This window comes from Nothoprocta perdicaria, unplaced genomic scaffold, assembly GCF_003342845.1.
Source record: "Nothoprocta perdicaria isolate Ctin4 unplaced genomic scaffold, notPer1 scaffold_150, whole genome shotgun sequence".
Classification (NCBI taxonomy): domain Eukaryota; kingdom Metazoa; phylum Chordata; class Aves; order Tinamiformes; family Tinamidae; genus Nothoprocta; species Nothoprocta perdicaria.
In genome coordinates, this window is record NW_020454650.1 from 852,475 (window position 1) to 924,563 (window position 72,089).

The 72,089-nt window shown below is 41.6% G+C and overlaps 3 protein-coding genes across 3 annotated transcripts in view; 2 read left to right on the top strand and 1 right to left on the bottom strand.

Moving 5' to 3' along the window:
- Positions 1-10,943: 10,943 nt before the first annotated feature.
- Positions 10,944-21,657, bottom strand: KIAA1143 (KIAA1143 ortholog). The gene is made up of 3 exons (XM_026034867.1): positions 21,551-21,657; positions 19,068-19,228; positions 10,944-12,063 (listed from the first exon to the last, which is right to left on the bottom strand). The coding sequence occupies exons 1-3, from the start codon at positions 21,655-21,657 to the stop codon at positions 11,852-11,854; spliced, it is 480 nt and encodes a 159-aa protein (XP_025890652.1). The 3' UTR covers positions 10,944-11,851.
- Positions 21,658-21,981: 324 nt separating this feature from the next.
- On the top strand, positions 21,982-52,506 carry KIF15 (kinesin family member 15). Its single transcript, XM_026034866.1, has 35 exons — positions 21,982-22,020; positions 23,438-23,477; positions 24,360-24,543; positions 25,207-25,283; positions 26,153-26,190; positions 27,041-27,138; positions 27,522-27,701; positions 28,326-28,535; positions 28,639-28,764; positions 30,229-30,351; positions 31,123-31,246; positions 32,327-32,418; positions 33,073-33,282; positions 33,711-33,888; positions 34,309-34,450; positions 35,841-35,982; positions 36,294-36,491; positions 37,455-37,562; positions 38,405-38,510; positions 39,040-39,205; positions 40,602-40,752; positions 41,563-41,648; positions 42,047-42,122; positions 42,389-42,475; positions 43,407-43,511; positions 44,319-44,441; positions 45,347-45,493; positions 46,453-46,557; positions 46,664-46,828; positions 47,348-47,457; positions 49,790-49,853; positions 50,381-50,418; positions 51,305-51,470; positions 51,922-52,053; positions 52,369-52,506. Exons 1-35 carry the CDS (start codon positions 22,002-22,004, stop codon positions 52,462-52,464), a joined length of 4,212 nt encoding a protein of 1,403 aa, XP_025890651.1. The 5' UTR covers positions 21,982-22,001; the 3' UTR covers positions 52,465-52,506.
- A 16,826-nt stretch (positions 52,507-69,332) lies between these two features.
- TGM4 (transglutaminase 4) overlaps positions 69,333-72,089 on the top strand; it is a 12,709-nt gene continuing 9,952 nt past the window's right edge. The window contains exon 1 of the mRNA XM_026034843.1: positions 69,333-69,382. Within this exon, the coding sequence (XP_025890628.1) occupies positions 69,367-69,382 (16 nt within the window). The 5' untranslated portion in view covers positions 69,333-69,366. The remainder of the gene's footprint in view (positions 69,383-72,089) is intronic.

Sequence of the window (72,089 nt, forward strand, 5' to 3'; positions counted from 1 at the left end):
CTTGTGCCCCAGCCCTGCTCATCCCCCTGACCGTCTGCAGCGCCCATCCCACACGAGGCGCTCAGGGGAAGGATGGCGGGAGCAGCAGTGGGATACGCAGCGCCTGCGGCCCGGGCTCCCCTTGCCTCGCTGTGGGGAGCAGGGCAGCCACGGCGGGGGGCAGCAGCCTCTTAACCCGCTCAAATTAAACAACCCCCCGAGCAGCCAGGGCTATCGCAGATATGTCGGGAGGCAGGGAGAGAGCGAGAAAGAGGGAAGGAAGTGGGGAAGCAGGGAGCAGACGGGCAAGGAGAATGGAGGGAACAGGGAGCCCACACGGCGTCCCTCAAACCCGTGCTGGGGATGGAGGGAGCGCCCGGGGCRGTGATATTCCCTGAACGCCGGGTGCTGGGAGCCTTGCGGGGAAAGGAATGCCACGTTTAATCCCTTGGAAAACAAACACCTCCCCGCTCCCGTTCCCGTTCCCGCCCCCGCCGCGGCGAGCGCGCTGCCCGCGCCGCTGCTGCCCCCTGGCGGCCGCGGTCCGCCCCCACAGGGAATGCGGGAGGGCGGGAAGGGGCGCCCGGGAACGCTCCTTTCCCGAAACCCGCCGGGACCCACAGCCCGCCCCGGGGCCCGAAGCTGCGGGGGGGATTGCGGAGCCCCGGGGAGCGCTCGGCCGGGCCCCCGCGGCCTCCTCCCRGCCCCCGAGCTTTCCCTCCTCCGCAAATCCTGTTAGCGAGGCGGCCAACTGGAGCAAACCGGGATTTCTGCTCTGACATTTTGTCGGCTCCCAGCTGATTTCAAGGGTAAATTAAGGTGGAATTTGGTTRCAAGACAGTACAGATCTCCTGCAAGTTGGTCCTGTTGTTTTTGAGCAAGAAATGCCATTAAATGGTATGAGTAACACTAAAAGTTGCTCAGGAATAACCGGAACTCCTTGGTGGAATATGCCAGGAACCCAGTAAACTCCATCACTTTATTTCCCACCCTAATCTTACCTTCTTTCTTGCACCCTTTCCAGTGCTTTTGTGTGTGTTAATAACACCCACTTTGCAGACGAGCCCCAGACTGATGTATGTGACCCTACATCGCCATATTCCTTCTCACTCGCATCCTTTCCCGCAATCTGTACAGCCAGCCACAAAACGGTCAATCCCTGCAACAGGCGGCCCAGGGAAGTGGTGGTGCCACCATCCCTGGCAGTGCTGGAGAAACGTGTAGATGAGACACTCAGGGACACGATTTAACAGACATGGGGGTGATGGGTTTAGGGATGGGCTCAATGACCTTGAGGTCTTTTCCAGCCATAATGATTCTAYGAAACCAACCTGRGACTTCCAAGCAGATGCCAAGGCACTTCCATGTTCAGGATTTATTTCTTCTTTGCTGTATTCAGCGTTACAAGGTGATGACGGACACACGGTGGCTGTCGTTGCAATGGGCCTGGGTTGTTGAGAGTCAGTGACTTCTGGAGCACCTCAAGAAGTACAACTAGGACTGAAGTTCCCCTGGAACCTTCTTTTGCTARCAGGAAATAGGGAGGATTCAAACGCTGCTGCCTATCACTGCTTTATTCACATGTACAGCAGCCAGGGGTACCGTCCTACGGGTTTTAGAAAAGGATTCCTACTCAGAGAGAAAATACTTATTCTTCTGTAGTTGTATTGATTAGCTTTAGGTGTGAATAGCAATGSTATTCTTGCCTTCTAAATGTTCGTTCTAGTCAATAACAAAATTAATTTGTATACCAACAAATCCAATGCTATCCAGAAGGGAAATGAGCTTCGTATACAACAGGTGGGAGAGTTTTTGCAAAAGGGAAAATGTAGAAAGTAGCCTGCTTATAAGAATTATTGATAAAAGAATTACATATTTATAGAATCCAATTCTGTATCTCGAAGCATTTTTATACACTTAGTCATCAGTGATAACTGCAGTCATTTCAATAATTGCTGCACAGTGAAGGAAACTGATTTAAAAATATAATCTCTTACTCATTTGCAATTTATTACTACAATCTTTGTATAAGGTAGCACCCCAGAGTGTGTAGCACAGACTTGGCTTGTGGTTGGTGCCTCAAACTCATAATGAAGGGCCTGTGACTTTAAATCATCACTCAAGAACTAGCTTTTTAAACCACACAGTGAAAGAGATTTAGGGTATTCATATATTTGTAGGCATAATTCAAAGATTACACTGAAGTCCAAACCTGGGATAAAAGCATAAGTTTTGCAAGATTTAACATTTCAGAGTCTCTACACGGGCTGCAAACCTCAAAAAGTGCCTTGAAAAGGCTACTATGTTGACATAAATGTGCCTAATGCACTTACACCCCCCAAAATCTAACCCAAGCATCTGGTGCCGCAGCTGAATATTCCTTGCAGGAAGAAGGTCTGCGCTCAAGGAGAGTGGTGAGTGGTGGAGCCCCATTCGCCACCACTTCCAGTCTCTGTCGGTGCTAACCCGAAGCTGGGAGGTCAGAGCAGGATACACGGGAGGGCTGCAGTGCTGGGATAGTAATGCAAGCACTCTGCCGCTCCACTGGATTTCCTGGGAAACATTTGCCTCCCTACTGGGGTTGTTGGAGGGAGGAAGAACTAGAAAGCAAATGGCCCAAAAGGCACAAATACACTCCAAATTCCCCAAAAGTTTGCCACTGTAGTGCAGTTAGGTAAAATCAGAATCAGGAGTGTTAGGAAAGAAGTACTCCYTTCATGTTATGGCACATGGTGAAACACTATTACACAGGAAATCTGTAAGAAGCAGGAACTGATCCCCACTGCAGTATCTGAATAACATGGCTTACCCCTCCTCTTAATCTTGGTATTAACCAACAGGCAAAACAAATGAAATTACATTTCAGGGCCAAGTGATCCCTTCCCACGTACCGTACCCGCAGGGGAGAGAGAACGAGTGTTTTGAATAAGGCAGAATACAATGTAGAAACAGGTAATGTGGGGGGTAATTTGTCCCCAAGCAAAGGCCTGTGCTAAGTCAGTGATCTTAAGTGATACTTGGGTGCTGTGCAAGCTGCCACGTTGAGGTGTCACATTCGGAGACACACCAGAAGCTGGGGAATGCACACAAAGAATGGTCCTGTCTGGGCAGACCACTGTGGCTGTGCAGCRTGTCCTTCCTTTATCTGCAAAACACATGAAGTGCAGGCCTCTCACCAGCAAGGTACCTCCTATCACAAATGTGACAGCGCCAAATTCTTGGCTTTGCTAATCTGGCGTAGTTCCACTGAGTTACATAAACCAGCAGCCAGGTCATGAACTAACCTGAAGCTGGGGCAGTTATTAAATTCTARGAATGCAGACATTTCAGGCTGCTTCACCCCCTCCACCTTCTTTTGTTAACTTTTTTGGGGGGTGGGGAGGCACTTACACAAAAACCATGCCAGCCTTTTACAATACTCCAATGAAGAAAATGTAAGCTACTTGCCTGATAGTAAAAGATGTGGCATTTGGTAAGGTCTGGATGGAATCCAGTTGCTAAACTGCTGAACTGTGGCTTRTAACATAAATGTAGTTGGAAAGGAAAGCAGCAAAAGACAGATGAAAATGGAAGTTATCAAAAGGAATAAATGAACATGTGAGCAGAAAGCAGCAGGAGGAATATACAGTGCCTGAGAAGGGAGAGAAATGTGCCATGTGCATTCACAGCAATATCAGTGATACTTGGCACTAACATCACGATAAAGTGGAGTGGGAGTGAGGAAAACTAGTACGGGGCCAACTGTGTGACGGCATGGGAAATGAGAGCGACTCCCACCCGGAATATACTAGATGCTAAAACACAACGTGGGCTGCTTTTTGAAGTGAGGAAAAAAAAATTGCAATATGTAAAGCTAACATGTTGCAGATGAAACAGATTCTCCTGTGAAACAGATTCTCCTGCTATTAAAAGAAACAGAGTTTGGTCCAAAAGGACTTAGTTTTTTAACCTCCAAGAATTGGTCTTTGAACAGTTACAATTTTACTATATACATTCAAGTGTTAAGTGGGATATCAATTTTAAGCTTCATTTTTTTTCTAGATATTGTCAGTTTATWTCTGACTCTTGGTATTACTATTGCACGTTTTTGCCAGTAAAGCAATGGTAARGCTCCAAGAATATCACATCAGCCTTTGTAATCAGAGACTCATAAAAACACGGTTGGAAGGGACCTGGGGAGGTCACCTAGTTCAGCCCTTTGCCCTCAGACAGTATTGGTTACACCCAATCGTTCCTGACAGATGTTTGTCTATCCTGTTCTGAAAAACCTCTAGAAATGAAGACCCCAGAACCCAGGCAATCTGTTTCACTGCTTCACCACCATTAGGCTAGAAAACCTGTCYTAATCTCTTCCTTAAATCTCCTTTGCTGCAATTGAAATCCATTAGTTCTTTTCCTATTCCCRGTGGACACACAGAACAATTAATTACTTTCCTCTTTGCAGCAAGCTTTACATATTTGAAGACTGTTATCATATTCATCTTCCCTCCTCTGCATCTCTTTTCTTTAAGTGTATAATCCCACTTCCTTCAGTCTATCCTGAAGGGTCTTGTTTTCTAAACTTCTGATCAGTACTTGCTGCTGAACTGTCCAACTGGTCTTCCTTTCTTGAGGTATAGTGTACAAAAAGAGACAGGTTACTCCAGCTAAGGTCTAGAGGACAGAACAATTTGTATAGAATTACTTTACAGTTCTTTGCCATGACACATCTATTCAGAGCCCAAAACATATTAGCTTTCATCACACAGTGACCTGGGTTCTCTTTTTAATCCATGGCCATCACAGATCCCTTCCTGCAGAGCGGCTGCTGAGTCAGTCACGCTCATCATTTATATATATTGTTGACTCTAGGAATTCAGCAATAAGATCCTGGAGAGTTCAAAACAACTTCCTTAAACTTTACCAAGGCTAGCAAGGGGCTAATGTATCCATCAGTGTCATTTCATTGAAAACAATGAAGTAACATCAGGAAAAAAAAAAAAAAAAAAAAGTTAGCCCAGGCTGCCAATACAGAACACATGAATTCAGTAATTTTTTTTTTTTTTTTTTGTATTAATACCAGGTTTAGTATATTCAGGCTGCAAAAACCTGAAACGCAATGATTTCTTTTAAAGGAGTTGGAAAAGTTTAAAATGTGCAAAATTAAACACTCAGAATTACCCCAATCCGATGGAAAGTCYCCAATCTGTTCATATCCTGGGAGGCATAATGCCCAGTGAATTGAAAGCCCTTTCAAGCCTAAATTGTACACAAAATGGCATGAAATGACTGTATTTTATTAGGCCCACCTCGGTTGCAAGTTGAAGTCCGCTCACTCTCCTTATCTATCATACATAGAATAATATTTATTTTAGTCTTGAAACACGCCACAAGAAAACAGCTGTTCATCCTCTTCCTATTCTACTGGTAGGTCCTTTTCTTTGCGTCCACAGTAATTTGTACGTACAGCCTCAAGCAGAGAGATCAAGGTTCATCACAGTAATAAGGTCCTCCCCCCCAAAAAAAACACTGTGGTAAGAAAACGGTCAATTATTCAAGTCCCCAAAAGGTCAATTAGGTCAATTCATGTCCCAAAAAGGTCAATTATTCAAGTCCCAAAGTGGTTTTTTACCTGACCTAAAATTACAAGTTGCCCACTCCCTGGTTGCACAGGTCCTTATGCACATTAAGCAGAATAACAATTAAAACATTGCTCTGATTTTGACCTTGCTCTGATTTTGATTTTTACCAAATATTTAAAGCAATTTGGTAGGATAAAAAATTAATAGCAGAATATTTGTTTTATTGAGCWACTTAATATTCTAATTCCCATCAAACTTCCCATAATTCCCACAGGTGCTTCTGAAAAACCTTGTTTTGAATGTTGTTGTCCCCTGGATGGACAGCTTAAAACATCAGTGGCTTTCACAAACACGGTCYGCCTGCTGCAATTTATGAAAACCATAAAATTGATTTAAGCTCTGCTCAGTGCTCCATAAATTTTATGCAGTCCTTAAATTACAAAACTGCTGCTGCTGCCGCAGCACTGATCAGAACGATGCTTAATCTCTTCTCTGGAGATAGTTGGCACGTCAGAGGAGAAAAGGAGAGACTGAGGCAGCTCTATTGCTTGTTTCCATTGAACCCAGGCACAGTAAAACAGCCCAGATGCCAGGGCTGGAGTCCACTGGGACTGTGTGGATCATGTTCGTATGCCCAAAACAGTTATTCCAGCCTTCCTCTGCTTTTCTTTATATTAAGCTAGAAAATAACTTCTCCTGATATCACCAGGATACTTTCTAGCATATACCATCAGATTTCAAGGACATCTACGAAATCCTTAAGATGGTCATTTCCCTTTTAGTTTATAATCAGCGTGTTCCTGTTCTCATACATAGGACAGCAGTATTGTCTAATTCCACGCTGGTGGAGAAAAGCTTTGCAAACCTCATTACATCCTTGTCAGGAAGTACCCCTCTCAGACCAAAGCTGTTCCAGACCAATGTAGACTTTTTGATTTTACTAAACTTAAAACTTGCTATTTTACCTCTACATTCTTTAGCAAAGATTAAATAGTATTTTTGGCACTGAATCTAAGACAAGGTGAAATTAAAACTCCTGAAGAAACTATATTTGAATCAGCTACATCGCCCTTACTCTTAAATTTAGCCAACTGACATATTAATACTATGGACTGCTTTGTCTTAATCAAGACTTTGTTTTGTGCTAGCTAAATCAAATGAAGAACACTCCTGTTTTTACACTGAAATCTCCTTCGGAGTAGCCCAGTTTTCAAAGGCAAGTGCTCAGCACTTTATTAAAATCACTGTTTTCAGCGTTTTATCCTGGGGATCCAAAGTCAGCAGCTGCTATAGCCTTTTTCTTAGTACTGTCACTTTCTAGCTCTTTCCACTCTCCTGACGATGATTCCTAGCCTGTCATTCAGACAGTTGTCATTTTTAAGGGATGCCTTTTCTGCCTCACTGTACTCACTTTTCTCCCACGTAACCCTGTGAGTTTCATCCTTGTTCACACGCTATGTTTTTGCTCAGAGGTATACAAACCATCTGTGCCTCTAATACAATGTTCTTAAATAGCCTCCAGGCAGATCTCTATGGTTTTTAAGGATTTCTCTTTGCCCTTCAGCCTGCTGTTAACCATTTTCCTTATAGTTTTGTAATCTGCCCTTTTAAAGTTCGTTGTTACTATGTTGTCCCTAAGGGAACAACTCTTTTATGAYAGCAGAACTAAGTGTGCAGTGATCAGTGCTACTCCTTGGAGGCTGGACAAAAACTTCCTCTAATAACTTCTGCCTATTACAAAGTAGCTCCCTCTTACCCGTGGTCTTACCTATTAACTGGCAATCCCTGTACTGAGGGCTGACATGGGAGTCAAGGGAAAGGAATCCTTAGCCATATTGATCAGAATGGCACCAAAGCCACTTTCCTGTACATCTTTCTACAGAGGAAAGCTGCCTTTGCTAACTCCTGCATTACCTCCTGCAAAAAAAAAGGCAAGAACAAGAGGTCATAATGGCAGAAGTGCCATAAAATCCAATTTTAGGTAATTTTCCATAATGTTCCCATCTACTTTGCTCAGGAAAAAATTATTTTCCAGGATCTGGCCCTAGGATTTTATCGCTTCTCAAAATCTTGAGGAGTCCTACAGGCSATTACTGCCATTTAGACAAAACTTCTTAGTATTTCTCTTACCCTTGTACTTGCTGCATCTGGAACATACTTGAGGAAGTCTAGCAGAAGGGGATTTCTACAACACAGAAATGTTTATTTTTCGGACTAACTGCTGACCCCAGCAACTGGCATCATGGGCTGATCCTGAAGAAGCAGCCGATACCCCAGCCTTTCCCTCCAGCAGATGCACGAAGCATTGATTGGTGCCAGCTTGCCAGGGGAAAGGGCTATTGGTTATTGATTGGCTTCAAGGGACGAACACTCGCTGTGCCTGTGCATCACAGCTCTCCTGGTTTGCTAAGGTAATGACTCACGCTCAGGCAACCTTGTGTCCTTGAGAGCACACGTGGCTCCACGCAGCTGAGTGGAGCATTGCTTAGTAAAGGCACTGCAGCACAAGGGCAACCATCAGCCAAAATAATGACATTGCTGCTTCCTGCTTCATTATAAATCTGCAGTTGCCTAACAGGGCTATATACTGCAGCACGGTTGAAAAAAAATACATCAAGTCTAATGATGAATCTTTAAAAATGTGTAACATGTAATTAGAGCAGCTAAATACAGGCTTCTCAGGCTGAGTGTGTCTACAAAACACAGCCTCTGAGTCTCCAAATTGGGAAAGAAATGGACCAAAAAAATCCTCTCAGGATAAAATTCTCTCACTCCTATGGTCCTGTTCAGGCCAATGAAATGAACATCTGCCATCCCTACAACTTTGTTTTTATTTGATGAAAAAATAGTATTATGGAATAATAACAATATAGGAAGAAACTCTTGGGCCACTGCCTCATACTTACATTTTCTTGCTTACTCCATCTCATGTCTTTGCAACTTCTGTCTCAATAGTCTCACCAGGACTGCCCTGAAAAAAGGTGCTTGGATATCACCAGGAAGGATGATCCTTGCAATGTAACAAAACCTCCATTTTAAGCAACCACAGCCACAATACTACAAGGGTTCACCACCGTTCCAGCTTACTACTAAGCCATGAGAAGTGAGAATTATCATCACTGTGAATAAATATATTAAAGACCTAAGGACCTTGGAAATTTCAAAACTTTCCCTATTAAAAAATGTACAAAACGATCATATTGGGTAACAAGCCACATCTGACTAAATAAAGTTATATTGTGCATGCTAAAAAGCTTACTGATCTCATTAAGCTACTTCCACCTTGCTCCTCCATTGCACTTGCTCTCGCATTTAGACAGCAAGCTCCACAAGAAAACACAAACATACAAACAGAAAATCAATAAGCAAAACATATTTCCCAATAAAGAAGGGAAAAGGTAAAAATAAAAATAAATAAATAATCAGGAGATTCTCGAGAGTCCAGCAGAGAGCAACTAAGACGATTAAGGGACTGGAACATCTCTCACATGAGGAGAGGCTGAGTGAGCTGGGCCTGTTTTCTCTGGAGAAGAGACGGCTCAGAGGGGATCTGATTAACATGTATAAGTTGAGGAAGGGAGAATGCAGGGAAGAAGGGGCCAAGCTCTTCTCATTGGTGGCCAGCAACAGGACAAGGGGAAATGGATATAAGCTGGAGCACAGGAAATTCCATCTCTAGGTGAGGAGGAACTTCTTTACTGTGAGGGTGACAGAGCTGCCCAGGGAGGTTGTGGAGTCTCCTTCTCTGGAGGTCTTCCAAACCCGCCTGGATGCCGCCCTGTGCCACATGCTGTAGGTGTGCCTGCTTGAGCAGGAAGGTTGRACTAGATGATCTCTAGAGGTCCCTTCCAACCTTGAATATTCTGTGATTCTGTGAAATTTGTCCATTCCAGTCCCATGTTCCACATACACAACTTTAGCCTCCTTCTTATTAGAAAGTTCTTGCGCTTATTATTTTCCCCAAGTCCCACTGCCAAGGCCAGGTGATTGCTTAAGACAGTTTCACGTTTCTTTCCTAAATGAACAAGTAATTGTTCTCTTTAGTCACAGGTTCCATGGGGAGCTGATGGCGTGTATAATTTTCCTGGTGTGTCACATTAAGAACACTGAAATTTCACATGGCTACCTGACTAAAACGCTTTCGTGCTTCACTCACACCTCTTAATAAAATATATCCAATTAATTATTGTTAAGTGAACCAGGAGTGAAACACAACGAACACAAAGGTCTCCCGCTCAGAGCACTACAAATCACAGACAGGATAAAGGAAAGAAACTGTGTTTCTCTATTCACCTTTCTTCTCCCTGCTGTGTTGCCTGAACAACAACATGCCTTCCATTATACTATTTCCAAGCAAATTCAATTAATGTATTTGGCAGGTGTCTGGAATGCATGAAGTTGCAGGGCAGGGAAGATGATTAAGCAAGAGTATTGCACCCAGTACTCCGAGCTAACCCTCTTTTTACTGACCTTTCACTAAGAAGAGTAAATTTTCTTTAAATGCAATTATTGACTGGATTCAAATAGGACATCAATCTTATTTTAAGCGCGCCAAATAAGCAGGATATTTGGAGGGCCTCTCAAATTGTAAGGTAAATCTAAATTCCTTCTGATCCTTGGCAAGCATTTACCTCTTGATAACCATGTCTCTGAAACTGCCTTGCAGCTAAAGAGAGAAGAAAAAAAAAAAAAAAAAAAAAATGTAGCCCAGTGGATTTTTGTGCTGACAAACAGAATCCGTAAAGTTTAGCTAAATACTCATATGTGAACTCATTCTTTACAATGATCCTCAGCAAGTCAGAATATTTACTCCATCCAAGAAATACCACAAAATATTCCTTCAATATACTGTGACTCTACAGGATTTCCCATGAGTATACTTGATTTAAAAAAAAGTGTTTTCAGACAAGGTTTTACCATAGAAAATGAACAGACAGATTAATCTTCAGAAACCTTTGACTCAGTGTTTCTTTTCTTGCATATGTTTTGCTTTCTAGTCAAGTTATCATACTGTACCTCTGGCAATTCTAGCATCAAACCAGTGCCACCTCAAAACTTGAATATCCCATTATAGGTCTGCTTTTAATTCCCTRAAATCACACTATACCTATTCATCTCCAAAACTGGGGGAAGATGCACTCACAAAATTAGTATGAAATCGTACACAAACTTACATATGATTTATGCTGCAGGAAGTTACTATGCAGACAGGTAGCAATGATAAGCGGCTTGCAGGCTTTGGAGTCATCAGGTCAGCAGGTTACTCTAAAAATCCCATTTATGCCCTGAAACTTCAATTTAAAACACTTGGACTACATATAGAAAACATAATTTATTGTTTAATACCACATTAACAATTTTAAAACAGCTGTTTCATACAGCAACTTCAGATTTGCTCCTCAATGAAGCTTTATGGCCCRAATAATTTTGAACATCCTGTGGCACAGCAGCAGAACTGATTCCATAGCCTCACATCCTGTAATTCCGCAGCAGTCTCAGGTCTGGCTTACATACAATTGCAGAACACACAGCACTTTCAGGATACTTCAGAGCCACTAGACTTATTTCCACCACCTTGTTCTCCTCAATCTCATCAGCTTGTAATGCTATTTTTAATTTTACCGTGTGCTATTGCATAARCCACCCAAAAGTAGTCTATTTCAACAGTCATGGTCAAATGGTACATGGTCAAGTGAAAGGTTCATCACAGCTGTAACATTTCTTGACTTAGATTTCCTGCTTAAAATTTCCTACTGTGTGAAAAACAAACCAATAAACAGTTTTCCATAGCTTAAAGATAACATACAGGTTTTAAAATAAACAGTACCCCAAGATTATGCATCTACATATATACTTCTGAGCCAATTAAGCATGATAACTTTTGGAGATTATCCAATATGGTTGAGACATTTTCTTTTGCAGAGGCTGGGACAATCAACTAGAATCAAACTCCTTTGATTTGATTGATTGTACTAGCATAATCAATTCAAATTACCATTATGGTGCTTCTTGGATTGCAATCTGGATATGCAGAGGTGAATTTTGTTGCTCTTTTGCAATGGTAAATAACATTAACATACACGTTTAAATTCTCTTTTAAAAATAAAAAACATGAGATACTGCTTATACAGTTCCATCTGAAATGAAAAAAATGAGCTCAGTTTTGCTCTCACTAGTTTCATACTACGTTACTCTAGTTKGATTATAACAAAGAGAAGACAAAGTAAGACAATAACACTCAGTTTCTAAGAAAACACTCAATCTTACTCTCTTCCCTGAAATAATATGTAAAATATAAATACATACAACTCCTAATCATCATTTTCTTCATCATCGAATGAGAGAAGACTGCTGTTTTTTATTTGCTTAGTTGCACTCTGAGGTGTAGATGCTTCTTTTTTAGCTTTCTTCGCCTCTTGCAGCTTCTTACTTGAACTTACATTGAGATCTGAACACTTCTCTGAGGAGCGCTTGGTGGGCTTCCGGAACATAATTTTTCCATCAGCAGGTTCTGGTTCACCATCTATGAAAATGAGAGTTAAATCAGAACTCATCTTCACATGAATGATACATACACAGAACTTCACTATTGTCTTTTCTTTTTCCCCACAGCCAAAATCAGCCAGAAAATGAAATAATAAAGCAACAGTGAAAACTTTTTTTTTTTTTTGGGGGGGGGCTCATGCTGCAGTAGTTCACAATTTTTATAATGTGTATGTGATGAATATCAGAGAACCATAGTGGTTCCCTGCAGGACATTTTTCTTAAAGTAGTTTTGTGAATAAATTATTCAAGAGAAATTCCTAACAATATATTAGTGCTTGATAAGATTATGTTATGTGCAGTGCAGGCTCCAAACAATAAAACTATTAGATCAACTATATTAAATATTTTTGTAGTACAAATCAAGATATCAACTTAATTAGAGAATTTCACTTATAATTCCCTTTTTTTCTCCACCAAGAGCTTTTTCTTTTCCTCCAAAGGAAGAAAAACAGCCTAAAGAGCTTCCTTAAGGAGCACCAATTCTGTCTATGACTTCTGCAGAACGCAGACTTCTGCAGTAGTATATAGGGAAATAACACAATACAGAAAATAACTAACCAGATTTTTTGGAGATAACTCAGTATTTATAGATTAGAAAAGCATTACAATTATAAGAAATAACCAGCTATAATAAACACTAGTTATTAAAAGCATGTTTATCAATGGCTCCCTTGTGAATCGTATGCCAAAAAAACCTKAGGTGTTTAGATGCTACATATGTAACTTTAAACTTGTATATATACAGGTTTAATAAGTGTCCACAGTACACTATGGGAGGGAGAAGTTACTATTCCTTAATATATGCCATATCTGGCCAATCTAAATACAGTACTTATCAATTCTCTCAGTAGTTAYGCTAAACTTAAAAATATATATACATTTTCCTATCAAAAACTCCATTTTGGGGCTCAGAAGCTTAATGTAAAATAATTCACCTACTGATTGCTGGTCAGCTACAAGAGAACAGTGGAGTTTTTGTCTAAGGAGATCCAGGTTCTTCTAATTTAACAAGCAAATGGTAGTTGGATCCTGGAGAGCAGACCTAACTGTCTATATTCTTCTCTCAGTGAACACAGAGATTGCAGGCAGCACCAGTTGAAGCTGTGGAAACAGGACTTCAAAGCAACCAGCTACTGCAGAAGCACAAGGAGTCAGGTCCAAGTCTCTGGAGATGCTCTTATGAGAGTGGTCACTACACTTTTAGAATGGTAAACTAAAAAAACAAAATTATAACAATCCATACCTGCAAAACAGATCAGCTAAACTATGTGTTCATACTCTATGGAAAAATAGAAAACAGAAGTTTCAAATTTTGCTCTAAGCAGCCCCGCTACGTGAACTGCATTAAGCCTTTCACTTTGTCTACAAGAAGCAGTAACCAACAGAGATTTGCAATATGAGTTTAAAATCTTTATAAACAAAAGGCATAAATAGAATGAAGCTCAGAAATGCCATTAAAACAGCAACTGTGTTAGCTCTGAACTTCAAGTCCATCGTCTAATTTGTGTACTATTCTGCAATAAAGGAGAGAACATAGCGCAGTAAAACACTGTCAAAATTTTATTATACGTATGCTCAACAAAGTTCACGTCAGTAGAAAACTCAGACCAACTTCAGACAGCTAAGACGTGTCCGCAGAGCTTGACAAAGAGCGAATCAGATAAGGAGACATAGTAGGTCTGGCTCTCCTTAAGCAACTAGTGTAAAGAGCGGAACAGAAAGATTAGGCATTTTGAAAGAATATGATTTAATAGCTCAAGAATTTAATGTTGATTTGCTATGATTGTCTTTTTCAGTTAATAAAGTCACTTTATCTCTTTTAATTTTACTAGGCTGATGTACAAGCTGATGCAAGCTGCTGCTTGCATCGATGACCAACAGAAACTGATTGTTAATCATTATTAAGCAGTAAGCAGGCAAAAAAAAAAAAAAAAAAAGAGATTCAGGAAGCAATCTCACTATTGGTAGTTTTTAAAATAGTATAAGATAGAGCCCTGATAAAAGACTATGTCAGTACTATAAATTAAGGAAAGGATTTCTGATAAATGCATTAGAACACACAAGGTAAAAAAATAACCAAAATACCAACCAACCAGTCAGCATCACAGAAGAWGCAATAAAAAGTTCTTAGCTAAGATCCATGCTCAGGCCTGGATCACAAACATTTATGCTGGCAGAGTGATATATTCAGATAYGGAGTTGAAAGATCACAAGTGACATCAGCTTAAGACACTACAAATTCAGAGAAGTGTTTTTCCCTCCTTTAGTTACCAGATGCATCTCACAAGCAGAGYAGAAGTGACAAAATGTAGAAGCAAAGAGCAGTAGACTGCTCTTCAGTTCAGGGGTGAGCGGGGCAGGGTGTCTTTTTCTTTCTTTCTTTTAAATACTGTAAGAATAGCCCTGATTTAGATTCCTACTGTTCACTTGATAAAAAGCAACACAAACTCTAAATGTGATAAAACAGTGGCTTGAGCTAAGAACTCTGAGATTCAAGACAGGCAGAAGGCACTAGCTCCTCTTTGTCTCTCCTCTCTCTTTTCCTCTTCTACTTCCCATCATATAGAATGACACAAGAATAAYACTAAGAGACTTCAAATGAGTAAGGATACCTCCTGACAAATTTGGTCATCTGCATGTATCAGAATGTCCCCAAGGCCAGAAGAACAAGAAAGGCAGCAGGGAGAGAAGAGAGGGGAAAGGCGAAGGAGAAAAAAAAAAAAAAAAAGATCAATTCCAGAGACTCTAATGAATTCTAGGAGAAAGTATCTTGCAGCAATTACCATCTTTTGTGCAATTTTCATTTCTCATAAGACCATTTTTATTTATCTCTGGACTGACAGAAACCATTTATAAAATACTCTATAAAATTCTTAAGCAGAATGACTGTTGGTAAACAAATGACTTGTTTTTAAAAAGCCTGTAAGTCAGTCTACCATGGATAAAAGGATTTCAGCAAAGAAAGAGATTTTTAATATAGAGAAGGTTAAGCCAGCTAAAAAARTTCTGCACTACTATACTTGCAAAGCCAGTGTAAGAGCATTACTAAATTTTGCTCTGCCCTAGGAGGCAGCTAAGCATGGCTAGAACATTAATCAACTATTTTTGCCCAATTAATGGAAGACTGAAGCTCATCCTTTAAACAAAAAGTCAGTCACAGGAACTGCTGGTTCTTGAAACAAAAGTTTAGCCAATTGAACAAAATGAAGCAGAAAATAGTAAGTGAGATTTGTAATATCCTAGAATAATATCCCAAACTAAAGCCTGAAGACAGGGACCTTCAGATGAATACAATCATTTCAGATACATAGACAAAGGGAAGCAGAATCTCCAAACTGGTTATCTGTGGTGTTTTGGAAAACTAACAGACAACTTCTAGTCACAACAAACAATGAGAAACACATTACTTAAGATCTATCAAAATGCTTTGGCCCTACTCTCAACATGGTGGAAAAGATTAGCAGTTCTAAAATGTGCTTCCCTGRTACTCCTTCAGTCTTCACATAGTTTTACTGATGAACTGATTCAGTGCTATATATTATAATCTAGTATCTGTTAAACTCATTTCACTTTCAACTCTTGGAAAAAATAAAAGCAGTAAGAAATGTAATCAAATTACACAACCCTGAACCTTCATTACACTTACCATTTTGTGTGATAATTAGCCCAAAAAAGACAGTACAGCAAAATGTTAGTCAAAACTCTCCCTATTAAATTAGRAGCAATCATCTGCCTAAATATCCGCCTCTGACTAGAAATCAGAATTTAAAACTAGAATTCTAACTGGCAGGGCACAGATGCACACAGACGCAGAGAAACTTTCAACAAGCTCAGAACTGTCACCCAAATTTCCACTGAAAACCTGACCTCAACCTGGCCCTCTCCAGAGCAGAGGAGATGTCACATACTTTGTTGATTCCTAGATGCAAAAAAAAAAAAAAAAAAAAAAAAAAAAAANAAAAAAAAAAAAAAAAGAGCAAATAGTAACAGAACTCAAAATAGAGAGCAGCGGACCCCACAGTACAGTGGCTCCACAATCCTGCTACTCCCTATTGTGCATCTTTCCCTTCAACTGCAAGTTGATATTCCAGGGAGGAGCAGGTGATAAGCAGAAGTGCCAAAGCCCTAGTGGGGCTCAATACTAGTAAAATTATTGCATGCACTTATGCTTTAGGAAGGTCTTTTTCCACCAGAGAAGAAGCTCAGTTTCTCTGTTCAAATACATTTCAATTTTATACTGTGCTCAACTTGGTGAATCAACTGCCTTTGGACTTTTTTCACAGCATGGACTCCATCTCAATAGACTCTCCTGGACAACTGCTTCTTTCTTGTATAATCACATTTTCTCCTACTGTTACCACACAAAATTCCAGTGGCTGTTATAATAGTGGCCTATATGAGAAATTGCTCAAAAAGAGTCTTATTTTCTTTCAGTAGGCTGAAATTTCCCTCAAGACCTAGAAAGTGACACTCCTTTTTAAAAGAAGACATATGACAGCTTTACAAACACCACCACCACCACACACACATTACACTTCAAAAAAAGGGACCAGGCAGCAAACAGGAAGCTGAGCACATTTTCTCAGAGGAGCTTGAACTATATAAATATAGCCCTTGGTTCTCTCATGGCTTATCCCTACCACTTTTATATAGCTACCTACAGAAATAAATAATATCATTTACTTCAAAGCTAAGTTATGTTATAAAATTTTAAATTTTTTTCATTAATGTGCTTTTCAAAACCATAAAAATTGCAATGTATGTTTCCTCTACTGTTTTTTTTTAACTTCTCCTTTTCCTATCATTTAGATTTTTACACATACTCCTATATTAGGGCAGATTTGCAGCTCAAATCTGAATTCTCTAATCCAAATGGTAGAGAAAGACAGAAGCGCCTATGGATGTAATACTAGTATCTCTGTGCTAGCCTCTCATTCTGCTGTGAGCTCCATTTATAGCCTTGGAAACAGCCATAATGGTCAGGCAAGAAAAAAAATATCCACAACTTCTATGAACCATCTTTCTCTTTTATAGTTGTGAGGTTCCAGTTCTAGTTCACTAATTGTGTCAAGACACTTTCCTCTAAAGACAGCACTGTCAACCTATTATCTATCCACACACATGCACAGAGCAAAGCTACAGTTCTTCGCATCCTATGTTATGATGCAAGAGTTTGGGACTCTCAAAGCATTTGTGTCAACAATATCTGAATGATGAATACTCACAGTTATTTTTAACTGCATACATCAAGCATAACTTTGTGCCTTTACTGCAACAACCACTTCCACACCACTTCATCTTTTCATTGCTGAAAAGCCTATGCTATTACTTAGATAAAACCATTACAAAGAAACGTTTTCCTTTTTTTTCCAAGTGACTGTTGCCATTATTGTATCACGTTACATTCGACTATATTACATTCAACAATCATTTAATTTTGCATAATTGTTTGTAGCATAGGTTTACATGCAAAGCCGTTGTGAAAGGTCATTCAGCAAAACAATTTAAACAGATATTTAAAATCTGTACATTGCTTATGTTTTATCATACTGAAACAGAAATGCAGCTTTCACTGATATCAATTATATATATATTAGAAGGCTCYCAGATGTAAGGAAGATTTGATTTTCAGGTTATTTGTGGAAAAAAAATTCTCCCTCTTTCCTAGCTTATCTAACTCTGACTAAGGCTGACATTTTAATGAAGAAGTCCAATTTGTATTACTCCAGTTCATTTAGTTGCTAACTTTGAAAAAGTTAAAACAAATGTATTCATTAAGACTTTTGAGAACAGCTAATCACCTCTACCCAGAATTATCAAATTTTTACTTATTTTATTAAGAGTGTAAAGCAATATTCATTTTTTTTTAAAGGATTTAACAGTACAATAAAATTAGCCCTTTCCAATCAAGAGCCAGAGTACTAGATGTGATTTGAAATGAGGTATTTCATTTTWTTCACTCCTCTGTCATCATCCCACATTGATAACTGCTTTGACACCATTTTCCTGCAACAACAAACTAATGGATTGTATCCTTCTCCTTTAGGGCCCTACAGAGTTTCTTATTTGCGTATGGAAGATGGAATAAGAAGATATAATTTTCATTACTTTAAGCAGCAAAAAAGGATTTTTTTAGTGTAAAAATCTACACTTTTTTTTAGATCATAATGACATAAAGTAGGTATTTCAAACTTTTTAATAATTACATAAATACAAAATGGCACAAAACATGAATCATTGCCTGTGCGATGAACCACAGAAGTAACAAAGTCGAATTTATTATGGTTTGTTTACTACAGTCAATGTTCCAAAATACCAGCAGTGAAAAAAACATCTCTCTCTTTTCATCCTACAACCTCCCTCCATACATTCTTAAAAACCTCCTTCCACTACTCCTAGGTCTTTCCCATGCCCTCACAACCGCGGAAGTCACAGCACACACTGGGGCTGATTCTGAGGAACTAACACACAGCCATTCAGCTACCTGGCCACGTTAGGGGGCTTGCACAACCAGCCGCTCTCTCCTTGAAGCATTACATTGAGTTTACTCCTTCTACCCAGGCATTCTTTCTCACCAGCTCATATTGCTGTCTTTCAGACTCCTCACCTCTATCACATTTCACTGAGCTGAGTAATGGATTCAAAAGCTATCACAGGTGATGACAAGAAGACTGTTTATCAAGATGACACTCAACACAAAAACAAACAGATTATCACTATACGGAGGTTCGATGCACAGTCAAGAAGCATGTAACTGCAAMATCATAAAAATCTGGAGATAAATTTGCAGATTCTGGACATGCACTCAAATAGTTCAGATTAGGAATCACAAGCACAAACGATTATAGCAAAAAATAAACAAAAAAAAMCCACCACTACTAATCAGAGGTAATACTAAACAATAAGCAGTAWCACCAAGCTTCATTTTACATTTTTTCTCTCTTTTTGGCTATATAAAGCAATTAATAATTTGAAATTCACCTGATTCATTTGATTTTAAGGCCTCTTTGATTTGCTGTTTAATTTTCATTGCTTCTTCTGCAGTCAAGTCCCCTTTTTTCAGTGTCACCACTTGAGGCTGCTCATCTTCTTTGTCGCTGCCATTGTCACTGTCTTCATCTGGAGTTGGAAGCTGTTCTCTCYAGCCAGGAGAGAGACAAAATCAATTCTGATCACCACATCAAATCACAACTGCTAAAATGCAAGAGTGAGGCTAGTAATCTTGGGTGTAAAGAGGTCAGAGACAGACTTTTCTCAGTAGGGCCCAGAGAGGCACAAGGCACACACTGAAACACAGGAATTTCTGTCTGAAACTAACAAAAAGCTTTTCCTGAGGAGCACYGAAATGAGCTTCCCAGAGAGGTGGTAGTGTCTCCATCCTGGAAGATGCTCAAAAGGACATGTTCATGGGCAACCTACTCTCAGCGTCCCTAAGCAAGGGGATTGGACTAGATGATGTCCAGAGGCCCCTTGCCACCTCAACCATTCCGTGATCAATCCTTCATTTCCCTTCTGCTACAAGGTTAGTAAGGAGGCCAGGCTTTCAGTGCCAAGCTCTCCTAATACACACTGTCCAAACAACACTGAGTCACTGTCATTCCCATCAGGAAAAGGGTGTACATTACTCTGGCCCACCAGGCACGCTCCCTCATGCCCTCATGGCAGTACAGTAAGTACAGCCAAAGTCTGTTAGGATTTGCTGGCACTTGGCAACTAAACAGGCTCTTGGGGAGCTGCTGCAGCTGGGCACAAGGTTAATAGTCCAATTCCACCACTGACACACAGATTCYTGGGGAAAAAAAACAGTATGTGTTCTTTCAATTAAAGACCAAAGCAGTATGAGCTTGGAAGGTAAGAAATTCACTGCGTTTATTCATAGAAATAATATCTGTCACATCACACTAAGATACTCTTAAATGTCTGGGATCAAATTTGAATTGTCCGAGTTATATTCAAACAGTGAGAAGGAAAAGGGCAGCCATTGCAGCTTTATTATTAAAGCTATCCCATTAAATCGTAAACATTATTAACATAAGGGAGATAACTTTCCTGTTTCCACTCTCCCTCATTCATATTATGAGAAAGAATTACTTGGGCTGAAAATTTTATATAAACAAGCTTGGTCTAAGGCAGAGAATCACCACAGAAATCTCAGTCCATAATGCAAAGTTTGGTAAGATTATAGGAACTGAAAACAGTCTTATTAAAAAAAAAAAAAAAAAAGTATATGAAGTATTACCCTAATCAAATGAAGTTACCACAGGAACAGGCAAATTCCAGTCTTCCCCAGGAAATGATACAGCTCATGCTAACGGCATAATTTATCTTGAATTCATTTGTACATTTATTTTGTAACAAATCATTACTTATTACTTCACTGATCTATCTGGCTTAAGCCATATACCGTGCGTGTGCATATACGCATGCAGTTATACATACAGCTTAAGGTTCACTACATACAAGGATTGAATCTTAAAGGGCAGTAAAGGCAAACGGGGCTAGCAGTGAAAGCCTATACTTTGTTTGTAATACAAGGATTTATCACAAATAACTTATCTCTCCTAACTGGATGACACTTATTATTTGAACAAAAGCCATAAGRACCATTCTACGTTAAGTAATGAACTATCATAATTAAGTACCATTTAAGAACAGTGTCATACAAAGTTACTTCAGAAAAGAGGCCGTAGCTTTTGAGTGGCAAAGCTGGGTTTAACAGTAGCTAAACCAGTTGTATGTCACCCTGTCCCAAACATCTTTCCAATAAGGGCCTTGCCAATCCTAACAATTTGTCCCTGCTGTTTGAYGGGTTGTTTTCCTCTCCCTGCCCCAAAGGTTGCTACATACAGGTCACCTGCAGGGTCCTCCCAGTGTTTCTGCCTGTACGACTAGACAATAACATAACTGCACAAACAGGACTACCACAAAAATTGCACTACAGCTTAAATTTAAAAATCAGGCGTCTTCTACAGGAAGCAACAAATCAATCCATAATACACTGAATTATGGTATGACTTACGAAGACTGTTTTTCTTAGGGGATCCTGCAAAACACTGGAATTGGCAGAAACTCTGCAGTTTGGTAACACATACGCAAAACATTTGACTCACATCCTTATGGGCCCAGCTCTGCACCTCACCATCACACTAGTGTTTGCATCAGCTGACCTAGCTTCAGGACACCACACCTCTTTGCCAGTATATTTTCTTCTCCCTCTATTCTTAAGACCTCAAGCACCTCTCATTCCCTTCCAGATTTTAACAAGCCTGGAGCATCACAATCATTTCCCGCCACGGCCCACACAGATCGCTGGGCACATGAACACGRGCCGTGGGAAGATCCGGCAGCCCACGGACCCGGGACTAGCGGCGACGGCGGCAGCAGAGGCAGGGCCCGAGGGGGAGGTGAAGGGGACCGAGGAGGGGGGAATATCCCGCTGTCGCCGCGGGGGCCAGGCCGTTACCTTGGTTTCCACCGTGGGCCCCTCCCGATACCCGACCTGCCGCTTGAAGCGGCTCAGRAAGGCGGGCTCGGCCGGCCGCACATAGGAGACCTGGTTCCTTTTGCTCATGGCGGCACCAGCCGCCGTCGCCGCCCCTCCCCCACCGCGCCCCGTCCGTTAACGGCCGGCCCCCTCACGCGCTTCCGGCTCTAYAGGAGCGCGTAGAGAGGGAAATGGCGGCCCTAGAGGGACACACTTCCTCGCTTCCTCCCCGTCACGTGACAGGGGAGCGGCGCCTCTCCAGCCAATGGCAGCGGAGGAGGCGGTGCCGGGAAGGGGCGGGGCGCGACATGGCGGCGCCCACCGCGCCTCAGCGTGGGGGTGTGGCCGTGCCGCCCGCCGCTGTTAGCGCCAAATTCAAACGCGCCGCCATTTTGGGGCCGGCGGCCGCGGGGGCGGGCGGCGGCAGCACCATGGCTCCCGGCACCAAAGGTGAGCGGCAGCCACCACTACCACCCCCGCGCCGCCGCCGCCGCCGGGCCCCGTGCGCGGAGCGGGGCCGGGAGAGCGGGCGGCGGCGGCCGCCGTGGCCCTTGGCGCGGGGGGAAGCGGGCGGGCAGCGGGGCCTGCGCAGGGGCCGCGGCTCGGGCACCCCCTCCCGTTGTGCCGCCCGCCCTGCGCCGCTCGGGGTGATTCCCTCAAATCTCCCCTGCGTGTGAGAGCTTCGGCTCCCATCGGTGCGAGGGGCTCGTGGCCCTGCAGTGCCCGTAACCGGGACCAGCCCCTTCGTTTGGGAGCTGGGCACCGGTAACTGCGGCCCACCATAAATAACCGTCTCTTTACCCGCCTCTTTACCCGTCTGTCTGATTTCACTCCTTCAAATGTACCAGTTCCCTCGTGCTAACTSGTTTTGACACTTCCGAGTCCAGTGTCTATCCTTTGGCTCTATGAAGCTAATGCCTTGATGGAATGTTTTGTGGATTGTGGCCGGCAGGCTCCAATGCTCTGCCTTGTCCTGCATCCGTTTGGCACACGTAGGAGCAGGATGGTTGTGCAGCATAAACGYTAGTCGAGATCTGTGCCTTTGTGCCTTATTACTAACCCGACTCTTAAAGTGTAGGTTTAAATCCTCCTGCAGTAAAAGTTGTCTAAGTTTAGAGACCTGATATCTTGGTAAATCACCTCTGGTTGTCATTCTATTTGTATTTACTTGTATCTTTAAATTAGAATCTCTTATCACGCTGTGTGAAATAATTTCGTGTTAAATTCCTCTTTAGGTAAAAAAGCAATGATCCTGCTTGTCCCCAGAGTCATTTGTGCAATCTGCCTGACGTGTCAAGCTGTGCAGAACAATGATCATGTGCACAGGAGAACCGTGTGCATCGCAGACTGATGCTCAGTCTTCTTCCAGTCGTGTGAAAGCAGAAACAGTGCCCACAATTTGCGGGTGCTGTGATTTCTCAGGCACATCAATAAAGCTATTTCATACTGTGGCRATGTTTTTCCTGCACTGAGTTAATAATTTTAAAGCATAATGAAAACAGGCAATTCTATTCATATTTATGTTTCGAATTCTCCAAAGCTCCTGCAAAACTTCATGTGTATTCACATAAAATTCATGTTCAATAAATATATTCATTTTAATTGGTGACCTGTGCACATAAAGTTAAAGCTTCTGTGTGCTTATTTTGCAGGACTAGAGGTTTCTATCTTTGCAAGAAAAATCCTGTCAAAGACTTACAGTTTTTGYTCAGTTCTGCATCATCATGGAATGAACATAGAAAAAGATGTTCATCATTTCCCTCAATGTTGTTTACAGTATTTTCTATTTAATTGCTTTTGAGATAACTCCATGCACTTGGTATTTCACATAAAGTGAAATTTATGTATTTTCACTTCTGTTTTGCAGATTTGCGTGACTCTACGTTACCTTTGTTGAACTCGCCTAGGTAAAGAAATATTTGTCAGTTCTTTTATATGAGTAATCATATTGCAGCAAACGTGCAAACGTTAGTTTTCCTTCAACGATTTTCTGCACAAGATTATTGTCTTTCTCTCTAAACTTAAAATTACTCTTAATTAAAATGGTGTTTCAAGACATCAGGTTCATCTTGGAATGCTGCTATGAATTCTCATTTGCCTTTGGATTATCACCAAAGGGACAGTAAGCTTGAAATTCTTCAGGAAGTCCTATACTACAAGAAAAATCAAAATTTGTGTCCTMACCCAAAATAATATTATATACTGAGAAAAGTTTTGGCAACTTATTGTCATTTGTCTCAAATCCAGTACCACATACCTCTGCACTGCTCCTTGAATTTAGCCCTTTCCTCTRCCATATCCCTATCCCACATTCCAGTCATGAAGTCATCTTACCCCCTTAAATTTATTCTATTCCTTTTGTGAGCAGCAATGAAAAATGCGAGTAACTTTCTCACTGGAATATATCATCATCTGCTTCGTGTATAAAATCTTTTCTCACCTCCAGTAGCAAGAAAGATGCTTGAACCGTGAAATCTTAGCCTCAGCCTATTCTAAAGCCTTTACTATACTGAAAGCTTTGTTGTTTATAGTCTATGTGCGTGTCAAGTTCCCTCTGAAATGTGCTTTTAGAGCTGAAGTTAAATGTAACAGCCATAAATCCCAGTTAACTTGTTCTTTGTTCTTAAATCTGCCTTATCTTCAGCTTCAATGAATCTGACTTGTAATGAATTCATGACTTTTGTCTGAATTCACATGCTTAATCTGATTTTTGTGATTTCATTTTATGAAACAGCTGATAGATCTATTTCCAAATAATCCAATGATCTAATGCATAAATATTCATTTAGTGTTGAAGGTGATGCTATCAAAGTTTATGTAAGGGTACGGCCCCCTTCAGAGGGAACTGCATTACCTGATGGAGATCAAGGCTTGTGTCTGTCTGTACTTTCAACAAACACCATTCGTCTGCATTCGAAGCCTGAGCCAAAGATCTTCACTTTTGATTATGTTGCAAATATGGAAACAACGCAGGTAAAACCTTTTAACACTATGGCACTTTTTTTTTGTATGGATTATGGCAGCATTTACATTAAACCTTTCTTAAAAGGTTCTTTCTTGGGTGTTAATTTTTAATGCAATGGTATTGGCTTAAAACTTTTATTTAGTACACAAATATTACACTAAAAAACACTCTGAGAAAGGCTATGATTTGGAGCTGAACTATCATTGCAGGTTTAAGAAATATGTGATAATAGATGAGAGTAACAGTTGTTCGGATTACTGAATACAGCACAGTGCAACTGATCTACGGCAAACAGGACCTTTTCAGTGTGATGGACTCATYTTTAACCTACTGATGGTACAAACAACTCGTATAGTTACAACCTAAAACAGTAGACAATTGTTAACGTGATATATTTTTGGAAGTCTTCATTATGATGCTCATTTTCACTGTTCTTTTAGACTGAAACAAGATTTTTTTTTCAGGATGTGTGATTTTGTGTCACAAACACTTACAATATATTGTTGTGTTGCAAAAGAACTCTAAGGGTACGATGCAATTGTGGCTTTAAATAATGCAATGTATTTTATATGTTAGAGGGTTAGAGCATAGCGAATGCTAATAGACAAGAGATTTGAACCACAGGTGCCAACCACCTTGTTTTTCTTCTCTCCCCTCTCCCTTGTTTCCAGGAGTCTGTATTTTCAAGTGTGGCCAAAAACATTGTTGAATCCTGTATGAATGGCTATAATGGAACAATCTTTGCTTAGTAAGTCATTTACTGGTATTTCCTGTCAATTGCAACACTTCAGAACTTTGTATAAAKGAGTGCAAGTGGTTTTTAGGCCCAGAGCCTGGCTTAACGATACAGTAAGCCTTTAAAGTGCTTCCCTGTTTAGTGTACCACCACGTAGGGACTATTCTTGCAGTATTGAAGAGGACTTCTTACTATAACATTACATCTATTTATAGMTGTTGTGCTTCTAAAACATAGTCAATAACGTCAGTTGTAACTAATTCCAATTTTACTATTTACTCTTACATTAAAAATACAAATCTTATTGTGTTGTTAAAGAGAAGGACAGTTGTTTTCATTATGTCAGCATTTGCAAAACTGTCAACTGAAATCTTCTTTGTTATAAGGTATAAAYGCAGAAAAATGAAATGAAATTGCCCTCAAGTTTTTGTAGCATGGTTAATAGCTGTTTATAAAAAGGATTTATTCAATTTGGAAGTGAGGATTCTTTGTTTTGTTTTTGTTTGTGTTCTACAAACTCAACGCAAAGCCCAAAACATTGAGTGCAAAGTTAATTTTATGTGTAAATTTGAAAGCTCTCATTTCAATGCTGAGTTCCACTGTTTCCATCTTTAGCAGAAACAAAGAAAATGGCTGGAGGAGGAGGAAATATGACTTATATAAGAGAATTGTTGTCAGATTTACTGTTATATTTTCATAGTTTTTTTCTTTTTTTTAGCTAACTGATTTTCTACTTGGCCATGGCGCTTTTTTTTTTTTTTTTTTTTGGCTTTTTCATCAAATTCTTACTTTGGGAGAAAATATTTTTGATATTAAACTATGAACATATCATAAAATATGCAGATAAGTGAAAATTCACAACCAAATTTTTTTCTTCTTAGTGGCCAGACAGGATCTGGAAAAACTTTTACTATGATGGGTAAGTTCTTAAGCTTAATCTTTCAGTGATTTCTTAATCTTTTTGTCTTGAGTTGAAATACCGTCTGTCTTGAACATCAGAGGTAATGCAGATTTTTGTTTTACTATAAATGTATATTTTTGTCTTTCTGCAAATGGTTTAAAAAGAAATGGCCCACCACTCAATGCAGTTGTTTATGCTCTATCCCRAAAGAGTGATGAGTAGTTCCTCATTTTGAAAATGTATAATTTCTCTGCTTTTCAGCAGGAAAAAGYTTTTCAATGAAATGAAAAGCTTTAGTAAGTTGTCTCAAAAATGAATAATAGTTCTGGTTTTCCAATATGGATCTTCCACATGAAAACATAGTAAGGTTTTAAAAATAACTGTGTCCTAGCCAACTAGATATTTAAGGTCCCCTGTGTATATAAAGGAAGCCTTCAGTATTCTGCTGTACAGAGTGYTAGTTTTAAATGGTAACTGTGCTTGCCTTTACTTGTGTTTAGAAATTATTTGAGCACAGAGCCTTTTTCCTCAGTTCCTCAGATCAGGGATAAGGCAGCTGCGCTGGAATGCCTGCCCATTTGTATATGTGCTATATGGAAGTCCTTGTAGTTTATGCTGTTTTAGATTTGCAATATCTTTAGCAGTCGCGTTACCTTTCATGAGCATCACTTAGAATACATTTAAATCTGATTATGGAATATAATCTTATATTTTGAAACATGATTTTGATATGCTTATTGAGTGTTTTGCCATATATTGAATAAAACCTGTTTGCTTGAGTCTTCTATAAGATATCTTAAAAGGATCGATCATTACTATTGAACAATATTAACTAATTAAAACTTTTTTTGGTTAAAAATCTCCTTAGGACCATCTGATTCTGATAATTTCACTCACAGTCTGAGAGGTGTCATTCCACGAAGCTTTGAATACTTATTTTTTCTAATTGAACGTGAAAAAGAAAAGGTATGCTTATTTTTATGTTTATCACTGCAATAAAAGTTACGTTTAAAATTTAAGATTGGTGATTAATATTTTTTTGGCAAGCCTGGTGTGTCCCAGTTAATCTGCTAAATTACAGCTGCCCTGCATCAGTATTATTAACAGGCARCACATCCTTTGAGTTATCTGCTGAATTATAGTGGTCTTTCTTTGGACTCAAGTGTGCTTATATTTTTACTCTGTAAACGCATCCAGCTTTCTGTGTAACAGTTATCRTTTGGGCATCGGAGGTATCTAATATACAGAACATATTTGCAAACTATTGGTTCATGTGCATAAACTTATTGCCAAAATGCCAAACTTAATAAAGCCAATCTGTTTATAGTGTAAATTACCATGTTTTTCAGGCTGGCAGTGGAAAGAGTTTTCTCTGCAAATGCTCCTTTATTGAGATCTACAACGAACAGATATTTGACTTGCTAGATTCTGCTTCAGCAGGACTCTTTCTCAGAGAGCACATCAAGAAAGGAGTCTTTGTTGATGGTGCTGTTGAACAGGTGCTGTCATCCGCTGCGGAAGCGTACCAGGTAGCCCTTCAGTTGCTTTTTAATGTTTGGCTAATACATCTCTTTGCTGATTTGGTTAATATTTCCATTTGATTCAAATATATGTTTCTGAACTGTGTCTGTGACACCCTCTTCCACTATCTCTGGTTTCCAAGAAAAACAGTGGAAAAAATCTCGTTTCTAGGAGATGTTTTCTGACAATCCAACAAATGTAAGTTTGGAATATATCAATTACAGTAGCAGAAGTCTTTCCTTAATGCATGCACTGTGCATCTCTGGAATAGCAACAGAAAACWGCTACTAGAGCAGTATGTACGTTCCAGAAATTCAGGTTTATTCTTTCAAGGTGGTGAGGACACAATACTTCTGCATTTTTAAATAATTCCTTGCTTGTATTCTGCTAACATACCCCACTGTTGGATATGTTATACTCTCAAACTGTAGTTGCTCTATAGGAGGAAAGAAGTGGTGGGTTTTTTTTTTTAAGTTTGCTGCTCTATTTTTTTCCTTTTAAAATACTTTCTTATTTGGAAAAAAAAAGAAAGTTGGGTTTGGGGCAACTGTTACTTTTGCATAATTACTGGGTACAGTCTGAAATACTTGATACTTTTTTTTTTTTTTTTTTTTTTTTTAATTTATGCTTAGGTATTAACTATGGGCTGGAGAAATCGCCGTGTTGCCTCTACCTCAATGAACAGAGAATCCTCGAGATCACATGCAGTCTTCACTATCACAGTGGAATCAATGGAGAAAAACAATGAGATTGTGAACATTCGCTCTTCCCTGCTCAACCTGGTAGATTTGGCAGGATCTGAGAGACAAAAAGACACCCACACAGAAGGACTGAGATTAAAGGTCAATTCTGTAACATTGGTGTTTCTTTTATTATTTTTTTCAGGCATATTGTCTTGCCCCATCTCTGAAAGAGACTCTCACTTCTGTTTCCTCCTCTTTTTAGGAAGCAGGTAACATAAATCGATCACTAAGTTGTCTGGGCCAAGTCATCACGGCGCTTGTTGACGTGGGTAATGGAAAACAGAGACACATTTGTTATCGGGATTCCAAGCTCACCTTTCTGCTGCGGGTGAGATACATCAATAGGATTTTATGATAGTTGAGAGAGGAAAGAAAATTTGGGGGGTTTCACATTAAAAAGATGAGCTTTGGTTCATAAGAATGTGTGTTAATATCTCTTAGATAATCAATTTGTGTGTGCAGCAACATTTCAAAATCTTTCTGCATGTAGCTGGGTTCTTAGATTGCTTAGGAGATTCTGCAAATCAATTTCCTCTTTCTTTTTCCCTTCTTTTTAAAAAATAACATTATCCTCAGAAATAGGAGGATGGTTGTGAAAGAAAGCTTGAAAAATATTGGTCATGATTGATAATTTTTGTGTAACAGGTCACTGAGGSTGTGAAATGTGTTTTTGCAGATATGTAAAAACAGAAGAAAGGCATGTGTTATTTAAAAAAAAAAAAAAAAGCATATTTTTCTTTCCTACAATTTGGGCATATTGAAGTGCTTAGAAACTYCCAGAATTATCCTGTGTGTGATAAGGTTTTGTGTGATGTTAGGAATTAGACTTAGTTTCCTATTTTGAGAACTCATGGGCTCTTTTCAAGATRAATAACAAAATAAACAAAGGTGGAATGGCCAAAGATTTTTCTAGTGAATGCCAGCACATAGGAAAATTCTGCAACTAGCTAATAAAAGGTAACTCTAATTTTGTATTATAATACAGTAATATCGCAGTTAGTGACAATATAGACTTTTGTGATCACAGCAGAATTTTCCAGCCATTCATTTTCCCAGTTTGTGTAGATCTCAGACTCACAAATCTTGGAAGATTTTTTTGTGTGTTTTTTTCCAGTGCAACCTAAAATACATAGAAACTGGAAGAGAATTGCAACTGTCTCAGCTACAGAGAGAATGCTGTGGAAACTTGTGGGCTTTTGCTTTTAGCAAAAGTTTTAATTGCTTTTAGCCTCTACCTTCTCCGCGGGGTTGAGACCTCCGTGACAAATTGCCCTGAGATGTTTGAAAACATATGCAAAATGGAAAGGTTCCACTTATTTCTTTGGTCAAGTTGCCCAATTGTCCATGGATCTTGTGTGGTTTGGGGTGGKTTTTTTTGTTTGTTTTATTTTTTGACAACCACTATTATAAGATTCATAAGAGCAATGAGTAGGCTAGATGACCTTCACACAGTGCCAATACCAATGTGCTAATAACCAAGTTTGAAGTGAAAAATCTACTTTTTTCCTTCATTTTTTGCCCATGTTGCTTAATATTACTAATCATCAGTTACTCACATTGATTATTAGTAATATAAAATCAGGATTTTTAAAAATAAATATTTTCCTTAGTAGTGTTCTTTATATTAAGTTTAGAAATGAAAATTCAGAAACTTAAAAAGCATAGAAATTTGTTAAATGAAAACCCCATTTTGCAGTTTGCTCAAAATGTTAGCTACTGTTAAGAAGAAGGTGATGGCTTCCTGCTATAACCCAAAACACACAAATGCAGCAGCTTCTGTGTTTTCAAACAGGATTCCCTTGGCGGTAATGCAAAAACCTGTATCATTGCAAATGTTCATCCTGGATCCAGGTGTTTTGGTGAAACACTGTCCACTCTTAATTTTGCTCAGCGAGCAAAGCTGATTAAAAACAAGGTGAGAGTGACTATTTTTTTTGTGTGACAACTAACTTTTATCTTTTAAATTCTTTTAAATTACATATTCATTGCCAAACGAGATAACTTCCTTGAAATACTCTCRTACTCTCAGCAACTCAAAAATATTTATGAAACTAAACTTAGATTTCTAAAATAATCTATGTATAATGTGATTTTTGTTTTGAATGTTAGTTGGGTTTTTTTGAGAAGACTTGTTTTATTTTCATTATGAAATGAGTGCAGCAACTAGAGAGTAGATGAATAATAAAAAAGTTAGAAAAYTTTATTTTTTATCTATTGTTTGTTCTTGGAGCGTTCCATTAAAATCCATATAATGTAACTATATCTATTAAAATCTAAAATTGTGATTAAAAATGCTTTGATAGTATTTTAGTGCCTCTAGTTTCTATATATGTCAACATCCAAGAAAATTATTTCTATCTTAAGTGGATTATGACAGTTTGACATCTGATTGGTACCTCTCCGTTAGTGTATACTGCTTACCTTTAGTCAAGAAAGTTTTGGGGTAAATTCTTCAACAAAGAAGAAACTAATTTTTTTCCTGAATGTGATTTTTTTGTTGAAGTATAATTTACTGATATCTCAGAAAACTGAATGTTGCTTTTTCCAYTAATTCTTTTTCCCTAAGATGGAAAGACTTGAAGTAGTTGCATTTCACTGTGCAGAATTTGAGTTTACTATTATCCTATATGTTCTAAGATTTTTATTTGTAACTCCTCCTATTTTTCTCTTAACATATTTGTGAAAGGCTGTGGTAAATGAAGACACACAAGGAAACGTGAGCCAGCTGCAAGCTGAGGTGAAGAAGTTGAAAGAGCAGCTTGCTCAACTTACTTCAGTGCCATCAGTACCTGGAACTTCTGTTTCTCAAGGTAAGAGATGGGTAGGGGGAGAAAACTTTCTTTTTCAGCCCAGTATGTTGGAGCTTTATGTAGATTATTGAGTTTCTGAATAGTTTTTTTCTTTGTGGGGGTTGGCCTACAGAGACTGCATTCCTCTTGCAAATAAATTGCTTATGTTTGTATATAATGTTTTTCAGATATTGTTAGCCTGATGCTATTTTATCTTTCTTCCTCTTACAAATTTGTGTATTGAATTATATTTCTCTTATATCTAGAATTTTATACYAATTTGTGAGACTTAGGCTGTTCATTCTCTTTCAGTATTCACAAGCCCCTGCATTGTAATAATGCTTAAATGCCGAAGAGAGATTTTTTTACAGTACCTAATTCATCAGAGCTATTTAYTGTACGCAGTTAAATCGTTACTTTTTTAATATATTAAATTACAATGGCTAGTTATTATGCACCTAGATACGACAGTGATTACTATTCTATAAATGAGTATCATGCTGGCTGTATGAGGATATTCGGGGAAATTATTTTGAATTAATTTTTAAAGTTAAAACCCTTTAATCCTTTGTGTGCACACTTTCATCCAAAATAAATCATTAATTGTCCACTTGTTTCACTAATTTTCCTGAATTTCCTTTTTATAAACCAATTAATCTACTTCCAATGTTTACAAAATACGATAATAATGTCAATATTGTCTTAGTGTTGTCAAATTAATTTCTGAAGGGCTTTTGTATTTTATAGTTGTTGTCAGCTGAACAAGCTGTTTGTTTAATTTTAATAAAATTAATCTTAAAGCTATTTAATGTGGGATAAATATGTTGTAATTGTTTTATGATGTTACTGAATCATATTATTTTTAATAGTATTRTGTATATTGGTTGCCTTTTCCAGAGTTAGCACGTGTCTAAGAAGTACAGTCTGAGTATTTCTTTGCTCTGGAAGTAACAAACGATTTTTGCAGAATTGCTTTTCTATAGGCGTATTTTTTTTTTTTTTAACATATATATGTAACTGATGTGTTAGATATGCAGGAAAACCTGTTTCAAATTAGTATCTTAACAAATATGAGATTTGATTCTTTGACTTTTTCTGTAGGTTCTGTTGAAAAAGAGAAGAAAAACCTAAATTACATGAACAACTTCCTTGAAGCAATGTTGTTCTGGGAGAAATCTGAAGGTGAGAAGAAGGTAAGAAAGCACTAATATTCCTGCAGCRCCTTCTGTGTACTCTCTGAAAAGAAATTGGTGAACGTATTGAAACACGCTCTGTTCATGATTTATTTTTTTTGTCTTCGTTCTTGAACAAAAAATGCTCTGCCCAAAGACAACAATATTTGTTTGCATAAGAACCAGTCAAATGACCAAGATAAAACTTTCATCTCAAATTCAGACAAATCTACCAATCACACCCATTTATTGTGCTTTGGTTCCACATCCCATTTATTGTGCTGTGGTTCATGTCATGAAGCAGTACTRGATTCTGCAAATTTCTTTTGGAAGAAACTGAACTGAAAGCTGCAGTTCTTAGGAATGTCTCTGAYTTGCATCTCCCTTCATGGATATTTTAATCCTAGGGTTGTACTAGAGCTTCTTCAGAATAAAGTTTTTGCAATAAGTACAGTTGGTTATAAGGGAATTTTTTCTTGGTATGAGCTGTTGCTCTCTACAGATCTTTTCTAAATGAACCACAGACTATTCAAACATAGCTTTTGTTTATTTATGTGAATTATTCTTAATTGTGAATTCTGATTGATTTATATATATATGCAATACATACAACCTAGAAATTCAACTAGTGCTACTGTCATTTTATTCTGTTAATTTACATATGTGCTTTTTAAGACTTTATTAGAAAAAATTGCTCAACTGGAAGATCTCTGTGCCAAGAAGGAGAAATTTATTCAGTCCAATAAAATGATAGTTAAATTCCGGGAAGACCATATTGTTCGCTTGGAGAGATTACACAAAGAAGCTGGTGGAAGTTTATTGCCAAAAGAGCAAGAGGATTTCCTCAACGAACTGAGGGAGGAACTACAGACACTCAGAGAACAGGTGCTTATTTTTCATTTCTAAAACCAATTTTATTATCTGAGTTTTCTAGCTTATGTGACTGGATTTCTGCAATCAAGGGGATGGCCTTGGTAAGTCACCAGGAAATAGTTGAGCTCCAGATCCTGAGGAGGGTGAGGAAGGCAAGTAGCAAAGTACAGACCTCGAGCTTCAGGAGGCTTCTAAYGCTGTACTAGCAGTAAAGGAATAAACAAGTATAAGACCTGTTGTCTTCTGAGAGTAAACTCTAAGAGAGTAAGAAAATAAAAAGCATTTAGGTAACTTTAACTACTCTAAGGAATGCTGATTTTGTTTTTGTTTTTTTCTCTCTCCCATTGCAATTTAATGTTTGCTAAGGGTTGTRCATAACAGTTAAATGTATAGCATTATTTGGAAAAATAAAGCTGTTGAAAAAATATTGTTCATTGCAGATGGAGCAACACCCACGAATTGCTAAGTATGCCATGGAGAACCATAACCTCAGAAAGGAGAATAAAAGACTTCAATCTTTGCAATCAGTGAAAAGAGCCSAAGAAATTGATGCTCAGACAATTGCAGAGCTAGAAAAGGCTTTTTTGGAAGCTTCAGCCACAGATAAAAACAGTGGAGGTAAAAATATGCTAATGCTTTCGTGAGCCAAAATAGCTTACTCTGTTGACTGGAAAGTGGTGTTGATTACGTCTGGCTCATATTTTTCTTTTCTTCAAAGTAATACCCGCAAACTTTGAAACAAATTTGCTTCATTTTATTCATGCCAGCCTACATGCAAATACAATTGCATCGGATTTGGATTCCTGTGCATCATGTGAACAACATCCTWAAGCTCATTTTGTTTTGTTAGTTGTCATGAAGGTTGTAGTAATACTAAATATTCCACTTTTTTTCTTCTTTTTCTTCACGTGCAAATGCTCATTTTGTTCAGTCTTGGTTGTATTGCTGTTCAAAAGCATGTAATGGTTTTCATTTTGATAAAAACTATATTCTTTAAAGTCACTCTGTTTTAAGAGGGGACTATCCTTTATTTTTTAGGTCATCAGTTATACTCCACCAGCATAGCAGTGGAGGGCAACTCTGTGGCATCTGTTGAAAGGCTGAAAGCCCGGCTGCTGCACACCCAGAGCGAACTGGCAAGTGCAAAGCAAGAATATGAAGAATTCAAAGAGCTAACCAAGTGAGACAACCAGTAGAGAAATATCTTTCGTATTTTAATGTATTTTGTAGTACTACTTACATTAATTTAAAAAAATACATTCTGGATAAAGAGTAAATACATTCTTTGCATTTAAGAGTTATGAAAAACACGACATAGATTCAAAATCCTTTCCAATTCATCGCTGTTATGGGCTAGGAAGCAACAGTGAAACAATCTGAAGGCATTATCTGCTCTGCAGCAAGTTTTTATGCTAAGATGCAAAAAAAAATACTTCACGTATGCGGGAGATACCTGTCCTCTGAAATTCTCATAGTCATCCTCTTCGATAAAACAGGGAGTTTGTCTCACTGTGCTTGTTTTGGAAATATTTTCATTAACTGACATCTGTGCTGTCAGATGCAAGGAAAAATGATTGCATTTGAGCAAATACAGCATTCACCTGGAAAGCAATGTGGACCTGTTTTTTTTTTTTCTTTTAGCTGGCACCTGCATTGTCATTTGTACAGATTTGTGCAATTGTGTGAATTTGCAAGAAAGACCTTACAAAGCTACTTTGCCTAARACAATGGGGAGGTGGAAACTGAAGACTTATTTTCTGCCTGGTGCCTCTAGAATTACCCTCTAGACCCACTGAATTGAATTGCTCTCATTTTGTTAGTGGAGYATAATCAATCAGAAAAGTGCTTTTGATCCTCTGGATTCATTATGAATATCTAAATATARAACTTGCTTCTAGTTTCAGAGTAACCTGATGTGTAATTATATGTGCAAGTAATAGTTGTATACATTATAAAAAATACGGTAAAATGTAATAGATTTGTAAATCAATGTATGCTGTTTTTCTCAGCAATAGGCACTAAGGTTCTGCTCTGTTCCCTATGTTATTTTGTTGCAGATTCTAAGATTGTGAGGGAAAGTGATAGCRTTAAACGCCCCAAAGATGAAAATATTTCCTGTTTGTCTGTAGACTTTGACCCTTCAGTTATGTCAGTAAAGCAAACTGTCACAGTAATAACCAATTACCCAATGAAAAGTATTCCCAAATTTCTTTCGAGTGATGGACTTTTAGTTAAGGTACCCCTTACAAGGCAAAATAATCTTAACAGAGAAGAAAGGAAGGATTTTCTTTAATCACAGCTACGACTAGTTCAGACTTCTCACGTACCTGGATAATTTTTAAAGCTTAAAACCATATTGGKGTGGGTAATATCCCTTTCTTCTAACAGAAATTGCAGAGCTCTCAGCTTATTTCGTACTGTGCTTCCTAGCCCTTTCCTGAGGGAAGAGGAGCTGGGGAAAACGAGAGTTTGGCTTCAATATGATGCTCATTGCCAATACATTGCCTTGTGTTTATTGATGGTGATGAACATCCTAGCCTTTTTAACAGAAGTAACACTTTTCTGAACAGGAAAAAGCACATGGAACTGGAATCAGAGCTSCAGTCCCTTCGGAAAGCAAACCAGCATCTGGAAAATATTCTGGAGGCGACTAAAGCACACAAGCGGCGAGAAGTCTCTCAATTACATAAGCTGCATAGAGAAACTCTTAAGGTACAAAAAGGGTATTTATAACCACATGCAGTTCCTCATGAATTGTGTGAGAACATAAAATTTATTAATACAATCCTTGACTAGTGTGCTGGCATAAACTGTGATAAACTAAAAATTGTRTTTTATTGTAAAATTTTCTGAGTCAGTGCTACTTGTAATCAGATAACGAATATGAAAAATCATAGTAGTATGGAATGGTGACTCGCTTTAAGCCTTTTATTTCATTATTCTGCTCATAAACCATTAGATATGTTACCAGACAGTCTAATGCTGTTTTATAGTTAAAGATTGTTTTGTAATTTTTCTAACAGAACATAACCACTCCAACAAAAGCTTACCAGCTAAGGTCTCGCCTGGTGCCTCGAATAAGCCCAGAAATCTCAGATTATCATTCTGAAGATTTCCAGTGTTCAGGGGAGGTGATGGATGACMTTCTAAAAGAGCCGGTTCCCCCAGAGATGAATGAACAAGCCTATGAGGCCATTGCAGAGGAACTCAAAGTGGTGCAGGTGAATGTTCTGAATAAAAGTGAAGTATGTCTTGATTTTATTTTAAAGAAGGCTTCTGTCATGAAACAGCTTTGTCTTGTCCCATCTCATTCCTCCCCATCTGCTACAGCAAGAATATTTTAAGTGTAAAACTGAAGCAGTAGACATAGTTAAGGCTTCATGAAACAGTTCTCTAATTATATGTTGTATTTAAGGGGAAATAGAGTGAAAATACTGAAAATGTTTGGGATTTGGTATCTTAATGATGTGTGGAGCTGAAACTTGCTCTGCATTCTGTCTGGAGAACATCTTTCTTACATTCCTCAATAAACTGTTTCATTAGATTCTCAGGAACATTTAAACTTTGCTATTCTGGCCTGATAGCTTGTTTTTAAGGAAACGTCTAAGTTCATAATGACRACTGTATTTGGAACAACACCCAAGCTTAGTGTATGGCTGCGTTATTTGAAGAAACCTGCCAAATATTGCTTGCCTAGAATTATGCCTCAATTTTTTTGTACCTTGCCTGAATAGGGAAGTGCTACAAATTTAACTGAACTCCTGAAAATAAGAAACTTCAACGTGTGCAAAACCTTGTAGAGCAGCCCAGTTCCTTCTTTGCTTACTCTACTGCAGAGATCTTTAAGAAATTAAGCTAGTCTATATTTTGAGTAACTTCTGTTTATAGTCTTATTTCTCGAAGATAAAAGTGGCTGAAGACTAAAGCACACGTTGTTTGTAGGATTCAGTCCTTGCATGGTCTGAAGGACCTCCTTGTGTTCTGGCAATGTCACCAGCAATAGGAAAGAGATCGACTACTTGGGATGCCAGTTTATTTCTGAATATTCTGTTTTCTGTTGTTTTGGGTCATAAAAAAATAAAGTAGTTGATACTTTTTATATTTAGTATGCACAGACTGTGATCTGGCATGTGACAATAATTTGAAGAGATGTGTTCTAATTTTGAATGTCTGTTGTGTCACAGGAACAACTGAGTACAGTGCAGGCAAAGCTGGATGAAGAGGAAAGCAAGAATATAAAACTCGAGCAGCATATTAATAAGCTAGAGCATCACTCTGCACAACTACAGGAGGTGAGAGAACAGTAAAATGCAGGGACTTGCACAAGTGTGTGTGTGTGTGTGTGTCTGGTACATACACATACATGACAGGTTGAAATCTATGTCACTCAAACTAACTGTCTTTTGATGAGGTCTGAAGCATTTCTTAATTTTTTTCAAATGAAAATGCTACTAGAATTTCAGTCCAGGGCTGTTCAGAAAGATGGGGACTACATTGCAGTTGAAAAATATGGTGCAATTTTGAGCCTACTTGCTCTGATATCAGAACATAAGTAAAACCACTCAAGATGTCTGGCTTACATTTAATGGTATCTTGAGAAACAACAATAATTACCAAGAATTGAGACCTTTAAAGCGACCCTGGTAATATATCCGTACTTGAGCAGGGGGTTGGACTAGATGACCTCTAGAGGTCCCTTCCAATCTCAAMCATTCTGTGATTCTTCGGAATGCTGAAAATTCTGTTTGTCTTAACTGTAACTGAAGTGTCATGACTATATAAAATATTCACAACTCTTCCTTAATTAGTTTTTATTTTAATGTGGAAAATGACATGTAAGGTTTGAACAGCTCTTTCTGTGGCAGTGCTGTTTCAAATATTTTTGTTTTGGAGCAACACTCAGCTCCCAAGCTGTGGTTTGCTTTTAAATGAATGCTTTCTCCTTAGATAACTTCACTTCTCCAGTTGTATTAAAATAATTTTTTCTCGACCTGGTATGGATTTACCAAACTCTACTTACCTTCAGTATATAATCAGTTGAAGAAATGTTTTAACATGCTATTGTTGTTACAAGTTTGATTTAACCATTCCTGTGCTGATTTACATTCAAAAATTTTACTTCTCTTTTCTTAAGCTTTTTTCATCAGAAAGAAATGACTGGAATAAAGAGCGCCAGGAGCTCCTGGAACAGATTAAGTTACTCGAAAAGCAATTCCAAGACGCTCAAAGCAAGACTGATAGTAAGTCAATGTAAACACAATGGAACACAGTTCTGGGTGAAATATTAAGTAACCTTAATGTTTTTAATTAAAAATGGCAAATGTTAAGCCKCTGTTTTGGTTTCAGATGTTATATGTCTTACAGGTTTTATTAAAGCAGAAAATATCTAATACTACAAGCACAGCTTTTTATCTACCTGCTGTTGTGCAGTATACAGCATCGATAATTACTCTTTCTGAATGTGAAGGAGTAGATAATATGTATTTATAAAGAGAGAAAAAAATAACTAAAAGTAAAGGATAAATCCATTATCAGTCTATGGAAATGCAGAAATCTCCAATATCATCTAGAATCCTTCTGATTCTGTTTATTCTCTTTTCACTGACTCTAATATATATCCCTCTTTTTGTTTGATTTCCAYGGTTAATTCTACTAAATATATGTGAAGTTTGGTGAGACTTTGTCACATGAGACTCTGTAGTGTTCCTTGCCCAGTATCTAGCCTAGCTTTCAAAATAAATAAAATATAAAATATTTGTTTTTCAACAGTATTAACAAGTGAGGTCCATGACTTGCGCATTGTCCTACAGTCTGCAGACAAGGAGCTGTCTGCTGTAAAACTGGAGTACAGCACCTTCAGGGAGAAACAGGAGAGGGAAATGAGTCAGCTCTCTGGCAGACACATGGACGTACAGTTCCAGCTGGATAGCGTCAGGTATGTTGGCAGCCTGGTGAAATATCTTCGCCTTCCTGTCAGCTGAAACTAGTGGTTTATTTCTACTTTCCTGCATGTGACCTTATCCTTTATCATCTATTTATTTGTCATTTTATGCTTATGTCCTTCCCCTATTTCTTGCTCAAGTCTTTCCTGCCTTGTTCCAAGTCTTAGTGAAAAACAGTGAAATGAGCAAAATACTAAGGAATAGTAACAGGAAATACAGTAAATACAGGAAAATACTAACATAATGCTTCCTTAATTTCAATATTGGTTTACCATAGCACTTTTCCATTAAATAGAATCTTCCTGATAGTTTTTTGATCTTCATAATCTAAATAGAGACCTTATGACTCTTTGAAGTGTCTAGAGGGGACAAAACTGGAAAAAAAAAGAAAAAAATCATGCCTAAAATTAACTACTACTTTTCAATCTGTTCCCAAAAAGCAGCTGACATAATGATGCTGATCTAAAAATACATTCAGAAAGAAACCACAAAATAAAGAAACTAGACAATAGAAGCCTAAAAAGCGCACTGCGTTGCTTTCCATAGTTGACATTAATTATTTTTAGGAATTGGAAATCAATTATGTTTTTAATCTTCAGTGCAACTGAGCTAACAGTGTTTTTCCTGAAAAGATTAACTACATTATTGCAATTTAGTCCTGACTTAGCTGATATCATCTTCTGAGTGGGGGCATTGTGATATTGGGAAYCTGGGATAGAAACTCAATGTTGTAATGTCTTATGTGTTAGCAAAAGTTCTGACTTTTGGAGGGTACGTGGTAAACRTTCTTACTGTGGACGCTCTGTTAACAACATGATTCATCAAACACTAACACTCCATTAATTACATGATTCATCAAACTTGTCTAACAGCTCTTTTATCCCTCTTAGCTTTCCCCTTTGTGAAAGATCGAATGAAATAAATCTTCAGGGCARCAGTTTAAAGGGAAATGATCCGTGTTTGTCCAGAATATGGAAAGATGTGGGGCACAATGATAACAAGCATCAATTAAATGGATAGTCTAGCTACCCTGCATCATTCTCATAGTTACAGATGTGTTGGTTTTGTAGAGTAATTTTTAAGAGATAAAACCRCAATCAAGGCAGTGACTAAAATTTGTGTGTGTGTATAATTTGGGAAGAAGTAGATATAGGAACTAAAAGTACTGTCATCTCTGCCAGTGTCCCTTAAAGTTCTTTATAAATCTGGGGGTTCTGATTAAAAATGCCACCCCTTATAGTCACTTTATTTGTTTTTTCTAAAAATAAGACTATACTCTCGAGCTTGTTCTCTCAAGATTATCTCAAGCTTGTAAAATGCAATTGATTAGGGCATTTCTGTAATAGAACAAATTCTTGTCTCTTAATACTGTGTTCTTTCATAATAAAGGCTAGAACATGAGAAGATTCTTGAGGAGAAAGCAAGCCTGCAGGATGACTATGACAATTTACAGGAAGTAACGAAATTTGAAATGGATCAACTGAAGCAACAGCTCGAGGACAGAAAGCATGAAGCTGACGCTATGAAAACGGAGCTTTGTGTAAGACCATCAAGGATTTTTAAAAACTGGATTACATGATTCTTCATGAAGCCAGATTATTTAATACATGTTATTAAATCACTGGTTATTATTCTGATTATATTTATTATCACATGGATAATAGGTTCCACAGTAGTAACAGGTTTCCTAGTGGTCTCATCTGGAAGATGCATCCAGATGTTTTTTTAATCTAGCGCAAGACTTTTTGCAACTGRAAGCTAGAAGCAATATCCAATAGCATGATGAGATAGTAAGTTCTTTGGCTGAAGAAAATGCTCTGGGAATTTGGAGAGCAATGGATTAATTAGGAAAGGAATGAGACACCGCTTTGCAAAAGAACCCGGACATTGGAACACTGGTTATGGATCTCAGTGCTAGCTAAGACTAACTTATTTCTTATCTCTGAAAATTTTGTAAGGAGCCACTTTCTATACTGGTAGTGATCTTGTTAAAATGATCTGTGCCTTTTTGTGTTGGATCACTCTCCTGCAGTTTAGTTGATGCTGTCCTTGAAAAGCTGTCAGACAGCAATGACTGCAAAACAGCAATGAGGTATCTCAAGGGCTTTTGCAAACGATTTTGCCTGCTTTTCTGCAGTGTTTGCTATTTGCCTGCTCAGCAAGCTTGCTGTAGCATTGAAAGGCACACTGACAGATTGRAAATCATGTTTTTAACACTTCTTGTAGTCTAATTGTTTAAATTGAGTTTTAGGAGTTTGGGGGGGGCTGGGGTTTGTTTTGCTTAGATTATTCTAAATTCAATAATCTTCACCTCCAATTGTAACAGCAATGYGTAATTTTCATATTTTAGACCCTCTTGAAACTCCTGGAAGCAGAAAAAGARCATAATCAAAAACTAACATTACAACTACAAGAAGACAAAGAAAACAATTCAAAGTGAGTTTTGATTGGGTATGGGATTTATTTCCAGCTGGCTTCMATGGTTTTGTCCTGTGCTGGACTTTTAGTAAGGGAGCATTTAGTAAGGGAGTGTGTGTGTTTGTCCCTGTAGAAATGATATGTAATGGATTTTTTAGATTTACCCATTGTAGAACAGTGCTGCATCTTCACATATTCAATTAATATTACAAATGTAGTTCTTCACGTCAAAGGGAAAGTGCCAACACTGAGAGCAGTGTATGACTAATAATTGAACTAAGTGTTTTATATAGTGATGAGACACTGTTAAAGAACTCTTCACAATTAAATGTAACTAAGAATAAACTGATATGATGCTYGTTAAAGCTCTTGCATTCTGATTCCATTTCTTGCAAGGAACATGTTTTCTTTTCCAGAGAGCTCTTGAAAGTACTTGAAAAAGCACAAGTGGAGGAACCTTCYTCTGAAATGGTGACACGATGTGAGCAGCAGGTACAACACTGGAGTCAAATGACTCTAAATTGTATGTTTATCGATCTCTGTGTGCATTGATAGCATTCTAACTGGTGAACTGCCTGTTCTGTAAATTAACAGTAAAATAAATGTAGAGTTCTCTAGTTTCAGATTACTCTGTTACTGCCTTTTTCTTCCACTAAAGTAAGCAACTTAGTTCTTTCTATTTCACAGCTTTGTGCATAAACCAAACAGATTTCATAAGTAATTAAGGCTTTCTTTCACTGGTAATATTTTTTTTCTAGGAAGCAAAGCTGCTGAAATTGGAACAGAAGGTGGCTGCTGATGAAGAGATTATTGCTTCTTTGAAGAAGACAAATGATGCAGATAAGGTTTGGGCTTATTTGTGTTACTGATATCCCAGTCTTCCAGGTACCTACATGCTCTGAAGCTGAGTTGAAAGCCCCAAACCTTTTCAACATTCTTGGTAATGCTAGGCAAGTCTGGCTGTGTATCTACGTAAAATAAATTCTATCTTTTACTCACATGGAGTTTGAACAATGGGAGAAAACTGGTATAAGCTTAGAAAAAAATATAAGATAACTGGAGAAGGGAGAGAAGGGGGAGAGGATGAAAAGGACAGCAGAGACTTAAACTATCTGGTGGGCAAAACATCAAGTGCATAATTTCCCTACTGAACAACATGGCCTTCCAGTCAGTGTTGAAATGGGCTAATAGAAAAGGTGAGACATTGTAAGAACTTGAGTATGATTGTGACTTTCTATCAATAAAATTGAAGCACTCTTACATGCAAAGACTGCTCCAGCTTTTGAAAGCTTAAATAACAGAAGTTCTTCTAGCACAAACACTTATGTTATATGTAAAATAGATAAGAAATTGCATATGTATTGTATATTTGTAAACGAACACAATGCATTGTTTCAAGTGTTGCTTTTTTTCTGCTAAAAACAAATCTGATGTGTAGGGTCTGAAGAATCTGGTACTCCCTAACAAATCTGAACTTCAACTAGCAATTGTAATCTCCTCTTAGAAATGCATCACAGACTGACTTAAACTTTTGTACTGGGGACTTGTCTTCTCTTACAGTCAGCAGAGCAGATTATTTAGCTTTTAAATAAATGCTTAGTACAAAAACTCATGATTTAACAGAACATTTCCTGTTATTCCTTTACATGTGGGTATTGAAATTTGCAATTTTAATACATTTGTTTGAAACTTGGAATTGACAACATATATACCTAACAATACCCAGTAATAAATATTTTTTTTTTAATTGTGACCTTTTTTTTTCTTATCTTGCAGGAAGTTGTAACTGACTTGATGAAACAGATCCAGGAGCTGAGGTCTTCAATTAATCATAAAACTGAGTCCATAGATGGGCTGACAAGAGAGCTGGAGGACATAAATGTATGTTCTGTCATTTTGAAGGACATAGCATAGGTTTTCAAAAATGGAAGGCAATGACATGTCTTATCACGGGACTCAGACAGCATAACTTGCTGTAGTATTATGGAAGGAAACTTCTTTGTTTTGACATGTTGAAATCTTCTCAACATTTTCTGCCTAAGGCTGTCTTGCAAACCGAACTCTTTCCACGTGGTGGGTAAAGAGCAGTGTCTCTGAAGGGACCTATTCACATCCTGTAAGCTACACTCAGCTGACATTCACAGYTGGGGAAATTGGTGCTTTAAGACATTGATAATTGAAGCTGAGCTCAGTCAATTTTTATGTGAACTGTAACTGAGAAATGGTTATTTTCTACATCTGTAAACACAGTTAAAACTACTTATGTGAATAATCTGTGTATAAATATGATGCATCTGATTTATTTAAATAGATCTTATAGAAACTGGTATAGCATCTAAAACATTTGATTGGTTGCTCTGTACTTATGAACTATGAATCCAAAAGGTGCTAAGGACAGGATGTTTCTGAGACTAATTTCTATATATCTCTTCTATCTGTAATAAAAGTATGTAGTGGTTAATTACTAATTTTTCTTTAGTTCTGACAGCCATTTTTATAATCCCTGCTTTGTAGAATTGAGCAAGTGTGACATTTCACTAATTTTAGTGTCATTCACACAGATGAGTTTTTAACATGAGGTTTGTAGTTGTCATAAAACTTATGCACTTATTTATATTGTACTTGGCAACACTCTTTGATCACATGTTTTCATTCCTATTCTAAAATTTAATTTAACATTTTTCGTAGTGCAAGTATAATTCTGTTTTGGCTGCAAAAGAAGAAAGCAAAGGAATCATAGAGGATCAGGGAAAGAAGATTGAAGAAYTGATGGAAGCCTTGGAGAGAAAACAAATAGCAGATAACATCGAGGTAAAAGCTTTAGTGTTTGTGTTGTGATTTTCTGTTTAACAGAAGAATTTTATGTGCTTTTGTTCAAAACACTAGTATAAAACTTAATCTCATTTAGTTCAAATATAACTAATTCGGATATTCTGAAAGTAATTTTTAGTGAAATGCCTGACAAATACTGTTAAATTATCACATTATTTGACAAATATTTTATAAACTGCTTTATAAATACCTGTGCTAAAGGCCTACTTTAATTCTTAAGGCAACTGAGGAGACAGCAGCTGAATTTGACAGCAGTATTAGATGATGCAGCCGAGAAATTAAAATAGAAGTTAGAAGAMTATATAAAATGTTATCTCTTCCCCCACTGCCACTTTACTGGATAGTTCTCTTCACTCATAATTTTATCCAAAAGCTCCATCTACTGGAAACAGATTTAGGATGCATGTTTGATCCAACTACAGCTTTGCTTTTATAACTATTACTTTTTAATTTGGCCTTTCCTCTTATTGCCCTTTATTTTGGAGAACATGCCCTTCACTCAAAGTAACTGGCCCGTCTGTATGACTAAATTCAAGTTCTACAAGATATTCTTTCTTACTCCACACGCTGAATCCAATCAGACAGCAAGAATGATGTCTTCAAATAGTGTGCGATTCCTGCGAGATGAATTGTGTGGGGTTTGTGGTAGGTTGTTTTGGATTGTGCAGGGTTTTTAGCAAAAGTAACTGCATTCTTACTATGGTGTTATCCTTTGTGTCATCAGGAGCTTATATCTGGCTCCTGAACAAATCCAGAGGCATCTATAGAATTGCAGTGCAGTAAAAAAGCGGCTAAGATCACTAATTCAATGTGGATTAAGCTTTACAGTTATATCTCTTAACTTAATATTTTATTTTCTTAATTCATCCATCAACTCAAAATAGAGAGACCTTCTGTGTGAAGATTTGCATCATACCACGGAGCAGCTCATGAGGCTGACGGAAGCCTCTAAGAAACACGGTGCATTGCTCCAGTGTGCACAGGAAGACATAACAAAGAAAGAAACTCTAATMCAGGAACTGAGGGAACAGGTATGACAAGAAAGTCTCCCCATAATTAGCTCTTTGGGAACAGTCGTGGTTATCAATAACTTGTGGAAATGGTGRGGGGTTACCTGTAATTTTAGAACATTTGGTACACAGTACTCTTGGTGAGCAGTGCTTTGAACAAGGATTTTGAACAAAGACTAGGTAACCTTTAAATACTTTGAGAAAAGTGTCTAGAGATGGCAAAAATGCTGTCTCTAAAAGCTGAGTAGAATTACCAGTACCCAGGAGAGAAACCTGCAGTCCAACTAGTGTAAATGAAGGCTTTATTTTTCCTCTACTGCCCTTGTTCACAAACACTATTATTATATATTGGACATGATTATTGAGTGCTGTAAAGGATGCAGTCTGAGAGTGATTGGGAGCTTTGGGAGAACAAATAGCTAACTTAAGCTTTTTCAAACGTTAATAGTCCTAACTGTCAGAGTGCTGCCTACAATATATCTTACCYGTTTTGGCAAATCTCTAATAAAGGAAGACAGATTTCGGAAAGAAGAGTCTTCTGTCATGTTAGCATGTTCATTCAGGAAATTAAGCCTATATCAGTCAAATTGTTGGTGGTCTTAGATCATGTTTGTTGCTATTGAAGGTCTTACTAGTTCATCTCTGTTACTAATCCATTTAAATTGCAGATTAAACATTCCCAAGGCAAAAAAAAAAGCCAGCAAGAACAACACAATTCAATTAGAGATGTAGACATAGACATATAGTGTATATAAAAGCATATAGCTTGCTTTTAAACAGTGTTTGTTAGAGGCAACTGTTCAGCAATTAACGATTTTATTAGATAAACATAGAAAGCAACCATGAAAGTGAAGTCTGAAATGTTTTTAAATCATCTATAGGATATATGTAAATAGTTTGTTCAAAGTAGAGATCTCTCTGCTATTTAACTTTTTTGAGGTATTATGCACTAACCTAATTCTAACTGGGGTTTCTAATAGTTGGATAAAAAGACAGAAGAACTGGAGAGGAGGAAGAATGAATATGAATTAAAAATGAAGCAAATAGATTGCTTTGTGGACTCATCTTCAGTAACRTTTCCTCAGGTATGGCAATTGAGAGAAACGCTTTCACTCTAAAGGCTATTAGAACTCAACTCATGGAAAAAGTTTAACAAGTTAAACAACAAGATTCTTTTTTTGAACTTGCTAGTGTCCAAAAACTCCTCCCAATTTTGATGTGAATCTGGCAAAAATCTTGGAATCTCATGAACAAGAAATAGCCGATCGGAGAGCCTCTGCAATTACTCTGGAACACCTTGTACGTGAACTGAATGAAGAGCGAAGGGCTAAAAATGATGAAATTCTGAGACTTAAGGTACTGTACGTTAAACACTGAAWCGGCTGTTGGCCTAAAGTAAATGTGAATTCTGTATTGTGTGTTAATGGGCCCTCGTTAGCAGTAAATCTAGTAATGCAGGAATGCTCTTGGTCTTCTTGCCTAGTGTGATAACTGGCCTGATAGCTTCTTGGAAAAGTGCTCTCCTAGCCCTTTATCTCCAGTGATAGGAAAGTTTTACACAGGTGGTGGTAACTTGCCTGGAGGTGTCCATGTATCTCACTTTCCTGAGGTCTCAGTTCATTACTGTGCATGGATATCAATGGTAATATTACTTTTGCTGCTGAAACTGTTTTACTTCTTTTGAAGCAAGTTTTTAACAAAGCTGTAAATAAAGGGGTTGTGCAGGTGTTTGCAAARCAGAAATGGGCTTGTTTTCTTTCAAAGGGTTTTATCCATTTGACTTTTAAAATAGATTCCACCAAAACCAAAAATCAAAACAGGAATTGCATTTCTGTGTCGCATTCTGTGTCGAAATGTGTTGCATTTCTTGTTTAGGAACAGTTAAGCGAATTGGTGAACCTGCAACTGGAAATGCAGATATTAACAGAGAACAACAGGAATTTACAGAGCCAGCTTTCAGAAGCTCAGAGACAAAGCAAAAACAGGTAAATAAATAAATCTATGTTTTTGTCTTTAAGCAATTGGATAGGATAAACTGAAATTTATATGTGTTTTGAAATGCAATACTGCAATAAGTTATTTGTATAACAGGAATCTCAGCCTTTTTGGTGAAAGTCTTTTACTGATCTGTGAACTATTGACTTTAAATTATAAGCTGTGCACAAGGTTAGGCAAAGAAATAGATGAAGAATACAAAATTGCACGTGTAGCCGTTTTGATACATTATAAATTTCTACACTACATATGAAGCTATGGMTTCAGCAGATGTGAAACACCACAGTGAATTCAACAAAAGTTTTAACATAGACTTGAATGGAATCACTTCATGTTTTCAAGAAGGAACAAACTTCTGAAAAGATGGCACACTTTTATCAGATATCAGAGGGGGTGTATCCTGAGATCTGAACTGCAATCTGTACTTTATTTTGGACAGAAAAGATTTGGTTTGGGAGATTGTTGCTTTTAAACTTTTTTGGTTTTGTACAGAATTGCATACTCTGCGGCTTTGTAWTTTAGTATTTTAACAAATGGATAACTCCTTGGCAGCACACAGTTGATACTTAATGATGATCATTTTTTAAGGAGGTAGTTCAGTAAATATTGATACTGATAACTTWATGCTAGGTTAATGGCATTTTTTTGCCTATTTTATGTTTCCAAAGCTTTTTTACTTCTAGAGTATCTCTATTCAATAAAATATCAGTGTTGTCTGTTTGAGAAACAGCTTTCTTCATAAGCATTCCCATTAGAAGATGCTTTAATTGCAGGTGCCTGTGGTGCAACCCCAACTTGTCCTTGCATGCATATTTATTATACAATAACCTTCAGTTACTGAGTGATTCATGGAGCCTGTGGAAAACAGCCTGTGCACAAGGCCTGTTGGGACGGATCAGGTTGGGGACTGAATGATACYCTTGTCTCTAGGGCCTTCCACTTAGTTTGTGGCAGCAGTTCTCAAGTGTGTGGTGACTGGGATTTTCAGAAAAACATGGGATGGTTATTCACCTGAAAAAATTGTTTCTGTGGCTTAGCTTTTCATACAGTTTATAGCGTAGGTCATTTAGACACTTTTTTCCACACAAGAGCATTAATTTTATGCTCCTTATTTGCTGGATGCCTGACTCGAGACCCTGGGGTATAATTTGCAGCACTCACAATTCCCAGCAGCAGTTGAAGCTGACAGGAGTTATGGCTTTGCTAGGTTGAAGGCTGCATTATATTACACGTTCTACGAAAAATCAGGTTCAGGTATCTCTGTTGGGGATATTCCCAGCGCAGATTCCTGCCTTACACATTAGGGAACAGCTGAYAGCAGTAGCTGGTGATTATCCCTTGCACAGCCCACTGTTGTAACAAAGATGCTTTGGACATTGGTCTTGYATATGGGAGAGTGSTGAGGTATGAGGATCTGCAGCTGCCTTGGAGGCTGTAGGTGGGTGCTGGAGACTACCAGATTAGTCTGAGAACTGCCCTCTTTTGGTACTTAATCTTAGGAATTTAATCAAGGGAAGAGCAGGCATACAGGAAAGGTTGGGCTTCGCTCTGCACTGCTGAGCTGCAGCAGGCTCTGGTAACCTCTTGGGCACTGATGCAACTTGACCCGTGCTACAGCTTGGAAAGCTGAAGCGGAACCAGCAATGATATATTGGGGGATTTTAAAGTTCATGTAATGACTGTGAGGGAGTAAGCAAGATTTGTTATAGTCTTTCCCAAAGATTTATAAGCTGGCTAAATGTAGGTGGGTTTTGTAGAGGATTTGTACAAAGCTACAGCTGAAATCTGTCTTCTAAGGAAGAAGTGGTCAGAAGTGGTSAGACTGTTGAAACGATTTTTTTCAAACGCTCAAAAAAATGACACCAGTCCAAACCACACATTCAACCTTAAGGCAGTAGATATCAGCTATGAAAAATATCACCCTATCTAGGTAGGTTGAAATAGATGTTAAGTTACTGAAAAATAGCAAAAAGCAGGATCACTGGGGAAAGATCTTGTAGGAGGGAGTTACTTTCTGAAGTCCTTATGCAAGTGAACACTCTCAGTTATCACTTACTTCAGTCCCGAAGTTATCTAACACTCAGTTGCACGGTGGTTGCAATTTCTCYCAAGTGATCTTTTCATTAAAACATTAATTTTTCTACATTTATGCTCTACCAAAKGAAAATGTCATAATTCTAGAATATTAAAGTTAAAATCCTTGCGGAGTTATGCTTTATGATCTGAATAGGCATGTACRACAATCTTAATTGGGAGAAACTGTTTTTTTATGACTGTTTTTTTTGTATGTACACAATTTACTCCCATTCTTGGATTTCCTAGTGATCAGAAACATCCTGATGTTCAACACACCAAAGAAGAGATTGCTGAAGAACGACTGGCCAAGGTTTGTCATTTACCAGCATTCAGTTTTTGCTTCCCTGAGGGCAAGCATTGCTCATCGTGTTGTCTTCTGCTTTGTATCACTGCAACAAGCACTGGTTGCTAATGAATTCTGAGGGACACAGCGCTTGAAACTAATCTCTTATGGCTTCTGCCTTGATCGAACTGTAATGAATTTGGTGTCACATTTACAGAACAATAAGTTAAATAAGATTTAAAGATCTGATTGATTGCCAGTGAGTTGAAAAGCAAAGATTATTTCACTTGCTAGTATCAAGATTTCTGACAAAAAGAGATTAATTTATGGACAGAGACATTGATGTGGGTCTTCTGTGCTGGCATGAAACAAAAACATGTGCATATAACAATATTAACTTACAGTGAATGTTAGAGATGTGAGTTATTGGGTAATGGAGTTATTTTGGTGGCAGCTGAATTAAGGATACTAGACATCATGTAAGGGACAAATCATTTTAGATATATGCATATATTAAATACTGAGAATGTACTTTATATTTTGAACTTTTACAGAAAAAAGCAATGGAGGAGATGCTGAAAATCAAAGCAGAGTAAGTTTACTATTTCTTACGGGATTGGAGATTTGTATTACACACATTAACACCAAAACGATGTAATTTGAGTAAGATTCAATTCCAAGCATTTGGAATTCAAGAATTTGTAAGGATAGAGAGATAGAGAAAATGTTTATACTTTTAAAAGAAACATCCAGTTTTTACCATCTTTCATCAGTAGGTGGTAGTAGTACCTATTAYTGATTTGCTGCAAGAGTAGTAGTTTGAGGAAAATACTCTGAAGRAAGTGGAACTATGTAACAGCTTAGCTTGCTGACTTGGTGGGATTGTGTAACGTCATCTACAGCACAGGGCTGTGAATTTCTATACGTGGTGACTTTGAAGTAGAAATGCTGTTAAACTTGATGACACAGTTTAATATTCTGTGATCCTGATAGAGTTAAGCCATTCTCAGCAGATGTGGCATTTTTCCAAAGTGATGGTGCTTGTCCTGTCCCCTGGCCAAACAAGCTCAGGCTCCCTCTGAGCAATTCAATGACGTTTCTCAGCAAAAATGCTGCTAGGGGAAAGCCCTACACAAACAAGCTGTCAAAACTAGCAGCGTTCACAGGGCGGATGTACCCTGTGTTAGGTGRTCTCCAAGGGTCCCCTTGGGCTAAGTTTCTATTTTGTTTCGTGAGTGCAATTGTATGTCCCGGGTTGGAAGCAGCGTGCTTCCCAGAAGGGGAGCCACCCCAAATCACTGGCTRCTTACACACAGCAGCAACCATGACAGCTGGGGAGCAGTATGTATGTCTTCCTTCTGTTAGCCCTGGGTTCTACAGAAAAATTGTTAAAAAAATAAAAATAAAAAAAAAGATAATCCAATCATAGGCCATTTATTTTGTTTTCAAATATTGTGTTTTTTTTTATATATTGGCAGACTAGAAGAAATCAAAAATGCCCTCAGAATCAAAGAGAATACCTGTCTTGAAATGACTCTGGAAATAGAACGAACAAGAGCTTTGGAGCTGAAAGCATTTCATGAAAAAGAAGAAATTAGATCAAAACTGGAGGAAACATATGAAGAGAAAGACAGAATTGGAAAGGTTATAAATATTTCTAAAAATACTTATAAAATATAAATATTTTTGTTGTTAACGTTACGGTAGAATCGTATGCAGTGGAGGTGAAACCATTGCCAGTTGGTTAATATTGAGAAATACTTGGCAATCAAAGGCAATGTTTTGTCTTACTATTCAGTTACATTTACAATGATATTTCCTGGGCTTCTGGTAAAACACTGAGGGAATTCTGGGTACAGAGTGCACTGCTGCAATTCACAATAAAAATCAAATCATGCACTTCTCCTTTAGAGAGATCTGTACCCAAGAAGGCCAGTGACAAATACCTACTTCCTGCATGAGCCAACTCTTTAAGTTTAAATGTTACAACACATTTAAATGGCAGTGTCAATCACTTCCACAGAAACTTTCTTTTTCTCTGAAGGAGAAGGGAGAGCTAAAGTCAAGGTGCAAGTAAYGTAGTTATTGATTGCAGGAAATGAACTTGCTGAGGAAGCAAGTAGAAACTCTTGCCGAAGAGAATGGGAAATTGCTCGGTCATCAAAATCTAAACCAGAAGATTCAGTATCTTGTGAAGCTGAAGAAGGATTATGCCAAACTCACGGAGGTAAGCTCTACGGAGCACAATTCAGGTGAAAGGATGGCCTGGTGTAAAAGAAACCTGAGCAGTGGTAATGGTTAAATTCTTCTGCTTAATAAGAGTTAYTGCAGTCCCTGCTTATATGCAACCACGTGGCTGGTCTGTTTCCACTCAGACATTTAAACAAAAATCACGCCACTCCATTTCCTCAAGTACGTATCTTTTCAAACACTTGAGCAGGGGCAGATATGACTTATTTTGAAATCTGTGAGAAAAACAAATACAGCTTCCTTAATACCTATACAGTGCTAAATACCTTTTTTTTTCCCCCTTRTTTTACAGGAGACTGAAAAACTACGTGTTGAAAACGCTTTCTTGAAAGAAACTAAAAAATGTGACATGTGTAGAAGTCATGAGCAATTGCAATGTCACACATAAAAACTGTGAAATCACTTTTTTTTAAGTATACCGAAGAAGAAACCAGTTCTCAGACCTGGCTTTTGCTGTTAGTCCCAGGATGTTGTCAGCTATACTCAGAACAATGAAGTGTTTTAGTTTCTGGATGTTTTGCTGGTAGTAGCTTTTAGCGACAAATTCTACTCCAGCTAAGGCAGCTTTCATTCATATTGTAGCCCCTTCTTATTGAAGGGGCTCTATAATCCTGCACATACCGATTTTGTACAGGTGCTGGAAGCAACTTCCTCAAAAATCTCATGCCTTGCCAAGGAAAAGCTTTCTTACAGGAACATCTCTGGGTTTTTGATTCTCTCTGTGCTTCAATTCACTTTCATGTCTTTTCTGAAACGCTACTTTCTTTTTCATGTTAGTTGAATTTATATAAGCACCATTTTTTAGTGATTCTTAGGAAAATTTACAATGTTTGACAAGTTGATTTTTAACCCATTACAAACCTATGAACTCATTAATACTTGTGGGTTTCTTAAAAATAATTTTTATATTGATGTTTGTTAAGTAAAGTAGGAACATCTTCTACTAATAGATTTGTAAATAGCACTATAAATATCTTGTGGCATTGTTTTTCTTACTCTAGTTCAAATTAAAAAGCGTTGCAAAATTGTTTCCCTCTTGTAAATTTACAGTAGTAACAGCAGTGTGAAAAATAACTTCATGAGCCTTTTGTAAACATTTTCCTAGCAAAYAAAGGATCTTATTTCTTTACAGAATATCCACAAAACAGCTTTAAAGGGTGCAGTTCAAACTCTACTAAGTCACTGAAGTCTTTGAGGTTTATTGCAAGTAACTGGAATTTTTACTAGCGGAAAGGACCATCAATCTATACAGCACTGTCAAACACTCAGCGCTGCCTTTTAGGTTCCTGCTGTACGAGCCGTCATCCCGTCATTCTCTTTTTGCCTMCTTTATGCCATACTACTCCGTGGTGGAGCAAACGTAAACAACTCCATGTCAGTTAAAGGTGAACGCGTGCCTGTCGAGAACCCCGTCTCACCTCAAGCTAAAAGTCACGTACTGCTACAGCCTTGTTTCTGCTCGGCCTCTGCTCAGAAGCACTAAGGTTTCTAACGGAGCTTAGGCTGAAGCGTCTGAACCTCAGGAGACGGAGGGATAGTGCAGACAACAGCCCCCTAGGGCCCTTTCGGCCCCCCTGGCACCCCCTGTGCCCCAAACATTTTTGCAGTTGTTTTTTTTACTGTGCTGCCCCAAACTGCAGCTGGGGCCGCCTCCTGCCCGCCTTGCACCAGGGCATCCCCGGCCCTTGCTCGCTCCACAACCTGTCCCTGTCCCGCACTGCTGTTGCCTGTGTTGGTCCTACATCATTCCTTTGTATTTTTCGTTCTGTTTTCCCTAMACCGTGACCAATAAAGCCTGTATCTCTAAGCGCAGCGAGCGCGCGTGTTTCGGCGGGAGGACAGGGCGGCGCTGGGGCCGCCCCGGCGCTGGAGGCGGCGCCCGGGCCCGGGCCCGGAAGGCGGCGCGGGCCGGTTCCGCGGCCGGGGCCGGCTGCGGGGGCCGGTACCGGCTGCGGGCCCATGCGGGCGGGCGCGGCGGCGGCGGCGGCCGCGGGGCTGCTGGCGGCGGTGGCGGCGGCCGCGGCGAAGGCGGCGCTGGCGCCGCGGGGCCCGGTAAGGAGCGCGGGGCCGGGGCCGGGGCCGCGGCGCTGCCCCGGGGCCCGGTGAGGAGCGCGGGGCCGGGGCCCGGTGAGGAGCGCGGCGCCGCCGCCAGGGAATGCGTAAAGGTTGCGCCCCGCGCTGCCAGAGAAACGGGAGCCGGGAGCTCCTGCTGACGGCATCTGCTTGGAGGAGGGTTTCTCCTTCCGGATTTACGGAACCATGCACYATTTATCGGTTATTTTAAGCTTTTTGAAGCAAAACGCTTTGCTTCTTTATCCTAAACAAATTGGTTCCTCCAAATTGCTTCCTTTAGCTCCATTTTCATAGGCAGGTAAATGCCATGATGATCTTTCTAGCAGGCAGGCTTCCCGTTGAGCCCCCAACGGGTCATGGCCTGTTCATCCTGCAGARGCATCCCACCAGGAAGCGGAGGAGCCACGCGGATCCAAACCCCAGGGCCCAGAGGCTGGGAAGCAGCCGCAGCCGTTAAGAGCAGCCCTGATCTATGGGGATGGTGACGTCAGGCAGCAGGATGCGCCCTGGGATAGAGGTTCCCGAAGCACGAGGGGGTGACGGGATGTCCCACCAGAGCCACTGCCCTTGGCTCCGTGTGGATTTACTCCTGCGGGGGTGATTCTGGGTTATCCCCAGCGTACGCTGAGGTTAATCTGCCTCAGAAAGGCAGCCGGCGCGCTAAGCCCTGGCTCAGCAGGCCCAGGCAGGAGCGGCACCGCGCTCGCTCTTCCTCCTGGCACAGCCGGGACACGTGCCCATCCCGGCTGCTCCAGGGGCAGCAGGGACAGCCGCCGGCTTTGCTCCAGCACGGATCATCCCATGGAGAAACCCTGGCCGGACGGGAGCTCCCCATCTCCATAGCCCCCTGCCCGGCACAGCCCAGGTGGCTCCTCGCTGCCTCCGGCCAAGCTTGGAGCATCTCCGCGTGTGAAGACGTCACCAGTTCTGTGGCAGTGTTTAACCACGGTCATTTCCTCTGTATCTGGCCCCAGTTTCCATTGTTCTGGCCRAGGTTGGCTGCCCCTAGCCTTATCCCAGCTGGGAAGAGCCAGGCTCTTTCTCTGCACCCTCCAATCGGTAGTTGAAGTCCGTCTTGAGATCTTCTTTCTTAAGGCTCTTTTTCCCAGTGGCATGTCTTGGTAAGCTGTGTCTGATCCTGGAAAGGACCTACTGGATGTGGTTAAATTCCCGTGGTTTCCCCACATGGCATTTTCACATCAAGTACCCAACACCCAGGGACTAGGGCTATGGCCACAGCAGCGAAAGCTCAGGGTAGGGAATAAAGACCTTTAAAGATAAAACACTTCTTTTTTTTCCTTTTTTTTTCTTTTTTTTTTCTTTTTTTTTTTTCTATTTTCTTGAGATCAAGGCCTTTCTTGGATGCAGCTGCAAGTAGGGGCTGTCTTCACACTGTCTTCACACTGACCCCGTTGCCAGCTCAAGGGCTGTGTCATATCATCTAACAGGAGCGATTTGTCTTGAGAACGTAGTTGTGTTTGCAGTGTTTTCGGGCTGAATTCCTGGTGGACGATGGATGGATCCTGCACCACTCACTGCCTGCTCTCACATTGCATACCAGAGCTCAGTTCGACCCTCTTTCATAAGTCTATAAAAGAAGGAATTTTGTTTCTCTGGCTGACGCCTGCCCTGTGCCTTGWGCCCGAGAGCTTTCTGGGCACTGGTTTCTGACGACAGCTGCTCTGTGTTGCCCTGGTGCTGTTCAGCTTGCGGGCTGAGGCTGCAGTCATTGCAGAGCCGTGGGTCAGGGGTCCTCTCTTGCTTCTCTTGCCTTCTGTGATTTAATAATATCTTCACAACTCATGTTCGTCATCGTTTAATAACATGAGTACTTTGACATGAAGCCCCTGCCGTTTGGATTTGCTCCGGGTGTCCACGGAGCAGGGCAGGCAGGCGAACAGTCAGCACGAACACACATTTTTTTCCCGTTTGTTCCGCAGGGCAGGCAGGGGAACAGTCAGTGCAAACACAGAGGCTTTTCCCGTTTGTTCCGCAGCTGCACGTGCTGCTCCGAGGGGGCTGCTTCGGCCTGGTGCTCGCCTGCAACGCGCTCATGTGGACGCTCTTCGCCAGAGCCCTGCGCCTCTCCTCCTCCTCGGCCGCCGCCTCCGTGACCACGACGGCCGCCAACTTCATCTCCTCGGTGAGTGAGCTGCCCCGCAGGCGCCGGAGGCTCCCAAGCGCAGCGAGCGGAGGGCGCAGGACGGGGCCCAGCTCGTCCCCCAGCGGCACCACGGGCAGCTGCAGCGGCCAGGGCAGGTTTAGCTGCTCCTGCCCAGGCAGACGTGCGATAGTCGTATCCGGTACYGCCTGGTCTCACCCCTTGGGATAGGGTTTTTCTTTTCGTGGTGGCGGCAGTGTTTGCTGAGCTTTTTTAATTGCCTGAAATAAAGTGGGCTGGGGAGAACCGGAGCTGGAAACTTCTCCTTATTTTGCTTTTACTTTAGCAAAGCCTCGCTTGCCACAAGGCAAAGCTGCCTGAGTGTGACTACTCACGGCCAGAACACTGGACCTGTGTGTGTCCTCTGCTTTCTTCTCACGCTGTTGGTCTCATTTCTGTGCTTTAGCAGCTCTCAGTCACTCTGAAGGGTTGCCCAGAGCGCTTTCAAACCAGCGGGGCCTCTCTTTTAGTRGCTTGAGTGGAGTCTGCATTCCCTAAAATTGTTCAGAAGGCAGCAAAAAAGATGTGATTCTGTGAAAATCCTGCTTTGGGGCCGTGCGTGGCTGCACTCCCCAGCCCCGGTGCCAGAGCAGACCCTCAGCATTAGCAGCCCTTTGCTGCAGCAGCAGCAGCGTTTCTGCTGCCCGTCCTAGCCGGGCTTCCCTTAGGCAGGCTTTCCCAGGCCCGGCTCTGGCTGCAGCGCAAACCCCCTCTGCCCTGTCGTGCAGGCCRTCCTGGGCAAGCTGCTCTTCGGGGAGACGTGGACGCCGCTGTGGTGGGTCGGCCTCGCCGTGACGCTGGGCGGCCTCGCGCTGCTGCACGCGGCGGCGCCGCTCGCACCGCGGCCGCCCCCGGCCCACGGCGAGAAGTGAAGGGGACGGGACGGGGCCCCGGCGCGTGGGGCCGCCCCACATGAGGAGCCGCCGCGGCGCGTCCTGCCGTGGCTGGTGCCATCCCCTATGGACACTGCTGGGACCGAGGTGTTGGGCGAGGAGGAAGGGCGGGCGCTTGCCCTCGTTCAGTGCGTGGCATTGGCAGGGGGCCGTCCTGGAGTGGGGCAAAACCTGCTCTCCACACGTTCCTGGGCAGCTCCCCAGGTAATTATGGTGTCATACTTAAATAAAGCTGTGAAACGGGGTTCTGTGTGTCGCCTTTTGGCTGAGCCAGGTTTCCTTCCCCTCCCATTTATCCGTTTATTCTTGGGAATAAACAGTGGAGCATTGTGCAGCCATGGGAAAGGCAGTGACAGTCAATGGGAGAGCTGGAGAAGGTACCATTTTATCTGCCAAGGTGGACATGGTTCCCTGATGCTTCCAAAATGCTGGGCTTCCAACTGCGCCTCTCAAGGCAGCTCCTTAAAACACCCAAGTGGGAAGTTTCCCTTTTCCCCTTTTTAGCCTGGCAGCGTTTTTGTTGTTGACGCCTCCTAATTGTGCCCATGCCCTCCTCGTCCCACACCCCATTTCCATCTTTTCTTGCTGCGCCCATCACATGCGCGTGGAGGCCAGAGGATCAACAGCTGCTCTTCTCCAGCCCTGTTGCCCTGGGGCTTTCTGCATTTGGGGCAGAAAATAGAAAGCAAATGTGGTAGCTGTGCAAAATTCCTGGGGCTTTTCCACAAGAGGAACTGGCCTGAAACAGAAATTGCTGTGGAAGACTGTTGACCTCCTGCCCTGCTCTGTATGGTCTCCCTCTCCGCCTCCGGAATCGTCGCTGTGCTCATGGTAGGTTCCCATTGCTCGAGAAACTGTGGAGCACTGAATTCCTCAGCTTYCCCAGTCAGTCCTGATACGCTGCTCATCTGGATGCAAGGTTGGTGCAGGTAAGGTCATTTCCCAGGTAGGTCAGAAGTCTTCAGCAGCTGTTGCTGTCCCGGATGGGCTGTTGATCCTCCTCGCTGGTTTCGTGTAGCCAGACTGTGATTTTGTTGAGGACAGAGTGCCCGTGAGCCACGAGCAGCTGCCACTGGGACCACGGCTGGTGGGTGCACGCTGTGGGGGGAAGGCTCCACATGGGCACGAAGGGATCCCGTGGCAGGTGGGGGAGCCCGGATAGCCCCCCACCCAGCTGCGTCCAGGCCCATGGCAGGAACACGTCAGCCCAGCAAGGGCCATCACAAACCCGGAGGAACCAAGGGCAGGGAGAGAGGGGGATCTGGGAGATTTGGGGAGGAATTYGTTTATTTCATGTTCCTTTCAAACATGGGAAACCAGAGGTGTAGGAGGACAGAAGGGGGGGTCCGGTCGGGTGGAAATGGGGCTGAGGGATGCACTTGTCTGGCCGGGGCTGTGCCTGAGCAGCACAGTCTGTCACAACTTCCTAATAAAGCCGTTCCTGACTGTTTTCCTGGGTGAGCGTCTCTGCATCACGCGTGGGTGCGCGTGTGAGGGGCTCTGCACCAGCAGTCGCGGGAGCACCCAGGTGCTGGTAATCCAGGCCCTCTCACAGCTGCTGGAGGATCCATAGATATGTGTGTGTTTGCGTGTGTCCTTGTTGATCCATGTGCTCAGCTCCATGTATAATATACACACATGTTGGTGTGGGCGCCCATAAGTGGGAACATCTGCTCAGCCCTGCTCCTGCTCCTGCTTCTGGTTGGACCCTGGGGCATGGAGCAGCGGGCGCCTTGCCCTRCCAGGCAGCCAGGTTTTCATTTTGCACAGTGTTTTAACACTGCACACTTTCCACAGTGTTTCAACCAGATCTCCAGTACCTGCACACATGCCAAACGCTGGCGTTAGGAGTGCTTGTTGGGATGAGATGCATGCCCATGCATTGCACTTGTCAGGAATTACCCTTTCTAAGGTCCCACCTTCTCTCCTCTGCCCACACAGGCTTGTTTCATGTAGAAAGTCTTTAAGAGCAGTGCTCATTGGGAAGCACGATGWTGGCTGGAGGTGGCTTGTGTCCTGCTGCTGGTATCCCTGGCTCACCCGGGGCTCGCCGGGCTGCCTGGCTCCTCTCGCAGCAGCAGCCAGTGAGTCACGGCTGTGGCATGTGCGTAAAAGCTGAGGACACGCTTGGGAGCCTCGTTACCAGAGCCTGGCTGGGCTGTCATGCCTGGCAGCTCTGCCTGGTGTCCCACAGGAGATGAAAAATAGACTCAAAGAGATGCCCGTCCTGGGTTTGTGCCTTTTCCCTCCTTATGTCAGAAAGTCCTAACTCCATGCCCCCCCACAAAGTGGCTGTTTGCTCCAGGTGCCCTGCCTGAAGAGACTGCCCCAACTCATCACATCTGGCACCCGCGTCTCAAGAGAGGAAGGGTCCTTCCTTCTGCTCCTGCAGAAGTATATATGCCCATAAATCTTTCCATCCAAAAGAGAATATAACGGAAAACTGTGCCAAGTGCTTCGAGTGCTTTTTCCCATTAGAAACGTGGGTCTTGGTGGYTAGGAGGACCTGCCCGGCACCTGCYGAGATGGAGCAGGCGCCAACGTGGGTCGAGCGCCGACATGGAGCGAGCACGGCACGCTCGGCCGCCTGCAAAGGAGAAACCTGACGTGGTGACAGACTGGCAGAGAAGGAAGTATTTTTTGTTTGATTAGTTGGCTGATACCTGGCGATGGATTGGTCTGACTCCGCTTAATTCAAGCGCAGGCAGAAACACAAACATTTGCCAGACTCAGTCTGACACAGACCCTCTAATCCAGAGTGACTCACGGCAGACGGAGGTGAGTCCTGCGGCCGGTGGCGGAGGGAGGTGTGAGCCAGGAAGAGTCTGGATGCTGCAGGCAGCGGCTGCAAATGCCCCAACAGGAACAGGAGGCAGTGGCTGACCGGAAAGTGAAGACACAGCTTCCCTCACACATCCAAGGAACTGGCAATGCTGAGCTGTATTTTCATGTTGCAAGCGCAACGGCGGCTCCTCCGCCTTTGAACACTGCCGTGGCGTAACACAGTTCCCAGGCCTGAGTGGCTTGCCCTTACATGTGGTTTTACAAGGCTCACTAACTCAGCCAGTTGCAAGCTGCAGTCCCCTCCACGAAAGAGGCCAGAGGAGGACCCACTACTGCGACTGACAGGATTTCTGGCTTTGCCAAGTGGTGATTCCCAGCTTGCCCCATCCACGCAGCAACAGTGGTGGCCACCCATCTCAGGATGCCTTCCCTCCTGGTCAGCATATATTCATAATAAATGTGGAGTTTGTATCATCTCTAACCATACACTAGTCCATATTCTCATCGAGATTGTCCAGGAGCAAAATGCTGGAGGGTTTCTACCAAATGAGAGTTTAGCTCATGGCCACATCTGTAGCAGGAACCCAGAAGAAGAACAAGTTTATTTTTCCGATTCTAGCTTGCACTGCATGGTTAGTTTAGCTGCCTCCCCACCTCGTAATGTGCTTTTGAATAGATTTTTTTTTTTTTTAACGTCATTCCCTTATAAAAGTGTCATAATCGCTGGTAAAGGCCTGGAGGTGTTTGTACATGTGCAAAAAGCCCAGGTATTTTACCTCCGTGACATTTACATTTTAGGCAGAAGGCAAGGACATGACCGAGGTTGCAAACAGGCGGGACAACACCGCGTGCGTGGCCTGAGGCTGGGGACAAGAGCCGGGCAGCCAGYCCCGGCCGGAGGGAAGGCTTGCTGAGCAGGGTGCCTTTTTCAGCACCATCCTCGTCCTCCTCCTCCTCGGCCTTCCCGGGGTTTGGCTCTGCTGGGCCGTGGCCGTCAGCAGGGCCACAGGTGCAAGGAGGATGGTGGTTATGGTACAGCACAAGGTCACGATTCTGGCATCAGCTTTGTGTGTGGTCACTCAAAACGCAGCTAGAGATGACTTGCAGAAGCAGTGCTGGCCTTTCAGCAGCTGAAATTCAGTGTGAGCACATTCTTTAGACCACCCCCCCACACAAGAAGAGTGATGTGAGGCTAMTGAGAGAGATGTGCGTGATTAGCGCATCGTTCAAATGTGATCTTCATCTCCATCTGAAGTCTCATCTCCAAGTGAGCTGCTGAAGATCCTGGCCAACTGCAGCCCCTTGACCTACAAGGCCCAAAGGGGGCTTACCCTTGTGCTGGGACTGCCTTTGTGTGTTTGTATGGAGCTTCTCCACACATGAGCTGCAGCTCAAGGGGAGAAGAGTCTCACCAAAACATTTGCCCTGAAAACCCAAGGAATTACCACTTCTGTTTGCGCACCACGGGGTAAGTCTCCCAGGCCTTGGCCATAGTGGGTCTCTCCAATAAACTCTCCCTTTGTTCTTAAACACACCCTTAATTTTTAAGCTGGTGTTGCTAACAGTGAGACTCGCAATGTCATGAAGAAGTGTGTAGAAGTAAGTATGATGGAGCTAATGGTGGGAAGCATTTRGAAAAGCTGTTGTATAGACAAGGGCCAAAAATATTCTATCCTATCCTAAGTTAAAAAAATCCTGATACACCTTCACAAGGAGCAAAGCCAAACCAAATTACATCACAATTGAGCATTAAAGCGTAGTCTGACATGATTAAATGAGGAGCTCCACGCAAAACCTTTGAAATGCCTCTGTTGTCATTGTCAATGAGCCACTGAACCTTGGAAGGAGTGTGTGGTAGATCAGCCACAGCTCATATCCAACTCACTTACTCCATACTACGTTTTTTCAAAGGTGYGTGAGTGATAATAGCAAAAAGGGATATGATAAATAAGATTGCTAGATTATTCTGATGAGTTTGGCTTTTTTATTAAAGAAAAAAAGAGCCTTATCTTTCCAAGAAATCCTATTCAGAGACAGTTTAAGATGCTTCAGAGAGTTGCTTCAGAGTTGCAGCAGAGAGTTGCTTCAGAGTTTAAGTTGCTTCAGAGTTTAAGTTGCTTCAGAGAGCTTAAATACCATTGAAATTACGAGGATATTAGACACCCACCTAATTGCGCTGCAGTACTACAAGTTTTGCTGTGTCTTCTAAGAAGGAAATATTGATGACTCAGCTCACAAGAAGGAAAATGCTGTCATGGATATGACCTTGGCTGTGAGACAAAAAAACATGAAGCTAGGAATAAATTGGCACTAATCCCAATATTTCTGTAGTAACAATTACACAGACAGGTGAGTTTCTAGAGAAGAGAAKCACTGAGCCTCAATTTTGAGGGTTAGTGAGCTGCAGAGTAGCAACTTGCTCCCCAAAAATCCACACTCTGGACACCACTATGAGGCTGGGGTCAGGTTGGGCCAAGGTGAGGTTGAGCAGTCACCCATGAGTCAGGGCCCTTGTGCTCAGGTAGCAGCAGGAACCGTAAATGGGGCCCCCAATACCCAGATATAGTCCATGGATCAGGCTGTTGAGGGATAACATGATGGCCAGGGACAGATGAGAAAAGGTTGAGGGACCTGGACCTGTTTGCTGGAGGCTCCAAGGCTCAAGGCTGAGGTGATTTCAGTCAACAACTGCTGGAGGGCGAGTTATGGAGCCAGCAGAGCCAGGCTCTTCTCAGYAYAGAGAGACRCTAGAAAAAGAGGCAACAACTGCARATGGCATCTTGGCAGCCTTAAGAAAGAGATTAGGAAAAAAAYGGGAGGTTGCCCAGATAGATGGTGGAATATCCATCTTTGGAGGTTTTCCAGCACTCAGGTACACATAACCTCATGCAACCTGCTCGGGTGTCATGATCATCCCACTTGCAGCAGGAGTCTGGACTTTCTATGAGCTGTCTATGGGCAGATTTCCTGTGCACCACCACCTACAGTGGGGTGGCCTCTTTGCTCCCAAGTCTGGCTGTTCCTGCTCTGTGCTGCCATGGCACAGAAAGGAAGTATCTCCTTGCAGCCTTGGGTCACCAGGGGCTTGACCACCAGAAACCTCAACTCATACCTGTGCAGCCACGTGGGGCCCAGAAACGAAAGCACTGCCATCAAAGAACCACCACACACAGCCTGGTACCTGTGATGGCTCACAAGACATGAGCTGAGGTCCCAGCTACCATCAGCTCTGCCGATGGTAGCAGCTTGCCCTGTCCTCTCCATGGGAGGTGTTTTAAGCTCAAGCAAGGCCCCAAGGCAGGATTATTGACTGTGAATTCCAGTTGGCTGCTGCTGAATGACAGTTGCTTAATCCAGTGATGAGACAGTTGGGACAAATTTCTTTCCCTTCAGGACACTCTGGAGTTACATAACTTGGATCCGTGGATAGTCTGGGAGAAGGTGCTGCAGGAAAACACTCTCTAGGAAACCCTGGCGGGCGATCCCGACATCAACTGGGACATAGCTCAGGTGCCCTGGCTCATGCAGGGCCACCATCAAGCACAACAGTTTCGTTTGAGATGTGGGCCCCAAAATTTTGGATGGTGCACTAAAATGCAGGGTGAAACAGATGCTGGTATGGTGATAGACAGATGAGGGAAGCTACTGCACTACCCCTGGAAAACAGGAACGACACTTGAAAATATTGGCATGCAAGTTTCTGTTTTCTCATTAATACACGTGTGACCAAGTATTTCCCACATCCTGTAGGTGGGAAGGTATTCAGTCAGTGTTTTCCTTGCCTGCTGAAGCTGCTTCTAATATATAGATAAACTATTTTATCCCTGGTTCAATATTTGTGCTATTGATTTCCTTGCCCTTACCATTTATTTTCTGCAGACCTTTCTTGTTTCATTTTTCCTCATACCTGCTCCTATTGTTTGCTCGAGGTGTAGTCTCTGGGTATGTGTCTGCAGGGCACTCGGTACGTGTGGGCATTCACCTGATGCGAGCGTGGGGGCCGGCCGTGCCGGGGTGGATACGGCCCTGGAGGAAGCACATCCACCCCGCTGAACCCTTTCCAGTCACTCGCCGCAAGGGATGACAGAGCCCTTCCTCACAGCACACGATGGGAGTCCGTCTCCCCACTTTGAGTCACCTGGCGGAGCGGAAGAAAGGTATGAGGAACAAATTAGCAGAGCAAGACTGCTCGCGGCGAAGAGGAGACGGTGGCGCGCTGCAGAGGTCAACGACAGCGTGGCTTGCATGCAGAGGGTGAACAGGGATAACTGTTTGCTGTCTCCTCGCACACGCAGGCAAGGGGCCTCAAGTGAAGCTGGCAAGCTGAGGCTTCAAAACTAAAGGAGCTGGTTCTTCATATGATACTCTCCTCAATAGACCAACCCAAGAGCTCTCCAGGCCGAACACTGCGGCCGYTCGAGGTTCACACGAGTTCAAAAGGAGGGATAGGGTTATGAAAGAGACCTGCTGGGGGTCACGGTGCCTCTTCCTTGAAGGAGAAGTGACATTATAGTCATTTCTGCTTGTCACTTACTGCACTCGGTTCTAAAGAAGTGCTTTGCTGTGAAGCCAAAGTACCTCGTCCTGCGTCATTTCGTCACTTAGTGTGGTGGATAATGTAACCACGTCAGCACCAGAGAATAACTATTTCAGCCCTTCCAGCAAAAGAGTAGCTGGACCACACTTACAAGCTACCACAACACTGAGATCCAAGTTTAGCTTTCACACATCATTGCTCCTGTGTGGGGACTGATGATGAAATTTTCTTCCTTCCACTGCAGACAGAAAAGATTCCTCAGAAGTGACTGCAAAAGATATTTTAACATTATGGTCTTTTAGTTCGCCGTTAAAGCAGGTCTATGCTTACATGGTCTGTCCTAAAACCTCTGTTTTCTGTGACAGCCACAGGTGTTTTGCTTTCAAGACACGGAAAATGCTAGAAAGGGGAGTTCTGCCAGAGCAAGAATTACAAGGTCCTGAGTTTATGTTTGGAATACARGTAATTTTGGTCTCCATTTTAAGCTAAAAGGGCTTTTTTGCCTTCTCTAGGAGTAGACTCCCTGGCTGGTATTGAGTTTGCCCTGAGATGATATGGGTTTTATTCATTTGCGATGTAAGTGCCCAGAGCTGGGCACCTAAATCCATATCCTCTGGTCCAAAATCCCTCTCCCAAGGCCCCAGGAGAAGCCAAACATGAGTTTTCCATGGCAAGCTTATCAGCATCTCTTGTTTCACTGCTATTTCCCTGTGGGGAACTCATTGCGAGGGAGCCAGGGATGGCCATTTCGGAGCCAGTTTGGCTCTGGACTTGGCAAGCTACATCCAGTAAAGTCACCTGGCCACCCATCACAAGTCAGTCCATGCAAGAGTGGTAGAGTCTGGGCAGTGGGACGCCCTCGGGGAGCAGCCGACAAGCAACCACCACGGCCTACACTTAATGTGCCTGAGCAAGACACAGACAGCTCAATGCTCCTTCAAGGGTAGCAGCAATGACAGCATCCCTTGTGCAGAGATACATCGGGAGAAATACCAACCCTGAGCCATCCCAATGGGACGCTGCGCTGGTCTGAGCGGGTGACATGCCTTGCTTCTCCATGAAACCACAACTGCCCTGCACGGGGGCTGGACATGGTGTCTGGACACGGCGTCGAAAACGGAAAGCCGCGGTACTTTCCATTGGTGTTTTCTTCACTGATGGTTTATTTTGAGAGTCCTCTGACTGAACATGGARAAGGAAAGTGAAGAAAGACAAAACAGAAGCAGCTTGAAGACTTAGACATCGGTAAAAAATGTAAGTCCRGTTGCTCCGTAACTAAACATGGGGCTAGACGAACATAAAAACATAAGCTAAGGAATGGGTGGAGGGGATGCGTATCATATTTTTGAGTGTGACCAATATTTGTTGCTGTGCTTATCCCAGTCATCTTCAATACCCAGAAGGAAAACAGAAAAGACAAAAGACAACAACTGCCCGGCAAACAGGGGAGCAGCCGCTGGGGAACTCCTATTCTGCTTGTTTGCAGTATGTCCCCTCCCAGGGCCAGCTAGCAAGGACACGCTCCTGCTGCTCAAGGTGATACAGGTAGGACTGATGGATCCAGCCTCTGGTATCTGGTTTTGCAAGCAGGGAAGTGAATTGCAGGAATCTACCAGATGTTCCTTTGAACTGATTAGCAACACAGGCTGGGGTCTTCCTGGAAACTTCCTTTCCCGTGCTGTTTAGAGAAGAATGTTGACTTTGCTTTGATTGCAGTTGAAGTGGTTGTTATAACTGTTTGGGGGAAAAGATCAAAAGTGCAGATATCTTTTATTAATTGCCTAGAACCAACAAGAGAAAAAACAATCACAGCCAGTCCCTCTGTAGTTACATATAAATGATGTACCAAACCAGAAAGAGATTTGCATGTAGGAAGGACAGAAATCACCTGCTGCCAACATAAAACAAGCCAAAACCATATCCTTGAAAAAAATGCCTGCAGTTTAACTCAAAATCCCTTTTCTCCAACATTGATAACAACTGTCTGAGAAGACATTATCTTTCTTGGCAGGGCAGCTTTGTGCAAGGCRCGGAGGAAGGTCTTATGTGGGCGCGCTGTGTCAAATACCAGGCTTAGTGCCATTGAGTGGAGATGCCACCAARTTGTTGGAAAAGTTGCTGGGAACAAGAACAGTTGCACAAAGCGAGAAGAGAAATTAAAGCTGGATCCCACCTGAACTCTGCTGGCACAAGCCAAGCATTCCTGCAGCCRGAGAAAAGGTCAACCACCTTTCAAGATTAAAGAGGTTCATTGCAGGACAGACTACACCCCTTTTAATTTCTTCTGACCTTACTTAGACTTTGAGGTTCAAACTGAGGATAAGAACACACATATTGTTGAAAACAGCCTTTTGCAAAACCCTGCATGACTAGAAACATGTCTGTGGCTGGCAAATATACTCCTTGCCTCCACCACTGACCTTCCAGCATACACCTACCTGGAATCCTTTCAAGAACAAACTGTTATTGAGAGCAAAAAATAYTCAMAAAAAAAATCTATATTTTTCTGCTGTAGGACTAATGTGYCAGCACAATTTAAGCTGACTTCAACCAAGCTTGAACCCAGGCTAGTTCTAAACAAAAATTTCATTTACCTTCTAGGATGAAATAAATGCAGAACAACAAAAATGCTGGAAGGTAAATTGAGGATTTAGTGGGGTGGGTTTTTTTTCTGTAATAAAATACGTAGCTGCCAGCGTATTGTCTGGTTCTGAGTGGTAATTGATGCTTGACTTCTTATTAACAGTGTTGGCAGTTTGGGTGTTTGTACAGATGCACTGCAAGGGCACAGACACATGCCAAGCCCTTGGTGCCTCGCAACATGATAGAGTCACGCTTTCAAGTAGGGCCATCAAGCAAGTAACGACATGCGTGAAGGGTGGCATCTGCTAACTCTACACCCAGCTTATACCTACATTTTAAGCACCAAATGGAGCATTTCAAGCACCAATTGAGCTTTCCTAAAGCAAATACCAATGGAGACATGCTGGTGCCTTGGGAGGCTTCCATGGGGAGACTGCGTTTAGGGAGACCCTACTTTTAGATATGTTAGTCCCACAGATTGAGCCTTACTTTGCTGGCCAAAATGTGCCACGCTCCACTCAGCTTTACAGACGGACTGGACACAAGGCTGCCATAAGGAAGGCGATCTCAACGGATGGTCTCTGTGGTGGCTTTGATGGCACTGGYTCCCTGCTGAGCCTCTCCTTTGCTTTGGATCATTTTGGGACCTGGTTGCATCCTCTGCTACTACTGGCCAATATCCTGTGCAGATGTTCACCCATGTCACCAGCCCATCCCAAGGCACCCCAGGTTGATGATGGGCACCTAGAGCTCAGCCACCCCTTCCCTCCAGGGCCAGGACCTCAAGAGAGTTGTCAGCACATGGCAGCCAAACAGCACCCAACCCACCGGGTCCCTCTCTCCTCCTGGGCACACTCTGTCTCTCCTTTCCCAGCCCACTGCAGCAGGCAGACCTGATCCCTAGGGAAGGGGCAGCCAGCACCGGACTCCTCAGGTTTTCCAACCAATGGGTGCTAATCTTGCATTTTACCCTCCAGCCTCAACTGCTTCAGGCCCAAACCCAACAACAAAAATCTCACTGTCAAAGAATGTGAGATCTGTATTCTGTTGTCCTCACAGCAACTCTGTTTTCTTAAGAATTAAATTTTCACAGGCAGACTTTTATGGGTAACCGGGAATTACAGTCCCCATGACCTGGATCTTATGGCACAACTTGTCATGGAACGAGTTGCGGGGAGGGATGGGGGGGGCTGGTGAGTGACACAATGCACTTCATTCATATGGAAGAAATAATCACAGGGTTTATTGATATGGACAATGATTTCACAAGATTCTATGGAAAACTCACTTATTATTTACTGCATGGAGGTTCAATATAATACACATTTATCTTGGACTTCTTCCCATTGAGTCACAAGGTTCAGATTGGACCCCCTTGCTTTCCAAGCTCCTTCTGAGAGGAGTTTGGGTGCGGCTGGATCCARTCCTGGTCCCAGACCTGGTCAAYGGTTTATGACTAAGGGACTTTGTGCACAGTTACAAAGTAAAGTTTACAAGTTCAGAAAGAGAGCGCCCTATATTCACTTATACACAACGAATCTGTTGTGGAAAAGGATCTCTTAACTTGAGGAGTATCCTTGAGAGGTGTCCCTGCTCAAGGGGAGATCCTGGTGTGCAGCCCACTGCCATGTCAGGAGAACTCAAGGGGCTCTTGAGCTGTCTACGTATTTATAGGATAAGATGATTGACTTGCAGTCATTCTTTCACCTCAAATGACCCTTGGCAACTGTATTAGCCTTATCTCCCCACCAGGATGCTGCCATCTGATATCAGAGTGGAAGAAGAAATCAGGAAGGCGCTTATCAGGATCTGATATATCACTGGTGGTTAACAACTGAATAGGGTTACATGTGGAAGGTCGGGTTGAGCTGGGAARGGAGCATATCCATCACACAAGTGCATTCCTATTCCTCATCTAACCCCATCCATGCTCTCATCAGCGTGTCAGTGAAGGGCTCGTCCACCAGCCATTACCCAGTTGCGTAAAGTCACCTCTCACATGAGTTGGGATTTAAGTTTGCTATTCTTCAGGGTCTGACTATGTGCAGAGGGAGTTGTAGTCTTTTTTTTTTTTTTTTTTTTTTTTTTTTAATGGGAACTTCCTTTTGCTAAACACCACCCTTGGCGTTGGACCTGCTGACACCTCATAGCTGGAGACAGATAAAAGGGGCAGCTGCCTTCCTTCTTCATGCTCAGCAGCAAGTGGCAGAAGGAACCGCTGGCCTTGCAGACGCTTGTGGTCAAACACCACCGAGCAACATGAACCAACAAGCCGGTGAGTTTTTAATGATCGATATGACTTAAAGATAATGTGCGTTAGATTTACAGCTCGGCAGYGAGGATTGGTGCTCCAGCAGGCGTTTCAGGCTTTCCCATGGCTCCGAGTGCTCCGAATGGGACCTTGAGAAAAAGTGTTTCTGTGCGACTGGGGATAGCACGTCTTGGGGATGGGCTTGCTCTAGATGTGCACGTTGTGGTTTTGGTAAATCTGAAAAATGCAGCCTGATTTTCATCTTTTTTCATTTCGGGAAAACCATGCCTTCCTCAGTGACGTAATAGAAAAAGCAATATAGTTTTTARAAAAGCTGTTCTGTGTGAGGCTGAGAGGAATATCTTTCTTTCAGGCTCAGTAACCGCGCAGTAACCGTTCAGATTATTRTCTTTTAGCAATAGCTGATACCATCTGGCAAATGCTTCAGGACAAATGAGAATGTGATTTCTTTGGCCCGTGGCCTTCTTCCCTTCCCTATTGCCAAAAGGCTTTGCAATTACCTGGAGAGGTGCTTCAGGGGCCCGCCGATGCCGACGCAGCCTCGGCGTTGCACAGCCCCACTCTGCTCCGGGTTGCTGCTCCYGAGTCCCCCACACGCACTCAGAGCCCTGGGAGCTGCAGTTATGGGGCTCACAGCTGGGTCGTGACTCCGAGMTCCTGGGAGCTGCTGTTGACCCCGGCTCTGCGGGCAGGATACAGATCAGCAGAGCTCRTCTTGGGGCAATTGGCAAAATCCTTCCCTGTGCAAAGCCCTCCAGTCCCCACGTTTGGGCTGGGTGATCGCTGTGCACGTGGGGCTCTGGATGCCTCCCCAGAAAGGCAGCACAATGTGGAGCCAGTGGAGAAGTGTAGGGAGAAGCTGTAGAGGGGACAGCTCCTGGAAGTGGGATGCCCATGGAAATATGTCCACAACATCAATCATGCCCCAAAGCATCACTGTAAAAATCTAAGGGGGGTCAAGCTGAATCCAGTCTATAAGCTAGAAATGAAGGATCTCTTGGTCCACCTGCCTTTGGTCATGGTGTGGGGTGCAGCAGGAAGCTGCCCCTCATTCCCACAGCTCTTCAGCTCCAGGACCATCTCCCAGTAGCTTTGCAGCACAGCCCCAGTGTCAKAGAGCACATGAGGTTCTTGTGAGGAATGCGAGAAGCTCCATTTATATGAGGACATTATTAATTTGGAGAAAAAGCATGCTTCCTCTTCCTCTTTCTTCAGTCAGTTAAGCAACTCCAGTTGAAAATGTTGACATATCCACACACTGCTGTGCGAATGGTCAGCTGCAGGCTGGCGTCTGTCACAGGGCATTTCAACCAGGGTGAGGGCAAGCCAACAAAAAAGCACTCAGAAAAGGAGTCACCGAGCAAAAGGTGCTGCCTAACGAAGCCTATTTACAGCATTTCTGGTAACTATTGCGCAATTAATATAAATTTGGATTTACCAGCACATTTCAGCCCCTTCAACGCTAGTACTGCCTCTCATTCATGTTCAGGTACTATGCAAATCTGTAGGGACATTTGGGGAACTAATCCCTCTCCCATTAACCATTATACTTTGCTATAGCTTTTTTCTAAGCCTCCTTAAGCCCTTTCTACTTTCCTGACTCTCCCACACCTTTGTCTGAATCACTTGTGAGCCAGGAGGTCTTGCTGCTCCCTTCTGTTTGCAGAGCACTTATCCCTTACGGTTAGCTGTCAAGTAAGGAAGAGTATAGACAGGAGGCAGCTTAGACATCTCCACAGAGACAGGAGCCTGCCAGCTTCTGGTGTACGCTGCCTTTCGTGATCATTTCAGGGCATCCTGTACTAGGGTGATGCACCCAGTGGGGAGCCTTGAAAGGTCCCAAAACTGTGGGGAGGTCAAATGGCAAAAGCAGCTGTTGGTCTGTGGAGGGCAGAGTGCTGCCCTCCAAGTTTACCATGCCCTCTGCTCTGCAGGCAGAGCTGCCTCCTTCCCAAACCTTCCTTTGCTTCTTGCATTTTATGGGAAAGCCAAATTCTTGTTGGAAAAGAAAAAAACCCTAACTTTTTTTTGCAATAGTTCACAAGTGCAGRCTCCCATAGGGGGCTGATTACCGACTGTTGCAATACTATTGAGACGAACATTTGAGAGGAATTGTGTTGAATCAGCTCTTTCCCAGGCTTCCCTGAGGCTTTTGGGATCCAGCAGTTCAGGGGACCCAAATTTCAGCTRTTCAATTCCATCTTGACCACATGTGCCGCACTGGGAAAGGAGCAATTAAAGCTACCGTTAATTACTCCTTGAAAATTATTAGAGGTGTGCTCAGTGCTAGTGTAAGCCCTTGGCCAGAGGGAAACACAGAGAAATAAAATCCCAACAGCAAGGACTAATTTCTAGGCCTGTATTGCTCACAGCTGCTGCTATGACCAGATGGGGTTCCCGTCCACACATCAGCAGAAAACCAGGGTTAGGGAGTTGTTGACATCAGGGCTAAACCTGCAAAACTGCACCAAGGTGCTCAGTGGAGTGGTATCTTTTGCACGCACTTGAACACTCTACAGAGTTGTGTGTGTCTACATATACATATACATATACATATACATATACATATACATATACATATACATATACATATACATGTGCAGTATATGTATAGCTTTTCTAAACCAGTTTACACATGGATGCGCACACCCATACATGTTGCCCACTGTCAAAGGAAACAAGAGGAGGAAAGTGCATTTTCACAGGGAAG